Source organism: Lepidochelys olivacea, assembly GCF_965140295.1.
Source record: "Lepidochelys olivacea isolate rLepOli2 genome assembly, chromosome: 4".
Taxonomy (NCBI): Eukaryota; Metazoa; Chordata; order Testudines; family Cheloniidae; genus Lepidochelys; species Lepidochelys olivacea.
In genome coordinates, this window is record NC_140414.1 from 33,364,527 (window position 1) to 33,436,615 (window position 72,089).

The window sequence follows — 72,089 nt, forward strand, 5'->3', positions numbered from 1 at the left end:
GTCAGCTGAGCATCACCTGACAATGCCGGGAGGAGGACGCCCCTGTGGACTCTCAAGAAGGGGTGAGCAGAGACAGGGAGGAGGTGGGGGAGCCATATGGGCTTTGCTTGTTTTATCTGAATATCTGTGACTCTTGTGTGCGGTGAGGGTAAAAGTTACTGTGGTTAAACTCCTCTTACTTTGCCTTCTGTGCAGTCCCCAAAGGGTTAAATTATAAACCAGAGTGCCCACGGGGATCCCCATGTAAACAGCCCTCGCACCCTACCCCAGAGGTGGCTGCATCTCAGCACCGGGCAAGGGGGGGGATCCCTGTATAAACAGCTCCTGCACCCCACCCCAGAGGTATGAGGATTCATACCCACCCCAGAATATGTCTGTATTAACTGTTTTGTTATGCTGGAAGGTGATAATGGCTCTTTGATCTATAGACAATCGCAGACCTGAGTGTGTGAAGAGCTTTTCTTTCCAGCTAAGCGGAAGGGGCAATTAAATGCCCCTTTGTGTAGAGATAGCTGTGAGCAATGGGAAGCCACCACCGGAGACACTGGGCCACATAGCACAGCCGATCAGAAGCTGAGGGGTGTCTCTGGGACCACTTGTGGATGCAGGGGCTGAGGGATCGACTGTGTTCTGGGCAGAAAGTTAATAGACAGTAAAGGAAGCCAGGCCCCTGGAAGGAAGCAGAGAAACAGCTCTTTTGGACATGGGGCTGGCTGGAGAAGCGGGCTTGGGTTTCGGAGCAAGGAAAGGGCCTGGGTGGTTTGATTCCCTCGAGGAACAGGACTCTGTGTGTTCTCCATGAGTAACTCGGATTGTGCCAGATGGAAATATTTCAGCACAGTCCCGAGTAACAGCAAACCACAGAGGCCAAAGGAGTTACCATAATGTTGCTGATCATGATTATAATCCTCATAATTCCCTGCCGACCCCTGGCGCTCCCATAATGCTGCTGACAGTGTGCGCTATAAAAAGGGGAGACAGTTACTGTAATGCTGCTGACAATGTCTACTTCATACTGGGGCACCTCCCAGGTGGTATGATGATGTCGGGGCATGCAAAGGGGGGGGGACAAGCAGAGGCAGCCCCCTCCCTATAATTGTCGGGGACACTGAACTCTTCCTGGGGTTGCAGTGGTGGGGAGAGCGAGCTCCTGTTGGACCCAGGGTTGGGGGAAGAGCATGCTCCTGCCAGAGCGGTGGGCTGGGGGCCACACAGTGCCCCAACAAAAGGGGTCAAAGTTAAATTTCTGTGCATGTCCCTGGATAATGTGCACTTTGTTCTGGGACAGGTGCTCCCATACCAGGGGGTTCCCCCCAGGCACTATAAAAAACGGGGAGCCCCTGGGCGCTATTGTAGTGCTGCTGCTAATGTGCGCTTCATACCGGCCCGCCTCTCCGCCAAGGTGCTACTGTAATGTACTGCTGATAATGGGCACGTCATAGGGTCTCCTCCTTGGTTTTGGGCTTCTGTGTGCTACCATAATACTGCTAATCATGCCCATGCCATATGCGGGCCCTGATTTTGGTTGCCGCTACCGTAGCCCACACAACAATGATCCCAAGCGGCCCAGCTGCGCTGGCTCCTGGCTGTTGCTGCCCTCCCCCTCCTCAGCGCTTTCTCTCTCATTGCTGCTCTCAGACCAGCACTCTACGTTCCCAGGGAGTAGGAGTCACATCACCAGACGAGCACAGCCCGCCTGGATGGCATTACTGCTGGAGTCATTAGAGCAGAAAGGATTCAAGGGTGCAGAGAGACGTCGCTCCCTCAGAAAGCCCAGCAGCTGTTTACCTCTGGGCTGGATTCTGCTTTTGATTCCTTCTGTGTAACCCCACTGACGCCACTTCAGACTGGATATCCCCCACCCCGTCTCTCCCCATTGGGTCATTCTAGTTTCACGGGGCTCTAATCAGAGCACCACCCACTGCCGTATAGCCGGGTCTCTCCACGAGCCATTCAGGGACCCGGGCGCTTTGCTGAATTGTCACGACGTGTTCAGAACCCTGTTGGCATTTCCATAGTTTTGGGGGCATTTTTTAATTCACAGAAATAATTCTGCATGAAGAGAGACACCGAGACCAAGGCATATCTCTTTCCAGGCAAAGCGGTGTCGCACGCCAGAGGAGAGGGTGGCCCTTATTTAAGGGCAAGGGGGTGAGGAGGAGCAAAGACCGGGTTTACTTCAGCAGCGAATTTACCAACCATTTAAGGCCGATGTCCCAGGGTGGCCGGCCCCACAAAATCTAATAGCCCCGGGCCCACAGGAGAGTTAATTCGGCCCTGATCAAGCGGTCATTCTTTGACAAGGAAGCAGGGCAGGAACACACAGATCTGATGTTAGCAAACAACAGAATGAAACCTTTCTCCCACCAAACTCTGTGTCTCCTTGCTCTCAGCTGGAAAGAGATTTTAACCAGGGGTCACGCTCAGGAACATGATTTCCAAAGTGTGACTGAGCTGTAAAATGGGCAAAAACATCCCAAGTTATCTCTTCTTGTCCATCTCTCTCTTTCACCTAACCTGACAAAAAGAAAACAGCCATTGGATGTCGGGAGCAGATCCTGCTCTGTAATTTGGTCAGCAATGCTATGGAAAATCTGTGGTAAGAATTTCATCTTGAACCATGTCTAGTTTAAGTTGAGAACTAGGAAGCGTTTTATGTTTGTCTTGTAACCATTTCTGACTATAACTTGTACTTTTTAAAAAATCTCTTGTTGTAGTTAAATAAACTTCTTTTGTTCTTTAATCACAATTCATCCAGCGCTGTGAATTTTGTGGGGAACTCCATTTAAGGTGTTGTAGCTCGATGCCCGCACAGAGGCAATGGACTGAATATATTTGGACAGTACAGGATAGACATTTCTGTGAGGAAGACCAGGATTGCGTCGGGATCACCACACACATAGTAATGGAGGCTGCCGGAAGGCAGAGAGTGGCCGGTGTTTGCTAACAGGCCGCCGGGGTCAGAATTGCTGGACCAGGGCCGTGGCGATACAAAGACGTTCAGGGTGTGACCTGCAAGCTGTTTGGCTGTTTGTGAGTGGCCCTGCTTGGGAGCCACAGCAACAATTGTGAGGCACCCCACGTTGCAGGGGAGGTTGTGTATTTCTAGGATGATTTTACACGTTATAAAACTCTTCACGTCACTAAAATCCAGCCCATCCGTTGGTTCCAATTCTTCCACTTGTTACTCCTGGGGGAATTCTGCACCACTGCATGTGCACAGAATTTATGTCCCTCACAAATTTCTTTGCTTCCCCACAGAAAAATGACTCTTTGATAAGGAAGCCACAAGAGCGGTCATGCAACCTTCCCCAGCAGTATGTTCCCCGGCAGAGAGGTAAATCACTGTGGGGCAGGGGGCGGGACTGGGGAAGACCTGGCTGATAGCTCCTACCATGTGCCGGGCTCAGCTGCTAGTCCCATCTGGGCTGGGGAGCATGGGACTTCCTCTTCCCCTGCATGGTATCTGGGGTCATGTGAGACCCACCCCCAGATTTCTCCCCCAACTGCAGGAAGTGCCGCACGCACATTTCCCCACCACCCACACTCCCCCACACTTCCTGCACCCATTGCTCTTCAGCTGCAGGGGGAGGGATCACTGTAGAGGGAGCTGCTCCCCCATCTGCCCAACCCTGTGCATCCAGACCCTCTCATACCCACACCCTCCTGCCAAGCCTCACTCCCCCCGCACCCAGAACCCCCCTCACGAGCCCCACTTACCCAGCATCTGCACCCCTCCACTGATCCCCCCCACACTCAGATCCCCCCACCCCCCTTCCGAGCTCTATCAGACCCCCCTTCCGCTGAGCCCCAACCATGTTCACTTGGACACCCCCCCACGCCCCAGAGTCCCATTACCATTGCACCCAGAACCCTCCAACAAGTCCCTGTGCATCCAGGTCCGCAACCCCTCCCCCACACAGCAGCCGGATCCCCCACTGAGCCGCCTGTACCCAGATTACCCCACCTAGAACCCTCTCAACGCACACCTGGATTTCCCCCCCCCCCCACTAAGTCCCTCTAGACTTAGATCCTGCCTTGCTGAGCCTGCCTGCCCACAGCTGGTGCACCTAGCAAGGTGGGGTAGGGCCCTGGGCTGTTTCTGGGCCAGGCCCTGTCCTTGCATTGTGTCAGGATTGGGTGCAGCCTCACCACTGAGTCCCGGGGGGAGCTGCACAGTGATCTCCCACCTCTATGAAGCCAGTGGCCTGTGCTCCCCAATGCCATGCTGGAGTCTCCACATTTGACAAATAAAATTTGCAGAATTGAGCAGAATTTTAAAATATTGTGTACAGAATTTTTATTCTTTTGGTGCAGAATGCCTTCAGGAGTAACTTGTTCTGTACCTTTCATTCTCCTTGTTTTGGATACTAGCATTCTAGGTACTGACTCCAGAAGGTACCTCTGTAATTCGTACCAGGGCAAAATAGAAATGTATTTGGATTTTTGACAAGTGACCTATCTGCTTATGTCACAGGCCAAGCAGTTCTATCGCGACATGTAGCTTACCTCCTTTGCATTGCCTGGGCGTTCAGTTCGGCCTGCCTTCTGGTTACAACACAGAGCCATCCCAGGGCTACCGCATCCCACCTCCTGGGACCAGGGAGTTACTTGTTTGATGGGTTAAGAAAGGGCTCGGTGGCTAGCCACAAATCCCCACATTGACTCATTGCCACCGGTCTGGTGTCTGTGACACAAGAATATGTTCATGGCAACTGGCAAGGGGGGTGCAGAGGGGTTACAGAAACCTCCTGAGTTTGCTATGAACATTCTGGTTCTCCCAAAGCATCTCAGATAAGTTCTCACCTGAATGCTGGGGACACACTAGTCATTAATATTGTGGTGAAATGTTATATAGATACCATGTCAGGAGTTGTGTGTGTGTGTGTGTGTGTGTGTGTGTGTATATATATATATATATATACTGAAAAAATGTGTTTAAACTCTGAAAGGTGTACGTCTCTGTTGGGATGTAAATGTAGCATTGTAAAATAACAGAATGCATGCCTGTTTACATACAAAGTCTATGTAATAAAGAGACGTGAACTCTACAGAAAAGGAGCACACAGGTGAAAACAAGCCCTAGGGGATAATCCTGCCTTGGAGTAAAGCCAGTGAATGTCGGGGGTATATATAGAAGGCAAGGAAGGCACCCCTGCACCTGGCAAGCGAATAGACAGCGTGGGTTGCAGGCAGCCTCGCTTGAAAATGCTGCAGCAGACTTTGGGTGAGAGAAACGTCTTCAGCCAGGAGGTTAACCTGCTAGTTTGTGTCTAGAAAGTGTGTTATGATTTTGGTGGTTTCGGTAATGCCTTGTTTCCAAACTCTGTTCTTTGTTAATAAATGTATTCTCCTGTTCTGGCAGCTCGGCGCCTGTGGTTAAGCCAAGTGCTGGTCCCGAGTTGACTCTTACAAGCCAGTATGTACTGTTTATTTGGGAAAGTGTTCAGGGGCCCTGGAGTGGGTGGGTGTACCTAATCTTGCGTGTAACTAGAGGCTTGGGGGTGGGTGTCAGGGAGGGGCTCCGCAGCAAGACTTCCTCATGCTAAGAGCGGGGGGGGGGGGTGGTCAGGCGCCTCCTGACCCAGGGGAAGGGGAGGGGGCAGGTGCTGGTCCCCTGCTCTGGGGGTGTAATAAAGCACCCTCCCCCTTGTCTTCTGTGCCACGCGCACCCGGCACGTTACCCTTCTCCGCCTTGGTGACAGAGGCTGGCTTGTTGCTGGCCTCTGCCCCCTCTGCGGCTGCGCGCTGCTTTCTCGCTCAGGTCACCGTCCGCTTTCTTTGGCGGGCGGGGGCGGGGGCGCAGGCGCCGTTCTCTTTTTGGTTCTGGGTCCGCGCAGCGCTCGGCTCCGTGACCCGCGGTCTCGGCACGCAGCTGGTGCGGCCGGCGCATGCGCATTTGCATTGGGGTACAGCGTCCCATTGGGCGCCTTCCCAGCCAATGGGGAGGAGACGCGGGCGGGGCAGGAAGCGGACCCCGCGCGGGAGAGCGGCGGCGGCGGCTGCTCCGAGCGTCCGGAGCAGGGAAGCGGCTGGAGCGGCGCGTGCCCGGCTGCCGGGCCTCGGAGAGCCCCCGGGTCTTTGATAACGGTCAGAGACGGTACCGTTCGCTCCCCCCCCCCTCCCCCGCGCGCCCCGGCATGCTAGCGCCGGGCGAGGCTGCACTGGCGGCGGAGTCTCCTCTGGGCGGAGTTACCCCAAGTAGAGCAGAACTAGCTTGTGGGGTATTTATAGATAGATAGAGGATGGAGTGAAGGGGGTGCTGCCGTTTCTGACCTATCTGACCTGTATGCATGTGTCTTACTGCACTAGTCAAGCAATTGCATTCTGGTGGCTACACTGTATTTAAGACTGCTGCTCCTGCCTTTCACTGATCAATAATCGGATTCTTGTTCCAGTTTCTTCCAGGTATCCTTGCCGGGGTGGAGAGGCTCTTTCTTTGTGCTGCACTGTTTTACTTCAGAGACACATGTACAGACATTCTTTACCCACAACAATGCATGTGCCTTTAGGAACCTGCATAATGGGTTTCAGAGTAGCAGCTGTGTTGGTCTGTATTTGTGAGCTACAGCTCACTTCATGAAAGCTTATTAGTAACCTAAAAAATCTGGCCCCCTGGCTCCATGTTGCTTTTATAGAGGGAGAGTTCAAAATTTTTTTGGTTTTGTTCTTGTCTGAAATGGCTTCTTGGTTATTTTACCTGTCACCTCAAGCTGGTTTGGAAACGTGGTAAGTGGTTGAGCCTATTAGAAAGTAAAAGTCACACTCTCTAGTGTGTTGTTTTTTGTTTTTTGTTTAAATTTTGAATGCTCAGTTAGGAAAAGTTATGTTTTTAACTCCGTTTAGCTAGATTTATGTAATTCTAGAGCATTAAAACCTAACAGTTGCTTCTGCCAATCCCATTTGTAGGTGATACAGATCAAGGACTTCATCAGTTAAGGCTATGTTTTCCCTTGTAATAATGCTAAAAGATGAGATGCAAATTTTAGTTTAACTGCTTTAATTAATTTCCAAAGCTCTGGGCTCATGTGGTTGTTGGCATTCATATTTGAATAAACTTGGAAAGATTGTAGGACTCCGTCTGTTACTCAGCTATTAGTAGGACGGTGCGGATACTGAAATAGAAAAAGTCAGGTTAATGACTGATGTTTGGAACCTTATTCTGAATATGTTGCTTCCTTTAAGGGGAACTGTTCTGTCATTATTGTAGACCTCCCGAATGGAATCCTGAGATGCAGTCCTCTTGCTTTCGTGTCCGAAATGTATATTATCCTACCATGTAAACATTCAGCTAGACTACTGAAATCCAGTTTCCGCTGGTTCTACACTACATGCTCTCCCAAACTGTGGGGCACATCCCCCTGGGACAGACCTCTCAATTGTTCTTCAGTCTCTAGCTGTTTCACTGCTCACCAATTAAGATATGTCAGCATTTAACAACAACAGGGTTGTCCTATAAAAAACAATTTAATAACTGCTCAGCTGAACCTTACCTCTTTCTGAAAATGCCTGTCAAAATTCACACTTTGACTAACTTTGTCTTGTCTTTTGACTTTACAGTTCAGTGCTGCTACCTTTCATGGAAATGGTGTTTACAAGATGAATAAATAAATAAGTCACCTCTTCCCTGCCCGCAGTAGTTCAAATCCTTCATTGATTTTATCGAAAGGCAAAGTGTGGGTTATTAAGGCATCCAGGTTGAATTTTTTCCCCATATAGTCTGCAACTAGTTTAGGGACAGAATCTTTGCTCTTCCAGCCTGAAAGACAGAAGATTGTACATTATCTATCAACGTACTGCCACTGAAATAATCAGAGGAGTGCATTAATCGAGACTTTGTTGGGACTTGTCAATGTACATTTACTCATGGAATGCCATGTGCAAACAAAAAGTTAATATCTTAAAATGGAAGTGATTCCTTACAGAGCAGGTTGCCAAAGAGCTATAGTAATACATCAGCAGCCCCACATTCTCACATATTCATTTTAACCTGGGTCACTCCAAATAGGTTCTTGGGGGGGAGGCCTAAATTAGGCTGAATGAAGCAAGCTTTACCATGACAGTAACTGGTACCCCCATCATCTCCTGGGGCTCTGGGATCCTTCATATTTTTCATCCTGTGACCATTACATAACTGCTTAGTGTTGTAACAATGTCCCTGATCAGCAGAACAGTGCTCAGAATCTGTGAATTTCACAAGCACACAAAAGAGTTTAGCCAGTTGTTCTCATGTCAATACCTCCAAAAACAGACCCCTTCCAGGTGCGGCCAGTGAAGAGCAGCATAGGATTGTAGGAGATCTGTGATGCTGTCGGAGGCACTCCTACAATCACACTCATTCCGTAGTTCTGGTGGCAGGATGCCAGGGCAGCTGTCTGATTTAAGACAATGAAATCATCTTAAGTGGACATTCCCAATGAGAAGTAAAATAAATATTCGCAAAAAGAAAAGGAGTACTTGTGGCACCTTAGAGACTAACCAATTTATTTGAGCATGAAGTGAGCTGTAGCTCACGAAAGCTTATGCTCAAATAAATTGGTTAGTCTCTAAGGTGCCACAAGTACTCCTTTTCTTTTTGCGAATACAGACTAACACGGCTGTTACTCTGAAAATAAATATTGTGGCCCGTATCTGTCCATCTGCCATCTTGAGTTGAGGAGGGACAAAAGTTGCTGGATTGGGGGTGAACCCCAATGCTGCTGCCTTGGGAAAGAATGCAATCCTCCACTCAGTTATACCAGTTTTATATTAGTGTAACTCTATTAATTTCAGTAGAGATCAATGGAGTTACATACCATAAACTGCCTCCTAGCTGAATATGGCCAGCGTAGGACACTAGATAAACCGCTCAAAGCTGCTTAATTTTGCACTACATCATCATCTTACATCTTTTGGTCACATACCATGGTATCAGTGCGTCCAATGACTTCAAAGGAATAGTCCACACCATTACCACCAGTCAGCTCCATCAGCACATCTTCAATGGGCTTTGTGAAGTCTTGAGGGTTGATGCATTCGGTGGCTCCTAACTCTTTAGCCTTGGCAAATTTGCCCTTGTTGATGTCAACCCCAATGATCCGGGAAGCACCAGCGGCTTTACAGCCCATGACAACGGAGAGGCCAACTCCTCCCAGACCAAAGATGGCACAGGTAGAACCAGGTTCCACCTGCGTAATCATAAAACCATCAGAGTCTCTTAAAATCCAGGTGATATATAGTGATTCCACTGCATGAGTTATCTTGTAAATCTTTTCATTTTAGGCTCTGCTTGTATTGGATACAACACTTGTCAATTAGATGAAAGCATTTTTGCTATTCAAAGTAAAGGTTCCCATTACTGGATTACAACTGGATAAAACCTACCAAAGCATGTGTTGGAGAATAGGTTTCTTTGGGCTCAGCCTATTCGAGAGATGAGGCTAGCTGTAAAATCAGATACTCATGTGGATTTGGATTCATAACCCTCCATGTAAACTTTGGAGCTCTTCACATCCATGGCTTTGGTTGGAGCCTCTCTCTAGTTTTCATTAAATATAGCCAAAAAAGAAACCTTAACTGGGCCAATTTTGCAGCATGAAAGCTGTTGCCACAGAAAACTGTCGAGCCCCGAAGAACTCCGTGCTTACAGGGAAGCAATGATTTCATAGAAGGCCTTTATTTATTTAATATAAATTAAAGGAAACCTTTTTGTAATTCAGAAAATGCAAGATTATTTACTCCTAAAAATGAGCCATAAGATAGATAGATAAATAAAAACTAACAAACTAACAGAGAAAACCCTACATGTGATAATAATACTTGGCTTTTGTATATAGCTTTTCCTCTGTAGAACTCAAAGTGCTAAACAGCATGTCAGCCGCAAAGCCAGTTCTCCTGACTCTCAGGCTGATGCCCTCTTTACTGGACTACACAAATAATCAGCACTATCCCAACAACAGAGTTTGTCCTTTAAACGCACATGCTAATCCTCACCTTGGCACTATTGAGGGCAGCCCCATAACCAGTGGAAAATCCACAGCCGATCAGACACACTTTTTCCGGAGGAGCAACTGCATCAATTTTGGCAACTGATGTCTCGTGCACCACTGTATATTCAGTGAAGGTGCTTGTACTAGCAAATTGGTGAATCTGTTTTCCTTTGCAGGTAAACCTAGTGGTGCCATCGTTCATTAATCCACAAGCTGCACCAAGGCTATTCAAAAGACAACCAAAAATAAAGATAAATTCGATATTTTAAACATGGGCCAGTTTTACATGCATGATATCAAATTACTTAGGATAATAATTAAGGCTGCAAACCTTTCATGGAAGCATGGAGCAGCTGGGCACCGGCCGCTGCTCGGGCGGCCCCAGGCAGCTGGTCCCAGGCTGCCCCGGAGCTGCGGTCCAGGAGCAGCAGTGGCGTGCCAGGCCACCGCCCCCCAACAGTGTTGGTGGGGCCCCAGGCCACCCCCCCGCCTGGAGCAGCAGCGGCAGTGGGGCCCCAGGCCGCTCCTTACCCCCAAAAGCAGCAGCATGGTCCCGGAGCTTCCCCCCCATCTCCTACCCCCCAGCAGCAGCAGAGTCCCAAAGCACCTCCCCCCCACCCGTGCCCCAGGAGCAGCAACACCTGCGGGAGTGCCCCAGCCAGCACCTAAGATTTAGTCACGGGTATTTTTAGTACAAGTCACGGACAGGTCAGGGGCGTGACTTTTTGTTTATTGCCCGTGACCTATCCATGACTTGTACTAAAAAATACCCGTGACTAAATCATAGCCTTAATAATAATAATAATCAACGAAACTCACTCATTTTTAGTGCACAGATTGCCCTTGGAGCTTACGCAAGAGCTACACTCTCCACACTGTGGAACAAAGAGCGGGATGACTTTGTCGCCTAGAAATAGAGCAGAGCAGTTATGAAAATTTCAGTCAAGCAGATAGAGAACACCGAAGAGCACAGAAGTAAAAGATTGTAGCGGGTACAGTTATTACACAAATACACGTGCAGGAAGAGTACAGTGCAGACTTGAGTTCTCACCACAACCATTTCAAACAAACGGAGTAGCTAGTAAGTACCTAAATGTTTTTGCTCTCCAAGACTCAAAATTCACTGCAAAATAGATTAGTACCAAGTTCTGACTGGGAATTCCAACACAAAAAACATTAGGAAATTCAAACAGATGGTATCTATCAGCTGCTGTGGATGTGCTGGATACATGTATGTGACAAAGCTTTGTTGTCTGTTCATAATCTACCACATTTCCCCTTTCTCACGGGGCGGAGGGAGGGGGAAAATGAAGTACTGTTAGCGTGGAGCGTGAATTTAATTTACCAATAGGTAGTAGGGGGATCATGAAACTTTTTTTCAAAAACCTTTTTATTAAGGCAAAGTTACAATAGAACATTAACATACATCACACATTGAATATTGATGCTAAACAAGTAAAGAATCCGGCTAAAGATTCTGGCTGGCGAGCCCTCCTCCTCTGAGTACACTAGGAAGGGTGACCACATTTCTAAATATCTATCCTCTTTGTGTCTCTTCTCTTGTGGACATACATGGTGTGAAAGCTTTTCCATTACAAAGACAGTCCATATTTTACTATACCAAAATTCCAGAGGAGGAGTCACATATCCAATAATGGGCAATATAAAGTCTAGCTGCTAACAATAAAAAAAATTAATTTGTTGTTTTGTTAAAAATGAAAACTCTTTACTGGACCTCTAAATACACAAGGGATATCCAGGAAGCCGCATTTTGTCATCAGATGAAGCTCGTTATTAATTCCCTCCCAAAACTGTTTAACTCCAAAACGCAACCACTACATTCTGTTGTAACATGAGTCATGGTATGGAAAAGGTTGAGAACTACTGGTATGGGGGCTTAGAGGTGCTAAATTAAATAGGCCTTATAGGTTCTTTTTTAACTCCATACAAAAGACCTGCATTAACAGGAAATGAAGAATTCATTGACTGTTACCCTTGTGTCTTGAGTCTCTGTCCCATATCTAGTCCTGCTGCTGCAACATGGGGATGCAGACAGCTAAACAACTCCCCAGAAGAGCACAGGAGGAGAATTTGCACGTGGGTGAGTTTACCAGCTCTTTGATTCTCCCTGCCTTCTCCCATGCAGTCCACTACATTTGAAACCCATTCTCCCTAACCCAAAATGATTTCTTCCCTCCAGTCCCTGCTTCAAGCACTTCCTACATAAGCTTCTAGTCTCTCCTCATTAAGGAGTTAGCAAGCCAGATGCTGTAAACTCTTCTTTTTAAAAAACAGTAAGGCTCACAAGACATGTGCAGAAGTTCAGTGCTCAAAACACATTGATTTCTGTCCCATCCTCATCTCCTTCTTGCATTATTTCTTTGTGTATAATCTGTAAATTCTTTGTGGCAGGAACCTGGTCTTCATACCTATAGAATGTACAGAACCTAGTACGACGTTGGTATTTTATAAATATTATAATAATATCAACTGTACCACCATTTTTGCAGCCCAAGAATAGATGGGGGCAACAGGCCTTTTGGACATTCTCTGAAGCTCTGGGACAGATGGTAATCAGAGTTGGATAATATACCATGCATACATACAGGGCTGTCCCTGGCGGGGGTGCGGGGCCTGGGACATAGGCACTGAGTTTCTAATCTGCCAGGTTTCAGAGTAGCAGCCGTGTTAGTCTGTATTCGCAAAAAGAAAAGGAGTACTTGTGGCACCTTAGAGACTAACAAATTTATTTGAGCGTAAGCTTTCGTGAGCTACAGCTCACTTCATTGGATGCTCCCAGGGGTGCTCCCCCCAGCGCCGCACAGGCCCTGCCCCCACTCCACCCCTTCCCCCAAGGCCCCACCCCACCCTGCTTCTTCCCCCCCATTTCATACCAGCCCCACCTCTTCCCACCCTGCCTCTTTCCTGCCAAATTCCACCCCCGCCCCCCCGAGTGTGCTGCACCCTCGCTTTTCTCCCTTCCCCGCCCCCATCGCCTCCTGACGCTGCGAAACATCTGATCCACGGCAAGCAGGAGGCGCTGAGAGGGAGCTGCTGGTAGGGCTCTGCCGGTGGCTGCCACTCGCCTCCTCACCTCACCCGCCTGCTCGCCTCTTCACCTCTCTCCCACCTGCCTGCTGCTCGCCTTTTCCATAACCAGTGGAAAATCCACAGCCGATCAGACACACTTTTTCCGGAGGAGCAACTGCATCAATTTTGGCAACTGATGTCTCGTGCACCACTGTATATTCAGTGAAGGTGCTTGTACTAGCAAATTGGTGAATCTGTTTTCCTTTGCAGGTAAACCTAGTGGTGCCATCGTTCATTAATCCACAAGCTGCACCAAGGCTTTTCAAAAGACAACCAAAAATAAAGATAAATTCGATATTTTAAACATGGGCCAGTTTTACATGCATGATATCAAATTACTTAGGATAATAATTAAGGCTGCAAATCTTTCATGGAAGCATGGAGCAGCTGGGCACCGGCCGCTGCTCGGGCGGCCCCGGGGCCAGCTGCTGCTCGGGCAGTCCCAGGCAGTTGGTCCCAGGCTGCCCTGGAGCTGCGGTCCAGGAGTAGCAGTGGCGCGCCAGGCCGCCGCCCCCTCACCTCCCCGTCCCCCTCATGTTTTTATCAAAGCGTGGGGCCCAGGGCGGTCGCCCCGATTCGCCATACCCAAGGGACGGCTCTGGATACATATAAACATACCAATTAGTTGCACACATACAAAACAGGAAATGACTGCCTGGGAAGGAGTACTGCAGAAAGGGATCTGGGGGTCATAGTGGCTCACAAGCTAAGTGAGAGTCAACAGTGTAACCCTGTTGCAAAAAAAGCAAACATCATTCTGGGATGTATTAGCAGGAGTGTTGTAAGCAAAAGGCGAGAAGTAATTCTTCCGCTCTACTCTGCGCTGATTAGGCCTCAACTGTGGAGTATTGTGTCCTGTTTTGGGTGCTACATTTTGGGAAAGATATGGACAAATTGGAAAAAGTCCAGTAAGAGAAACAAAAATGATGAAAGGTTTAGAAAATAATGACCTATGAAGGAGGATTGAAAAAATTGGGTTTGTTTAGTCTGGAGAAGAGAAGACTGAGAGGGGACATGTTACCAGTTTCCAAGCACATAAAAGGTTGTTACAAGAAGGAGGAAGAAAAAAATGTTTTCATTAACCTCTGAGAATAGGACAAGAAGCAATGGGCTTAAATTGCATCAAGGGTGGTTTAGGTTGGACAATAGGAAAAACTTCCTGCCAGGATGGTTAAGCACTGGAATAAATTGCCTAGGGAGGTTGTGGAATCTCCATCATTGGAGATTTTAAAGAGCAGGTTGGACAAACACCTGTCAGGAATGGTCTAGATAATACTTAGTCCTGCCTTGAGTGCAGGACAGGACTGGACTACAAAACCTCATGAGGTCCCTTACAGTTCTATGATTCTATGAAATTTCAAATTTTGGAAGTACAGCTATTTCCCCTTTACTAGGCCCTCCACATCCAACTATTATACGTATCAGATTAATGGACTATTTGCCCATCACTACCACCCAATATCCAGGGAGTTGATGGAACCAAGATGAACATACGAACACAGATCGGTCCCTAGACTAATACTCCCTTTTGATAGCCTTTCTATAACATTCCCTACCCATTTACTGTTCCGTCTTTAGTTTGTCTCATTATTTTGTCCAGACACATGGCAGTATACTCCAAAATTTCAAAAGGTAATCAACCTCTTCCTTTACCAAACTCTCTTAAGGCAAACTTCTTTAGATCATTTAATCACTCATCCTTTCTGTACCAGCTTTTGGGTATTTAAGCCAATTCATTTATTTACAGTTTATCTCCACTAAATATATATATTCACCAGACAATCTCAATTAGCAACCAAACAATTCACTCTCATATTTTGTTTAAGTCAAAAGTTCTTGGGCAAACATCAGCAAAGAATATCTTAAAGCTTACTGTGGCATTATTGAAGAAAAACCATTCTGGACACTATTGGCTGCCTTTTCAGTAAGTCAGGAGGAAAGGCACTATCTTTAGAGGAGCTAATTGATTAGCAGCTGCTAGAGACAGCAAATATTGCATCATCATGCCACTTTTGTCAGAAGGAAGCCTTTAAAATGCATCAGATATATATGGGTCCATATGAGACGTTAGCCTGCACAAGAACATGAAATGCACAGCGGATGTGTGGCAAGTTTTATTGCCATACTTCCTGATCTAATCATTAACATGAATTGTACTTTTACATCTTAAAATGTTCACTAATCTTTGTGAGCAGCTGTCATTCAATTGCCAAAGAAGAATTAATGTTTAGCACCTATGGAGGTATGAAATTCAAATATTTTTCATGTTTCTAGTCTATACCATGGAACCTGCTACAAGAGTTTAATTTGAAGATTCAAAACACAGGAGCATCTGCTATTTTGCGGAGATGTCTGCAGACCCGCTCTAGAGTACACGAACAGGGAAAAATCTACATGTGTGTCTCTGGAATTTTTAACATATAAAAACCTAATGCCTTAAAATTGTAGTGAAGGGATTTTTAAATGGGCTACTTTTAATATAAGCAAATGTTACCATCTTTTCCAGCAGCTCTGCTTTTGCCAACCTTAATTCTGATGTATTGTTTTTGAGCTATCTCTGTATAAAGATATTAATCATTTATAGTACCTTTGAGAATTGATGAGGGATATTTCTACAGCCCATTATGTACGCAGTTTTTAAATTCCACAGAAAGGAATCAGACTATTTGATTACAGTCTGATTTGACAAAACAAACTTTATAGGCCTGTTAAATTTTCTTGTAGTTATGTAATATGCTTACAAAGGAAAAAAACAAAAAACTTAACTGTCTGGTAGGTTAGGAGCTCATGGTCTTAGTCACCAATAAGGGTAGTTAATTACATGAGGATCTGAATTCTTGGTTTTCTCTTTCCCATCTCAGTAAACGTTCCCTTGAACAACAGAGATAGTTGATGAAAGGGTCTCTGTGTCATGTCATTACAATTCAACAGCTTCAGACTGGTGCACAAATTTGCCTTTAACAATGAAGAAAACCCTGTGCTATGAATTTACTTTAAAATGGTATTCTAGGAATCCTGGTTATGGAAGCAATGATATGGGCAAGTTTGGACCTTAGTTATAATCATACCTTCATACTAAAGAAATGTGAGACACTCTGCAGAATAAAACCTTAAATTCTTAATGCAATTGCAACTACCACAGTACTATAATCCTGGCAAAGTCAGGTCAGAACCTGTACCTGAATTGCTGACAAGGAGTGGCATGGTAATTCTTAAAAAATCTGCTAATTTTCTTTACTAAACTAACACAAATCTAGCTCATTGGTGGAGAAATACACAATAGAACTCTAGCAAATAACATTAGGATTAGGCACTATTTTACTGCAGCGTCTGACAAAAGAATAAAAACTTGCCCCCCCCCCACAGAACGATGGATTTTGGAAGACCACGGCTACCTTTCCTAGCCCAGTCTCAATGGGCAAACATCAAAAGATTTCAGAGGATCATTTGGCTAAACACATGCCGCATAATACCTAACTTTAAATGAGGGTGTCAGGGCTTTCTAGTGCCAGATTACCTAGGGCAGGGGTTCTCAAGACAAATTTTTGATGGCCTCAGAGTACGGCCACCAACTCTTGCTGGTGGCCGCTCTGACAACTTTTCCTAAAATACTTAATTAACTTGAAGAGAAACAAATAAATATGCACATCCAAATCTTTGTAATTTATTTATTGCTAGCTCCTAAGTCTGCTGCTGTGAAAAGTTATTTTTGTACGTTTGTTAATATCACGTTTCACAGCCTCCCAGCTAGCTAACAAGTCTCTCTGCTGTGAAAAGGGATATTAACACTTTTCACAGCAGACTTACTCAACCCCAGCAAGCCTGGTGACAAATTAAGCCCTGGATGGGGAGGTGGATGTATAGGCAGCAAGGGCCAGGTGCGATGAGGGGGAGCCAGAGCCTGAAGCCTGAGGGATGGGGCACCAGGAAGGAGCCTGAAGCCCTGTGGCTGGAGTCTGCTACCCAATCATCCCAAGGCTGAAACCCGAGCCCCACAACCCCTGGGAAGGTGGGGAACTCGCAGCCTGCCTGCTCCTCCAGGGCTGTGCCCCAGGTGTCTCCAGAGGGGGGCAGGGGCCAACCCCTCCTGGCAGTCCCAGCAACCAACACGGGGGCAGCTGCTTTCCCCCCCAGTCACTGCCCAGGAGGCTGTGGCCACAAGAAAAGCCCCCGGTGGCCGCATTTGAGAAACGCTGATCTAGGGAAAGAAATCCTAGGGAATTAGAAGCTGGAGACGGCAGAAAGCAACCAGTTTTAGATAACTGTGACCTGGACTTAGTAATAAGACTGCTGAAAGAAACTGGCCAGTTTTTGTTGTTACAACCTGATGGAATAGGAGATCGATAGATCTCATTGCCAACTTCCCTCTGAACTTCAGTTAGCACAGACACTTTCCTGTCTTCCTTTGTCTCACAGTCTACCCCACAGGTCTGTGTGCCCAAAGCATCAACAGAATTCCAAAGTAAAAAGTTGTTCTGATGATTTGCCCAAAGGTACAGCCTAGGACTCCACTGAAATCACATGGTAGTTAGAATTCAAAGTATTATGTTTATATGAATTCTCTGGACCAAACGATTGTCACACACTCTGTGCCAAGCTCAAAAGAAAAGGAGAAAAGAAAACGTGTTTCTTTGCAGCCAAAACTTGTCCAACAGTTTGCATGCTTATCTGAAGCTTATCCAAAGCAATTTTGATCTGGAAATCTGATGGGAATAAGCTCTCTCAGAAGATTTCCTGTCCTTTCTAATTCCAATAAGAATAGAATAGATGCTTTTGCATTACTGAAGCACTTCCATTGCCAGGATAGCCCGGAGGTACAGAGACATGGGGGGGGGGGGGGGGAGGTAAGTAAATATTTTAATCTTTAAAAAATGGTTTGGATTCAGTTCAAGATTCAGATACTGATCTGGTTCATTTAATATTTTATCTTAAACACTCCGCGCAGCCCTCCTCACAGTTCAGAGTCACTGGGAAAAGAGTACAAGCATTGGTGTCCCATCTTGCAGTGTGTAGAGGAAGATGAGAACCTCCTCCTGGGGTTTTATATTTACCAGCTCTATGGCACAGAGAATATGGTGAAAGAAATAATAAACAATGATACGGTGTTCTGTGAGAGAAGAGGCACAGGAACTAAATCTTTTGTCTGGAAGATGAATTAAGTACATGAATTAAGACACTTTCTGTGCTAGTGTCAATACTAAGTGTGAAATAAAGTGTGAATTTCAGTACCATCAAAGTCTGATGACCTGGGCCCTGATTGAGCAAGGTATTTGAGCACATGCCTAACAAAACAGTCACACTGAAGTAAATGGCATTATTTGTATGCACAAAGGTAGGCACATGTTAAAATTCCTTGCTGAACGGAAACCCTAATGAGGATCTGAACTCAAAATGGTAGCTCACATTTGGTTCCCTTTGAGTGAAATACAAATAAGCACCTCTTTTGAATGCTGGGGAATGGGGAGCACTTCACAGTCACATAAAACTAGACGTGAACAGGCAAACATTTTTGAAATAGGAAAGATCATTTGGAAGTATAGCAAGAAAGACTTAAACAACATATTTCTCCTCCAAAATATCCTTGATGAGGCCCCGTGAAAGTTGAATGTTGGACTTCTTGTTTCCTCTGCAATAAAGGAGTTCATACATGTGAGTGTCTTTGATATTGGAGCAGGGCGTGTGAATGCTCAGTGAGAACTACTTATCATTGGTTAGTGCTTGATGCTTTCTTATACCTGGTTTCACATAAGTCACCCCTTCTCCAACGCTCTCTACAACACCAGCTGCTTCATGGCCAAGAATTATCGGAAAAGGCACAGCAAATGCACCACTCATAACATGGTCATCTGAGCGACAGATCCCTGTTGCCAAAATCTGCAGGGAAAGCAAAGAATATTTCAATATGTGAGGAACCAATTTTTCAGATTTTACCTGTGTGATATGATATAGAAGTGAAGATGTATTTTGTATTCAGAGAAGTGAGTAGAACCATAATAAACGTAAGACATGATCCCCAAGACTGCTTATTTATCAGAGCCATGACTCATGACAGAAATCATAACTTTTAGTGTTTTTGCACAGCAAGTTGTGGCCTTTGTCATCTGCCACACAAGACTCTTCCGTAAATGTTTACTCTTTTTCTGGTCCATGTAGCTTGAAAGCTTGTCTCTTTCACCAACAGAAGTTGGTCCAACAGAAGATATTACCTCACCCAGCTTGTCTCGCTAATATTTTGGAACCAACACAGCAGTTTTAAATAGCCTGTATAATTCAATATGAGTTCATCCGAGTAGTAAGCACTCTGGTGGTAATATTTGTAAGCTCGAGCCCTACAGTTCTTTAGCACGAACATAACCAGCACCGCTACAGTATGTAATTTACAAAGTTCATCTTTTTCCTACCTTAATGCGAACTTCTTGTGCCTTTGGCGGGGCAACTTCCACCTCCTCAATGGAAAATGGTTTCTTAGGCTCCCAGGCAACAGCTGCTTTGCATTTAATGACCTATGAAAACAGCAAGGAAAACAAAATGGCATTTGTGTATGTAGCATCTTCCCCAAGGTGTGGCTCAAGCCTCCTCCCTGGCACTTTGTACTTAGAGTGGCTTCTCCCCTCAACTCACTAGGGTTGGGTCTTGGGTTCTTTTTCTGACACCTGATACCTCCACCCAAGGTGACTCTTCACCTTGTCCCTTGGGAAAATGAATAATGCTACCACTGCTGGTAAGCAGTATAAAACCTATGTAACCCCTTGGGGTTTAGAGAGTATGGCCACTTTAAAACCTTGTCCTGAGGCAGCGGAAGTGCTATTGTTCTGAGAAGAAGAAGTGCTGGTTGACCAACGGGGAGAGGGTTGAAAGAGAGGACAGGGACGTGTGGGTGTCTGTACAGCAAGCAGACCCTCATCTAGAGAAGCAGCTGAAAACCAGCCTGAAGCCTGTGAGAGACAAAGCAGCTGATTTGGGACATCCCAGGATGGAAGCCAAGAGGAGCACCGTGCCAGTAAGGAATCACCTCAGAAGGACAAAGCAGAGCTGCACCTAGTATCACTGTCACTCAGACAGACTGTATAGGGCCATAAGTACTGAGGCTTACGACTACACTGAGAATATGGAGAAAGGTTGTCGCCAGTTAAGTGGGAGGGTTGTCGCTCTGTGGAGACAGATAGAAGAGGGCACTGGAGGGGTTGTTGGGGAAAGTTTACTGGTGCTGAAGATGCCAGGAACACCCAAGATTCACTGATGGACTGGAACTCTGCCAAGTATTCCTGAACTCTGAGTCTGGACACAGTGCTCAGCATCTGTCCTTTTACATTGTGATAACACTGGGCTCCTGGATCTTTGTATTGGATGTAATTGTTTTACTTCTCCCCCTATATTTTCCTCCATTCATCCTACTGTAAATAAATATTTCCCTTTCCTATATTCATTGTACTATTCCACTGTGTGCATCTGTGTGTGTTTAGTGTGCATGAGGGAAGGGGTTAGAACGAGTGCCTCTAGGGTGGAAGGGAGTTTCCCTGATGCATTCCTGAAGGCTCCTGTACTTGGCCAGAGCCTGCCTCAGGAAGTCTTGGCCATGAGGGCACTACAGTTACACCCAGTACACAATACATTAATACAAACCCCAGCTAAGGAATGACACACCCAAAAATAACAATACAACAAAAGGGGACTTTATTTGGAGCTGGAAAATAGGATCTGGGGAAGAAAAAGCTTAGGGTTAACGAAGTATTAAAACATGAGTAAATCAACCAATTATCTACCTTCCAACACTCAAATGTTCACAACCCCTAAGTCCCTTCCTGGCACCTTCCCCAGCAGATGGTATGCTAGAGATGAATCTGGGGACATGTGCAGCAGCACTGTGAACATTGGCTGGCTTAAACAAAAAGTGTCCTCTTGTGCCTTTGCACTGGGTGGGGCAGGCTCCTCTCCTGGCTTCCTGGTCAGAGTCCTACACTATCACACAGTCTTTTAAATTCAGTATAGTTACGTGTCTCTGAACCATACTGGTTTTCTAAATTATATGACCCAAAGGTGTAACTACTTGGTCATCTGTCTGTCCATTAGTTGCAATGAGTGGCTGTGGTTGGTTTGGAATTTTTGAGTCATCTTCTTCTGCATTCATCATCTGTAGAGTTTTCTCTGTTGATTGTTCTTTCTGAGGAAGAAACGGCAGACATTGAGGGGTTCTGCTGAACTCTCCGCTGTCAATCTCGAGCACGTATGACCTAGGTACTGAATTCCTTTTCTTTAGGACAGCTGCAGTTGTCCATCCTTTTTCTCCACCCAATTGGGTATAAACATAGTCACCAAGTTCTAGACCCAGCAGTTTTCTAACGGAGTGACATCTGTTCTAAAAAAGTGTTCTTTTGGCCTTTTCATCCAATATGGCTACTCTCTTCATGTCTGGACACTTTGGAGCTAAATTCTTTTCCAAAGCTGAAATAGTAGCTCTGAGTTGTCTTCCCTTCTGGCGTTGTGCTGGACTATTTTCAGTAGCCATTATTGGTGTTAATGTATAACTCAGAAGAGTGAGGAATGGCTCTTCCTGCTGTAGGATTTTCTTGGCAGTCTATTCAGATCTCTCAGCCTTTCTGTTTGCTTATGGATAATGTAGGCTGCTAGTAATAGGATCAAAATTATATTTTGTTTGGAACAACTTAAATTCTGCTGCAGTGAATTGTGGTCTGCTGCAGTGAATTGTGGTGTCCATCACTAGTTGCTCACCAAAGTGAGCAAAAGCTCACTTCACTTTCTCGATAACACTGTGATGTGGTATGTCTTTCAAGTACGTTATTTCTATATACGTGAAAAATAGTCCACAATGACGAGGTAATGATGTCCTCTGAATTAGTATAAATCTGCAGCTAGTCTCTTCCAACATCGGTCTGGTAAATGTCATGTTACTAAAGGTTCTTTGTATCACGTTGGTCTGGAAGTTCTGCAGTGTTCACATACAGATGCTTTATTCTTTAAGTCCTTGCTGATGCCCAGCCACCACACTGACTGGTTGGCCCGTTCACAACATTTAGTTATTCCTTGATGTCCTTCATGGATGAGGTTTAGGATTTCTCCTTTCATTTCATTTGGAATTGCAATCCGAATCCCTTTAATTATGAGTCCACTTGACTCACTTACTTGTACACGCACTGCAAAGTAATCTCTTGTCACTTCCTTAATGTCCTTTAGATACTTGAGTCAGCTGCCCCTAATGTAACTTAGAACTTCCTGAAGTTGTATGTCTGTCGAGATTGCTTTTTGTATCTGGAGTAGTCTCTCTTGTGACACTGGCCTATATGTGTCCACAGCAGCCACGTATGCTTCTACACCATCTTTGAGCTCATGGGCAGTTGAGTGTGATGCTGGGCTCCATGACTGAGTGTCTGCTACTACCAATTTTTTCCCAGAAACACACTTAGCAATTGGATTAAATCTCATTAACCTTAGCAACAGATGGCATTTCAGCAGTGCTTGATCCAGATCTTTTCCGTTAATGAGCGTTACAAGTGGTTTATTGTCTGTTGTCAGTGTAAACAAATCAAGTTTGCACAGAGATCTGTAAAAGTTCTCATGTGCTTGCCAGGTACTCCTTTTCAGTCTGCGCATATCATTTTTCTGTTTCTGTGAGTGTGTAAGAGCAAAATGCAAAATTCATTCAGAGCCATGTTGTTGCAACAATGCACCATCTAGGCCATAGCTGATTGTATACACGCTGACCATTGTGGGTTTGTTAACATTGTTGTACTTGAAAATGGGAGCTGTTGAGATTCTTTTTTTTCTTTTTTCTTTTTGAAGGTAATTTCTTAATTTGGCCCCGTGATGGAGAATACCTGCCCCACACTGGGCTGGAGGGAGTTCCACTGCTCTGACTGGAACCTCAGTATAAGAGGGAACAGCTCAACTCAGTCTGGGCTGACTGCTGACGAGGGTAGACATGCCCCACAGGCTCCTTCTGGGAGAGTGCCAGAGCCACCAGATGCCAATGCCAGCCAGGTCGGTGCCTCTACTGAACCCCAGTCAATTGCTGAGGCCGATGGAGGGGAGGCAGTTATTGCCGAGGGATCCCCCTGCATTGGGAAAAGGGGTAAGAAGCAACCCAGGGAATGGGATGGTCGCAACAGGTGACCATCACTGAGCAGGAAGGTTCCCTAAGGCCCTAGGTTGGATGGAACCCGATGGAGAAGGGAGGGTCCCGGTCTCCCTGCCCTGTCCAACCCACCATGGACACCGCCACCATATGGGGAGGTGAATTGGGCCACCAAAGGCCATTACTTAAGACTTTGGCCACAAGGCCTTACTGTCCTGAACCCTGGGACAGCCCTACTGACTCTGGCCATTAGGCCATGCTGCCCTGGGAAGGAGAGCAGCTACTTAGACTTTAGCCACTAAGCCTATGGTCCTGAAGCCCAGGCCTGCCTTAAGGAACTTGGGCCACCTGGCCATACTGCCCTAAGGGGCTGATGGGGTATATCTGCCCCTTAACAGGCCACCATAACCGATTTCAGTGGTTTTGTCACTGTAGAAAGGTTTTGTAGGTATCTACCAATGTAATTGATCATCCCCAGTACACGTCTCAGTTCTGGTACATTAGTTGGTGTAGTCAATTAAGAACATAAGAACAACCATACTGGGTCAGACCAAAGGTCCATCAAGCCCAGCAGCCTGTCCTCTGACAGTGGCCAATGGCCGGTGCCCCAAAGGGAATGAACAGACAGGTTACCATCAAGTGATCCATGTTTGCCTTCTGGCAAACAGAGGCTAGGGACACCATTCCTGCCCATCCTGGCTAATAGCCATTGATGGACCTATCTTCCATGAATCTATCTAGCAATTCTCTAATTGCTTGTACTTTCTCAGGGCTCGGATTGATTTCATCTTGCTTTGTCGATCCCAAAAACTCGATTTGGTGCAGGTGAAAAATGCATTTTTCATTGTTGAGTTTTAATCCAGATGGACTGATCAGGCTTAGGACTTTGAGGGTTTTGTGTTCTTCCATCCAAGATCCATGCGTCGACCATGAAAACTAGAACCCCATTTGTGTTAGGGTATGGCTACACTACGGAATAAGGTCGAATTTATAGAAGTCGTTTTTTTAGAAATCCGTTTTATATATTCGAGTGTGTGTGTCCCCACAGAAAATGCTCTAAGTGCCTTAAGTGCATTAGCTCGGTGGAGTGCTTCCACAGTACCGAGGCTAGAGTCGACTTCCGGAGCGTTGCACTGTGGATAGCTATCCCACAGTTCCCGCAGTCTCCGCTGCCCATTGGAATTCTGGGTTGAGATCCCAATGCCTGATGGGGCTAAACATTGTCGCGGGTGGTTCTGGGTACATATTGTCAGGCCCCCCCGTTCCCTCCCTCCCTCCATGAAGGCAAGGGCAGACAATCGTTTTGCGCCTTTTTTCCTGAGTTACCTGTGCAGACGCCATACCACTGCAAGCATGGAGCCCGCTCAGGTAACCGTCACCGTATGTTTTCTGGGTGCTGGCAGACGCAGTACGGCATTGCTACACAGTAGCAGCAACCCCTTGCCTTGTGGCAGCAGACAGTACAGTACGACTGGTAGCCGTCCTCGTCATGTCCAAGGTGCTCCTGGCCACGTCGGCTGGGAGTGCCTGGGCAGACATAGGCGCAGGGACTAAATTTGGAGTGACTTGACCAGGTCATTCTTTTTAGTCCTGCAGTCAGTCCTATTAAACTGTCTTATGGTGGGCAGGCAGGCGATACGGATTGCTAGCAGTCCTATTGCATCATCTTCTGCCCGGCAGGCAAGAGATGAGGATGGCTAGCAGTCCTACTGCACCATCTTCTGCTGAGCAGCCATGAGATGTGGATGGCATGCAGTCCTTCTGCACCGTCTGCTGCCAGCCAAAGATGTAAAAGATAGATGGAGTGGATCAAAACAAGAAATAGACCAGATTTGTTTTGTACTCATTTGCCTCCTTCCCCCCCGTCTAGGGGACTCATTCCTCTAGGTCACACTGCAGTCACTCACAGAGAAGGTGCAGCGAGGTAAATCTAGCCATGTATCAATCAGAGGCCAGACTAACCTCCTTGTTCCAATAAGAACAATAACTTAGGTGCACCATTTCTTATTGGAACCCTCCATGAAGTCCTGCCTGAAATACTCCTTGATGTAAAGCCACCCCCTTTGTTGATTTTAGCTCCCTGAAGCCAACCCTGTAAGCCGTGTCGTCAGTCGCCCCTGCCTCCGTCAGAGCAATGGCAGACAATCGTTCCGCGCCTTTTTTCTGTGCGGACGCCATACCAAGGCAAGCATGGAGGCCGCTCAGCTCACTTTGGCAATTAGGAGCACATTAAACACCACACGCATTATCCAGCAGTATATGCAGCACCAGAACCTGGCAAAGCGATCCCGGGCAAGGAGGCGACGTCAGCGCGGTCACGTGAGTGATCAGGACATGGACACAGATTTCTCTGAAATCATGGGCCCTGCCAATGCTTGCATCATGGTGCTAATGGGGCAGGTTCATGCTGTGGAACGCCGATTCTGGGCTCGGGAAACAAGCATAGACTGGTGGGACCGCATAGTGTTGCAGGTCTGGGACGATTCCCAGTGGCTGTGAAACTTTCACATGCGTAAGGGCACTTAATCAAAGATCTGCTGATATCAAGGGTAGTGACCCTGGGAAATGTGCAGGTCATAGTGGATGGCTTTGCTGCAATGGGATTCCCTAACTGTGGTGGGGCCATAGACGGAACCCATATCCCTATCTTGGCACTGGAGCACCAAGCCGGCGAGTACATAAACCGTAAGGGGTACTTTTCCATAGTGCTGCAAGCTCTGGTGGATCACAAGGGACGTTTCACCAACATCAACGTGGGATGGCCGGGAAAGGTACATGACGCTTGCATCTTCAGGAACTCTGGTCTGTTTCAAAAGCTGCAGGAAGGGACTTTATTCCCAGACCAGAAAATAACTGTTGGGGATGTTGAAATGCCTATATGTATCCTTGGGGACCCAGCCTACCCCTTAATGCCATGGCTCATGAAGCCGTACACAGGCAGCCTGGACAGTGGTCAGGAGCTGTTCAACTACAGGCTGAGCAAGTGCAGAATGGTGGTAGAATGTGCATTTGGATGTTTAAAGGCGCGCTGGCGCAGTTTACTGACTCGGTTAGACCTCAGCGAAACCAATATTCCCACTGTTATTACTGCTTGCTGTGCGCTCCACAATATCTGTGAGAGTAAGGGGGAGACGTTTATGGCGGGGTGGGAGATTGAGGCAAATCGCCTGGCTGCTGGTTACGCGCAGCCAGACATCAGGGCGGTTAGAAGAGCACAGGAGGGCGCGGTACGCATCAGAGAAGCTTTGAAAACCAGTTTCATGACTGGCCAGGCTACGGTGTGAAAGTTCTGTTTGTTTTTCCTTGATGAAACCCTGCGCCCTTTGGTTCACTCTACTTCCCTGTAAGCTAATCACCCTCCCCTCCTCACTTCGATCACCGCTTGCAGAGGCAGTAAAGTCATTATTGCTTCACATTCATGCATTCTTTATTCATTCATCACACAAATAGGGGGATGACTACCAAGGTAGCCCAGGAGGGGTGGTGGAGGAGGGAAGGAAAATGCCACACAGCACTTTAAAAGTTTACAACTTTAAAATTTATTGAATGCCAGCCTTCTTTTTTTTGGGCAATCCTCTGTGGCGGAGTGGCTGGTTGGCCGGTGGCCCCCCCACCGCGTTCTTGGGCATCTGGGCGTGGAGGCTATGAAACTTGGGGAGGAGGGCGGTTGGTTACACGGGGCTGTAGTGGCAGTCTGTGCTCCAGCTGCCTTTGCTGCAGCTCAACCATACACTGGAGCACACTGGTTTGGTCCTCCAGCAGTCTGAGCATTGAATCCTGCCTCCTCTCATCACGCTGCCGCCACATTTGAGCTTCAGCCCTGTCTTCAGCCCGCCACTTACTCTCTTCAGCCCGCCACCCCTCCTCCCGGTCATTTTGTGCTTTCCTGCACTCTGACATTATTTGCCTCCACGCATTCGTCTGTGCTCTGTCAGTGTGGGAGGACAGCATGAGCTCGGAGAACATTTCATCTCGAGTGCGTTTTTTTTTCTTTCTAATCTTCACTAGCCTCTGGGAAGGAGAAGATCCTGTGATCATTGAAACACATGCAGCTGGTGGAGAAAAAAAAAAGGGACAGTGGTATTTAAAAAGACACATTTTATAAAACAGTGGCTACACTCTTTCAGGGTAAACCTTGCTGTTAACATTACATGCATAGCACATGTGCTTTCGTTACAAAGTCGCATTTTGCCTCCCCCCACCGCGTGGCTACCCCCTCAACCCTCCCCCCTCCCCGTGGCTAACAGCAGGGAACATTTCTGTTCAGCCACAGGCAAACAGCCCAGCAGGAATGGGCTCCTCTGAGTGTCCCCTGAAGAAAAGCACTCTATTTCAACCAGGTGACCATGAATTATATCTCACTCTCCTAAGGATAACACAGAGAGATAAAGAACGGCTGTTGTTTGAACGCCAGCAAACATACACTGCAATGCTTTGTTGTGCAATGATTCCCGAGTACGTGTTACTGGCCTGGAGTCGGAAAGTGTCCTACCATGAAGGACGCAATAAGGCTGCCCTCCCCAGAAACCTTTTGCAAAGGATTTGGGAGTACATCCAGGAGAGCCGCGAATGCTAGGGCAAAGTAATCCTTTCACATGCTTGCTTTTAAACCATGTATAGTATTTTAAAAGGTACACTCACCAGAGGTCCCTTCTCCGCCTGCTGGGTCCAGGAGGCAGCCTTGGGTGGGTTCGGGGGGTACTGGTTCCAGGTCCAGGGTGAGAAACAGTTCCTGGCTGTCGGGAAAACCGGTTTCTCCGCTTGCTTGCTGTGAGCTATCTACAACCTCCTCCTCATCATCATCTTCTTTGTCCCCAAAACCTGCTTCCATATTGCCTCCATCTCCATTGAAGGAGTCAAACAACACGGCTGGGGTAGTGGTGGCTGAATCCCCTAAAATGGCATGCAGCTCATCATAGAAGCGGCATGTTTGGGGCTCTGACCCGAAGCGGCCGTTCGCCTCTCTGGTTTTCTGGTAGGCTTGCCTCAGCTCCTTCAGTTTCAATGCGGCACTGCTTTGGGTCCCTGTTATGGCCTCTGTCCTTCATGCCCTGGGAGATTTTGACAAAGGTTTTGGCATTTCGAAAACTGGAACGGATAGCACGGATTCCTCTCCCCATACAGCGATCAGATCCCGTACCTCCCGTTCGGTCCATGCTGGAGCTCTTTTGCGATTCTGGGACTCCATCATGGTCACCTCTGCTGATGAGCTCTGCATGGTCACCTGCAGCTTGCCACGCTGGCCAAACAGTTACCAATTCTGCTATCTTTCTTTGGAAATTTTCAAGTGCACTGGTGGTCCCAAAAGGTAATCTTTAAAAGTAAAATCTCTCAAAGGATGTGATAAATGGAGCATTTTCTTAGCTAAAGGAATTTGCCAGAATCTGCTCAAGGTATCCAGCTCGGAGAACACTGTAGCTCCTTTCACTTTGGGGAGGAAGTCATCCAGTGGTGGGAGAATACATTTTTCTCTTGTAGCTGCTTCATTAAGTCATTTAAGATCCACACTGATTCATATTTTTCCTTGTATTTTAATAACTGGTACCACTGAAACACAATATACTGTTGGCTCAGAGATTTTCTCAATCATATCAATCCATTCCAGTCTCTTTAATTCAGTTTCCACTTTATGAAGTAATAGAATCGGAATCCTGTGAGGTGTGTGCACGCTGTATGGGTCAGCATCGTCTCTTGAGGTTATTTGTACTGTAGATCCTTTCTAAAGTGAAATATTTCCATCGAGTTCCTCCACCCATCTCACTAGGCCCATCATGGCTGCTGGCGTGTGATCACGGCTGAGAAGGCTGCCGGCGGATGATCCGTTCATCACATACATTCTGAATGCATAACTTTTGTCTTAGGACTCGTCTCAGCTGTGTCAGGTGACTTCAGCTCTGGGAGGGGTTGAAGGCGATTGTTTCAAGAGAAACAGAAGGAAACAACAAAAACAACTTGGAATAATGGTGACCGAGCTACCAAATAGCACCTAGAAGGGGGGAATAATTAATTAATACCCTGCCCCTCCCTCTACTCCTTTCAGGGATGTGGGATGGCACATCCCGAGATTACAGCATCCTGGCTCGATCATGCAGAAAGGGTTGATGTTTTGTTTGCACCGTGCTGAGTGGCAGCTGGCACTGCGTGCTCGGCAGCAGCAGCCGAGCTCAAAGGCTAGAGGCAGCAGCACAATGAACAGTTTCGCTGTAATCACTTCTAATGATTCCCATGCATTTTCAGCAAGCACTTACTGCACAGGTTTCAATGAAGTGATTTAAAAGGAATAAAATTTCTCCTCCCCCACCCTTCCACCCCAGCTAGTGCATGACTTTCTGCATAAATGGAAAGTGCAACGGGGTGGCAAGTAGCAGAGCAGGGAGGAAAGGTAACGCTGAAGAAGAGCTTCTTCTGTTCTGGGCATCTATAGTTGTAACTTGTGGATTCCTTTTGTGCAATGCAAGAAAGGTCCAAGTTACTAGGGCATTGCAGTGCTTTGCAAGGAGATGTCTCAGGGCTGCTCTCAAACTTCATACACGAAGTATGGCTTTAGGACACAGAATCACTGTTGATTTTCATTATAGAAAGTTCCAGGCTATTTTCAATGAAAACGTAATGTCCCTTATAGTGTTCCTCATTTCAAGGTGTGTTGACCCTCATTTTGAAGGTCACTGTCCCACATTTTAGAGTCTGCAGCTTCAGAGGTTTGGCCTTCCAGGAGCTGGCAAACTCTAGTTGGGGTTTACATGTGTGTACAGTTACTGACTCTCGGTCAGATCCTGCATTCCTTTTTTTGCAATCAAAACTCCCAGTGAAGTCTCGAGTGTATATTGGTTTTGGGAATACTACCAGGAATGCAGGATTGAATCATTCTGCATAAGTGAGAGGATACACTGAAAGAGGATATTATATAACAATTTTTCTAGTTCGTAGCACTCCTTTTTTCGCAGCTTCCTGTCTCAGATGGCCCTCAACAAGATTTCTGAATATCTCCCAGTATTTTAGCATATACAAGATAGCGATTTTTCTCTCACTTTTCCGTAGTAAGTAGTCTATGTTATATGGTTTCTTGTTTTGGCAGGAGGTATTTTTCCCCCAACTGTGATGTCATGGTGTGCAGGCTAGATCAAAATGCAGTAGCTTTTGCATTTTGTGAAAAAGATGCTGAGGTCATCATGATATCACTGAAGAATGAATTCCAGATTCATAGTCATTTGCTGAGAAAGCTTTGTCTTCTGCACAGACATATTTCACGCTTGAGGCTTTGATCTGTTCCTCCAGTATCCATATTCATGCAGCCTATAAACCCCACGCTTCTCTTTAAAAAATTGCATCCAAAAATACACACACACCCAGAGCTAACAAAACCCATGGTAAATATAACCAACTACTTAGCAACTAAATTGTATGTTGTCCTCCTTTCCTCCATATTTTGTTTATGTTTTAATTCTTTGGTAGGAACCTTGCAAAACATATTTGCAAAATACTAACCAAGTAAGTTAAAAACAACTCAGAACAAATTTTGCTGGCAAAATTATTCTTCAGTATGAGCAGTTCAGATACAGCTTCAGGATTCTTACTGTGGAACCCAGCCAAAATAATCCATTTTTAGATCCTATCCCTCTACTCCTTTTCATCATTTAAGAAATCAGGAATTTTATCTCATGTTTGTGAGGAGGCTCTCCCTCCAGTCCCACTTATTTATAATAGGGGGATATTAAAGGTTCTGATTTTCAATCCCTGATCTTGGCTCATTGGTGTACCATATGCATGTAATAGAGGTAGCCCTTTGCAAATGCAAACACTTGCACCCACATTAGAACAATTACAACACCTGGATCAGCAAACCAGGAACCAAATTCAGTCCCCAAATGTATACTGTTTGATGCAAAACCATTGTTGCAACTCCCTCATGCCTTGTTCTGTTGGTCTTTTCTTGCTCACTGAGGGGGGCTCTTCCTCACTTGTAGTTTTTTGTTTGCTCACTTCCCGTTCTTTTCTTCCCACTTCTTTACTGTGTGTGTTGTTCTGTTCTACCCTCTTAAAAGACCATTCCTCTGCCGCTGCTCTGCACATAGACCAGGGACTAGACACTAGAACAAAAGCTAGCCTTTTGTAAATCAGGTTAACTCTGCTCCTGGCTGCTCTTGCAGGGAAAGTACACCTTGCAAGGGCAGCATCTGGCTCCTCCTCTTGTGCTTGGGCGGCTCTGTCCTTGGGGGAATTTCTAAAATGAAAAGTGGTATGAGAAAATATGGAATTCCTCCATCAACTTTAGACCTTTATTAAATGAGGGGAAGACAGAAAAATAAAGATTGTTGACACTATTTGTATCAGGGTCAGTGAAACTGAAGTCAGAGGGACAAGATTCCCCGCAGGGACTGTTATTGACAGGACACCAGTAGAACAAGGAATGTGGGGAATTAGGTTGGAAGCAACTCAGTCACATGGACAGAGTAAGCCCTCAGCTTACATGAAAGTTCCACTTGTTCAATTTAATATGTGCTCAGCTTCATTGTTTGCTAACGAAGTATGGCGTCAAAGCTGAGAGTTCTCTGCAGCGTAGCAGCTGGTAGGATGTGCCACAGAACTTGGTCTGAAGCCCCCCAGAGCCCTTGATTTTACAGTGCTGGAAGGAGGGGTTTGAGCTGTACACAGACCTGGCTGTGCAGGAGGATGACAACAGCATGAAAGCAAAAAAAGTGTTACGTTACCTTATTGGGAAACAAGGCAGAGAAGATTTGTACCACTCTGAAGCTCATCACTTCCCCAGGCCTCATAGCGATTCTAAGAGCCCTGGGGAACTACTGCTTCCAAAAGCACAACAAAACTGAGGCGTGACAGAGGTTCTTCAACAGAGACTAATGAGGGGCAGGGGATAGACCCACTATGTAATTGCCCTATGCACAATGGCTGCTACAAGCAATTTTGGGGAACTTGACAGACTCCCTGATTTGGGATGGGTCAGTCTGCAGCACTTGGGATCAGCACCTATGACAGGAGGTGCTCCGGCAAGGCAATCTCACAGACAGACACGATAGTAATGTAGATCCACATTAGATTTGTGTGAATTATGGTTTTAAATTGAGTGGGGATATTAGCATGAGCAACAGGCCCAAAGCATGTGACTAAAAAGGAAGAGATCATGAGAAAGAAGATTGTATTAAACTTGTAGTGACCCTTGGAAATACCAGTGTTGTTTTAGCCCAAATCTTAAATAAGGTAATAGAAAAAAAAAAACCATGGTTAATTGGGTACCAGGTACAATAATCAGGTACATAAATGCCTACATTTGGCCTTAGGTAAGGTCCAGTAATTGGCAATAACATGACTTGTTTTTAAGAGGAGTTACTTTTTTTTAATATACCCTTTAACAGAGTTCATTGCTAATAGCTGCCTGACCAAGTTGGAGCTAATTACTATGGGTCTAAGCACCCAGGACTTTAGCCTGTTTGTAAGTATCTTGATCAAATGCTTATAAATGTTTTGTTACTGTTTAGATGTAATAAATTGTTGCTTATTTAGAGCAATTTTATAAATACTATTTATTTATAAATCCTTTGGATTTAATCCTTTGGATTTAATAAAGGAATTTATGCTTACATTAGTATTGTGTATTAGTACCCCGAATAAATAATATTTCCAACAGATGTTTACAGGGGGAATACAACGGAAACCTAAAGAGAAAGGATAAAAACCCTATCAGGCACAATAGCCACAGATATATGGTGCAGTGAGACAGTCACTCCTGTGTGGTCCCCTGATGAGAAGACCAAAATTATCTCAATCTATGTAACCAGCTGAGTCTGTGGTAAAAACGAGACTCCAGTTCAGCTATACATTAGCAGCTTCAGGCTGAAAGGAAGTGGGATGGGAGTCTGAACATCAATTCTTTGTTTTTAAAGTTTATACCAATGTTTGTAAAATAGGGAAGATGTATCATCATCAGTGGAACTGGCTTCACACAGCCAGTGTTTCCAGAGGGACATTACTGATAAGACACCAATGGAATAGGGAATGCAGGCCGCGAGGCTGGAAGCAACTCAGCCACATGGACAGAACAGTCCACAGGGTTTAATAAAGTTACACCTGTTCATTTTAACCTGTATTCCACATCACACTTTATGAATGAAACAATATTAATGTGAAAAAGGAATGATCAAAAAAGTAACTCTGGATTTGACTTAGTCTAATCTAGGTTAGGTTATCCTTAGCACCACGTCTGAGAGTTGAGCATTTACCAGTCTGCAGGCTTCACATTTTTTAAATAGCAATTTCTTTATTTTTGTTTCTCCATTAAAAAAAAAAAATCCTGAAGGAAAGCAAGCCTAAAAAAAGCAAACAAACGTTTCAGGTAGAGCTGGTGGAAATTTTTCTAACAAAAAGCTATTTGAAAAAAATATATATTTAAAATTTTTTGTGCAAAAAATTGTGAATAGTTCAAATATTTCATAAAAAGTGTAAAAATTATTGAAAAAATTGAATGCAAATATTAAAATTACAATTTATTGTTTATCTATTTTCATAAAATGTTGATAAATTAATATTGCAAAAAAATGGTTCCATTTTGAAAGGAAAACAAGTTCAAGGGTTTGAATTTTTCCCCCACACTACTTTTAGATTTTTCTCTCGGGTTTAGTTTCAAGTTTGGATCTAGCTAATAAGACTAGACTGGCGGGGCTCAGGAAGTGCCATCGCATAGCTGTGGTGCAGTTGAGTGCCATATACCTACTGAATGGCTGCTCCTCTCATGCTGGTCTATCAGCAGGACTTTCCAGGCTCCATTTTGCTGACCCTGACGCTACTGAATGGCTAACACATGTGTGATGTCTACCTCAGCCCTTTAACATTTTTCTTCTTTGTTTTTGTTTTTAATTTGTTTTTCATCTTTATTGTACCACTTGTGCATTCACTAATAATGAAGCTTCTAGTATCTGAGTAGATGTGAGTCATTTAGTGGAAATACATTAATGTTAAAGTATTTTAATGTATGTGCAGTATGTTGAACCATTATAAAGAATGATTGAAGTGGAATATTCCCCCAAGATAACATATTTTCCTAAAATAAGACCTTCAAGTTAAATCCAGGATTCTTGCTACTTGAAATATATTTAAATATTTTAAATTAATTGCATTTAAAGGGGTCACTGAATTGCTTTTCTGCTGACATTTCCAGAACCATATTGCTGTAAATGATGAAAATTTATTCGAAAGAAAAATTGACACCCCCCCCCAAAAAAAACAAAAAAAACCTTTCCTTTTTAAATTTAATCACTGTCTCTTGTTGGACTTTTAAAAGTGGAGTAGTCATACTTTAAAAGTTCATTCCATTGTAAAAGATTCTACCTGTAGGTGTGACTTTTAAAATGGGAAATGCCACTGGAACCAGGAATCGCTCTCAAAATTATAGCTGGTTAAAAAAAAGGGGGGAAAAAACCCTCATTTAATTAACATTTTCAAAATGTCAAACTTGTTTTAATTTGAAAGGTTTTGAAATGGATTTTTTCTTTTTATTAAAATCTGTCACAATTTTTTTTAATTTCTGAAGTGTTTACCCAAAGCATTATTCAAATTATCATTAAAAAGTTCATGGAAATGTATTGTTTACTGAAAAGGGGGTTTTCAGCAAATGAAAAATTTTGACTATTTTGACACTTCCTATTAAAAAGTCTAAATATCAGAAAGACATGACATTTTTGAGTGAAAAAAGAACATCTATGTCAAAAGATTACATGGATTTTTTTTTAAAAGAACTTTTCAGTGAAAAACTTGGTTTGGAAATAGTTACTAGCACCACTAAAAGTAAAATGGACTTTTTAAGCATGCCCACTGTAAAAGCTAGCTCATGTAATTATAGAAAACACATATAGAAAATATAGAAAACATATTAAAAAATAAGCAACTTCAGCCCCGATCGCACAAAGATTTAAGCACGTGCTTAACTTTACACACTGTGACTGGTCTCATAGAGTGCACTGGGACAATTCACATGGCACAATATTGCCACTGACATCAGTGGCAGCAGGATCAAGCCCACAGTCCACCAAGTTAAGCGCACACATGTTTTTGCAGGACTAGGCCTTTATATGTAATGCTGACAAGCTCATGCCAAGACCTCCCCAAATCCTGACAAATGCACAGCTGAAAACCAGACTGGCTCAGCTGTATGTTAGTGTTATTAAAAGAGATGTTAAGTTTATAAGAATGTCTTTAGACCTGATGAAATGTTTGCAGGATATATTGATCTCACTTATAACCTCCATATACCATGGTATAAAGTTATATTGAGTGTTTGCTTTGTAAATCTCCTGCGTAACTCAAACTGAAAAGAAGCATCAATTAATGTAAAGTGCTGGTCTTTCACACAAGAAGGCCTATTGAAACCAAATAAGCCACTGTGAAACATCAAAAGGCCAAAGACTTTGTTGATTGTGCCCCCTCTCACACACCCACCCATGAAGAAGAGATGGGCACAAACACTTGTCCCATGAGTTTGAACTCAAAGATATAAAAATCCCTGACCAGAAGGAACTGCATCACTGTGGTGCTTCGCATTCAGAGAGGGCAATGTTTCTAAACAGAAGCTTGGGATCCTCAAGCTGCTTAGCTTGGAGTAGCTCTCAAGAGTATAGAATGCTTGCATATCACAGCAGCTTCTATTACCTTTTGGAACCAAAGAGGTTAACTGATTTGTTCACCTGCTTTAACCTCGTAAATAACATTTCTTTTTTTAGTTAATAAACCTTTCGTTGGTTTATTATAGGATTGGCTAGAAGTATTGTCTTTTGGTGTGAGGTCTAAGGTGCAATTGACCTGGGGTAAGTGACTGGCCCTTTGGAACTGGGAGTGACCTGAATATTGCTTGTGATTTTTTTTAGTGTAAGGGACCATCTATCACAAAGGCAAGTTTGCCCGAGTGGCAATACAGACTGGGTTACGCCAGGAGACTATCTGTGACTCCATGGTTAGATTGCTGTAGCGCTTAGAGTTCATACTTCTTGGTTGGTGAAATCGAAGTGTAGAACTCCCAACCAATTTGGGATTTGAGTCCTTCTTCTTGACAGTCCGCCCTGAGGTTGTCACTCATGCTAGTCAGCTACTCCAGCCGGCTTGACAAATGCAAAAGGATTTTATCATCAGAGCAGTGAGAAAATACCAATTTTTGCTTAACAAAAATACAAAATAAGAACATTTCCAATTAGTAATAAATCCTATTATCTGAACAAAAAAAATTAAGTTAGACAAAATAATAGCCGAGTGCAACAAAATAGTCCAGCCCCAGCACATTGACTCAAGATGGGAATGACTGTAATCCTTTATAGGGACAGACTTAATAAAAATGCTCCATGAGGTCTGCAAATTCACATGTCAGACATAAGGATGTCCAACATCAATTTACAGTGGAGATCAAAGATCACATTTTAAAGAGATACAGGACACAAGTGGGGAAAAAGAAAAAGCTTGTACATTTTGGTCTTACATAGTATTCCATTTACCATGTGGCGATACGGATTTCACAATCTGTAAAGGGCAAAGTCCTGCATAGTTTATGGATAGAAATGTAGCCGAAACCTCCAAACTATGAATTACAAATTCCTAACACAAACAAATATATCTCAACCCAATTCTTTCTGTATAAGTACATAAGGCTCCCTCTGAAGAAGTTCCACTGAGTTCAGTGGGAGCCCTAGGCATGCACTCACCCATTGGATTATTGTAGGAACCATTAGAACTCCCAGCACAAGCTGGGGGTCACACAGTCAGATGCTTCAGAACAGCTCCAACTTTCTACAAGTCTTGGGGCAAAATTTCTGTTGCAATGTAGTAACCCTTCTTTATACACAATCTGGCCGGACATAGAACAAAAAAATATAGCCTCAACAGAACTTTCTTAATGAGTGCGTCAGTGATGTATATTCTTCCTTTAGGTGTTTCATCTGGCAGGGCTCATGTTCATCTATCAAAATCCAGTATTCGTATATCAAGGTTTTTTAGTCCCTTTTATTAAATGTAGGAAACCAAATCTATCAATGACATATACAACAGCATGGAAACTACAAGAGCCTAGTAGAGGTGTAAATACTCATTTTTATTTATCTTTGGTGAAATTATAAATTTTACAAATTAAATATTGAACAGGAAAATATTCAATAAATGATTTTGATCAGTAGATAATATTTACACATTAAGTTTCCCAAAGCAACCATAATTTAGCCCTATTTTGCATATGGTATATATTGCAGTATTTCAGAGTAGCAGCCGTGTTAGTCTGTATTCACAAAAAGAAAAGGAGTACTTGTGGCACCTTAGAGACTAACAAATTTATTTGAGCATAAGTGAGCTGTAGCTCATGAAAGCTTATGCTGAAATTTGTTAGTCTCTAAGGTGCCCCAAGTACTCCTTTTCTTATTGCAGTATTTGTTGTTCATTGTCGTTTATTTAAGATATGTATTCACCGTGGTTAAGTTACAAGTGCTGTGCACATTTTGGTTCTGAATGGACATTTCTACAGTTACATTAGCAAACTTAAGACTCCATAAACTTGGTCTTGATTTTTTGTATTTAATTTTTTTAAAAAGGAAGATAAAATAGAAAAACACTATCAATATGCCCACAGCTTAAAGCACTTTGGAATCTTTCAGGACGAAAGTTATAAATGTATCATTTAATAAGCACTTAACAAAAAATGAACCTGAAATGTATTCAGCTAAACAACCTGACACAAAATAAATGCACAAACGATAGGGTTTCATTTTGATTTTGCTGCTATGCCTTGATAGGGCGTGTTCGAAAAGCAAAGTTCTGCATTTAAACTTTGTTGCTCATTTTCAGCACAGTGCTTATATTCTTGAGCAGCACAACAAACACTCCATACCATGTTTATGCCAAACATTATTTAAGAGTTTTATGAATTATTAAAATATTGAGTCACAAATTTAAAAACAACAATTCTGTACCAGTTTCTTTATCATCTGCAATGAAGAGAACTTTCTAAAATGAATTGCTTGCTTACTTTGCCTGAAGTGCTCATGCTGACTGTCTCTTTCACAGCTTGCTAACGCTAGTTTCTTGCTCCAGAAGTTTAGTCAGCTGTCGAGGATTCCTCTTGCTGATAGTCTGTCCTGCTGGATAAATAGATTCAAAGTTGTTCCTGCAATTTGCAGCAATGAATACGTTACTTGGGGCCTTTTAACCAAGCCTGTTTGTGCCCTAACCCCACCCCTCAAACATCCAAAGCACTGAACAGAAAAACTAAACCACTCCTCTAATGAACGCCTACCTCCGCTGAACTTTTGTAACATTAAACAATTAGAAGTGAGCTGACCTGGTAGTCTACTGTATTATTACAGTGCATTTATACAGTGCCACAAACATACATGGCGATTTACAATAAATAGGGCATGCCAGATAAAGAACAGTGTGCTTGTCCTTATGAGTGGGAGGCAGATGTAAGCCCAGTGAAGTACAAGGCATACAGCTGCACAGGGGAAATCAGAATTCAGATCTCTAGCACCTCTCTCACTCCTGGTCTAGCAAAGGCTTTGATAAGCACCAACAAGGCAACACCACACTCCTCTCATTACAGAGATGCAGTGAGCTGGGAAAAGGAAAGTAGGGATTGCTCTCAGGCAACCCAGTCTGACTCCCAGGGTGGGTATTGACGAGGACCAAAGGGATCATCGCCAGGCCTGGTCAGCCAGGAGGGGGTCACATCAGTATTTCAGGTGGCTAATAAAGAGGATCAGTTTGGGGAGTGCAATTATGTTGAGTCTGTTTTCCTTTACTGCTTGCCTTGGACTAGTTTGTCTTGCCCTGCAGAAATCAAGCCCTGTGGAGAAAAGGGATGTCTACAAAACTCTCGATAATGGCTAAAGCAGCAGTCATGGCACTCCTGTTGCCATTACAAAATACCATCTGATTGTTTCACTGTTATTTTGTTCTCCCTCTTGCAGTCTCATGTCATATGCAAATCCCATAAGATCTTTGGGGCAGGAACTGTCTTTATCACGTGTGTACATTTCTTAACACAATGGGGCCCTGATCCCTGATTGGGGCCTGTAAGTACCATTGTGACACCAACAATAATAATCCTTTACGATACAAGTGGTGGGCCCCCTACCGGAGCAGACCTTGTAAATCATATCAACTCTTGCAGTACAGCCACCTACTCCCTTGCTTTGTAAAGTGTAGTTGCTGTCGCTGTCCAGCGGCAAAGATTGGACTACTTAAAGTTCAAACTGTAAGTTATCAAATTACCCAGGGTTTAAAGTGTTCCTACCCCTAAGGCTCCTGACCAACCTACTAAGATGTCAGTTTGTTGTAATATTGGTCATAGATTACTGTCTACCTTCTATGAAAAGAATGCTGTGTATAAAGGATACGGGGGCAGAGTTAAGGTTGTTTCGAGTTCCTTAATAAAGCTGTGTGAATAATGGAGTTTTTGGTTCACTGACAATTCTGGGGGGGGGGAGGGGGAATCATTTCGAGTCAACCCAGAAATATTCTTCTGATTTTTCCGCAAACTTGTTTCAACTTTTTTGATTTGTTTTTTCAGGTTGAACAAATTTGGTTTGAACCAAAACAGAATGTTTTGTTTCAGTTTTGACCATTTTTAACTGGTTTTGATTTTTAAAATAAAAAGGAAACTTCAAAACCAAAAAAGTTGTTTCAAGCCAAAAGATTGAAATGTTTTATTTCAACATTTTTGGAGTTTTGGGTTTTGTTTTACTTGAACAACTTGGCATTAATTTGTGGAATGTTTCAGTGTCACCAAATCTCCATTTTTCCCTGGGGGGGGGGCAGAATTTCAATCCAAAAATGTCACCCAGCACTACTCTTTATCATACATACCAGTAGCTACATAATCAGTACTCCTCACCTATTTTTGTGAGTGTCCCCCTTGGCATGGGTATACCCCTGTGTTCCCAGCTGCCATCGCCTTTTCTTTCTTGTCTTGCTATTTACTTCCTCTGTATTTCTGTCTATTTCTCTTTTCATTTCCCCCTCACCATATTTTTCTTCCTCTTCCTTCTCCTCCTGCATTCATGGCTGATCTGAACTTCACAGAAAACAAAGAAAAAACTTTGACAATCTACAATCTGAGGTCTACAACTATGTCCTTGTAAACTTGCTTGTGGGGCCTACTACATTATGGGGCCCACTACATTACAAAGCCCAACAGAAGCCAGGAGGAAAGGGTTTCAAGAGACTAGCTTAATGCATACCTAATGTCAGCATTGTCAGCCTATTAAAATCAAACCATGCCCTCTGCTGTCTCCCTGACATTCATTAACTTATGGTATGGCCACTGAGTAAATAGCAGCAAAGTTCACTATCATGACGATAAACATAAATCAATGATTTAGCCAAAGGTGCCTTGAACTGTTAGGACTTCTAACTATTGAGAACGCTCAATAACTCTGTTCAGTAATCCCATAGTTTCTATCTTCACATTTCAGGAACAACTGTATGATACAAGTGAACAAGTAGAAAAGTTGGTTCCCTAATTTAAAAAAAAGAAATAAATAGAATCTAATCACACCCCAACGAGTTTGTGACAGAAGCAGAGGTGCTTTGTAATATCTAAGAAGAATGAGATGCAATAATTTTAATCAACAATGCAACCTGATCAATGAAGGAAAGTAACTGTCTAATTATGGTTTATTAGCATTTTCTATATGACGACATCAGCCCAACTTAATAGCGGGCTGTGGAAAGAACAAACAAGAAAGCAACACAATAGACTGAGATAAAAAGCCTCAGGTACAGACTTGAAAGACAATGAGGCAAGAAGTTAGCTTCAAAGATCCCCCGCTCCAAAATGTTGTGGGCCCTGCTTAGCCAATGTTGGGAATGAAGAGATCAAAAGAACAGTTAAAACACTCTCCTCAAGAGAAGAAGGGGAAGGTCACTGATCAGAAGCTGCCTAGGGAAACAGGCTGACCCAGAGAGACTCTGTGGAAGAAGCGTCAAGAAGTTTGGCCTTCCCAGATCCAGGCAATGGATTAGAGAAAATCTACATATGCGTGTAGTCTGTTTTATTGTTTTAAGATAGAACAAAAAAATTTGAGAGAACACCTTAATAAATAATACTTTGCTGTAAGGAGGTGGCTTGGTCACTATATTGACCATTGGGGAGAACAGAACTGCAGGCAGCAAAGATAAATCAGGCCTGAGGAGCTAATCATGGATTTAATAATTTTATTAAGATGATGTTAAAAGAAAAAGAAAACGGGACAGAGTTTAAGCATAGAACTTTCTGGTTATCAGGGAATAAGGTACAGATTATCAAGGGGTGCGAATTTCGGTTTAGGATCGGGTGGCGTAAGGAATACATAATCTGCAATGTCTCTGATTGGGGGTAAAAGGTTAACGGGTCAAAGTACAGACATTGAGATATGGGGGAATGTTGTTCATATAATGGCTATGCTCAGGTGTGGAGTATAATGAGCAGATACGATGATGAGGATGGAATTACCCTCATTTGGTGAGATTTAAATGTTCAGTGAGTTTATGGTTCCAGTTCATATGGTCCAATGGAAAAAGTCTCTCAGTCCCTTTCTCCTAGTTGATGCACGATGTTGTACCGGCTCACACCTCCTGGTACTGTTGGTGGTTGGTGATGTGTTCGATGTAGACGTCCCTAGACTGTCGGATGGTGTCCGAGACCACGAGGCGCCGCATGAGCTGTGCGTAGAGTCGACCGATCCCACAGGTCCACAGCACACGCTCGTTGCACGGGTCCCAAGCGCCCAGGGCTCTGACGATTAGGGCATCCATCTGCACGTCGTAGCCCTTCGCTCTCAGGGTGTCGGCTGGGGGGGGGCGTATTTTTTCAGCTTACGAGCTCAGGCTTTGTGGAAGGCCGGGGTCCTGTTCTCAAAGGAGACCATGACGTCAACCAGGATGATCTTTTTCTGGGCCTCGTCGGTGACTACCATGTCAGGTCGCAACTGGCTGTCAGTACCGGGGATGGCACAGTTCACGGCGACCTCCCCCAGGCGCAGTGCGATGGCTTTCTCTAGGCAGTTCTGGATGGTGTGACGTAGCTATCAGGCTCTGGAGTGGGGCTTGCAGCTGCACAGGACCTGGGGCAGGGTCTCGTTGGAGTAGCCACACTTTCTGCAACGCTTGTCTTGGTTCCCATGGCGGACGGCTCCGTTGAGCCGGACACAGTTGAGCCGGGCACGGTGGATGAACCACTAGTTGGTGCTGGCATCCCACTTGCTGGTCAGTTCAAAGCTTTACCCTGGTCTGGTTTACGCTTCAGGGTTTCCATGTACAGTGAGTGGGTGGCTGCCTTCAGGGTCCTCTCCAGCATGCCCCTCGCGCTCGGGGTGACTATGGTGTTGTCGGACCTGATCTGCGGCACCAGGACTCCCAGCTCCTGGTGCTCCTCGCACCACTCCCAGCGGCAGCCGATGCGCTTCCCCAGGCGACATGTGGCATTGCAAGTGTGGGACCACAGTGAAGCAATGTCGTGCCCGTCCTGTCCAAATTCACCATCTAGGGAATTGCGCAGGAAGATGGCGGTGTCTTGGTTGGAGGGGGCTCTGCCAATCCGCTTCTTTGTGGTGTCATGGAGGGCATTTGCTGCGATGTTCCTTATCATGGCATCGGGACACGTCAGCAGGCGGAAGGCGTGGGTGATGACTGCGATATCACACAGGTCGCTCATGTGGGGGACGTTGGCACCGCCTGCAACCCAGGTCTGGTCTGAGTGAGAGAAACATTCGATTCCATCCCAAGAGATGTGACAGCCCAAAACCTGGGCCTGAAGGGAGGAGATTTTAAGAGACAAGGAGGCGTGCAAGGGGCAGCAGTTAACCCAGCAGTGCTGTTAGTACATGGTCAATCATGGTGATTGATTTATCATGGTGCAGTTTGGATTCATGTTGACTCAGCAAATCTACCCATGCTGAGTGCAAAACAAGAACAGAGGTGTTATTGTGTTTAATTTTTAATTCTGTGTTTTTTTTAAAAAACAGTATGGTCCTTTGGGGCACTGATGAGGTGGAGGGGACTCGCACAAGCCCCTTGGTAACAGCTGGCATTTGGACTTGTGAAAAAGAAGCTGACGGGGGGGGGGGGGTTCTTTAAAAGAATGTACTTAACACTATTCCTTGCACAGCACCTTGAAAATGTGAACTGATACAAATCAGTTCCTAAAACTGTAAGGAGGACTATACAGCTGCGCTCCATGTCCACAGCAGGAGGGTGGGGCTACTGAACATATTTATGTAAAATAAGTCAGCTTAGTTTGTGGTACACCCCAACGCATTATGTCAATAACCCTGCCTAAAGTCCTTAGGCCAGGCTCAGGCAGAGACATGTGAGCATCAGAGGCAGAAGTTGGTTACATTTGGGTGCAAGCGATAAAAAGAGGGTCTGTAACCTGCCCCCAAATTCTAAGCTGGTTTTGCTTGTTAAAATATTCAGCTCTCTCGGCAGACATCTGCTGCAAGAGGTGTCCCCAACAGCACAGCTAGGTGCCCATGGCAGACGCTCCACATTGTCCCTAGGGTTTGCACCAGCTGCTCCAGCATCACACCAGGGAAAGACAGGAGGAAACTGCTACTCTCTCCAGTGGAGCCCTACAGCCATTATAACCAACTCTCCTCCAGCTGCCTTTCCTCCCAGACCCAGCTTGGAGTGTGAAGACAAGTCCTGGGAGGAAGGCTTACAGCCCATTCCTCCCCCCCCCGCCCCCCCGGGCAGGGGAGACCCAGTCCCATATCCTGTACACACCAGGTGAGGGAGAGCTCCAGCACGCAATCAGGTGTAAACATGGTTTTTAAAATGTTCCCATTTAATACTACATTGTTAAAGCTAAGACTGCCATAAACCAAACAGTTTTCAAGTTCAAGCCTCTAGATCAGTTACAGACAGTTTATTTTAGTAGATGTCCCTGGATGACGACACTTTGAATGACAGAATCAAACATTATTCAGAAGAAAAATAACGAGTTAAGCAAACAGACTGACAATTACTATTTACACAGATACTACTTTAGTATTCACATTCAAAGATGGAATGGTATAATCAGCAGATAATTAGTCCACTGACAACAGAATAACCCTCTAACCAGGCTAATAGTACCCTTCTGGTGTTAATTGGAACGCTCTGCAATTTAGCAAGGCTACTCCTTTTAACAACTATTATAATACTAACAACATTAAACCTATCCATTACCATATTCACATTTCTGCCACCTCTTCACTGGGTCTTTACATTACACACTACTGCATTTGACTGGACATCTGCACCAATGGCCTTCTCATGAGATCAATATAAATAGCTTTTTAATAAAACATTCACAATTCTCAAAAACTCTTTAAAAACCATGCGAAAACCAAAACATAGCTGTGACATCTTTACGAACATCAGTTTTTCCATCGGACTGTCTCCACCATCTCCAAGTTTTACTCATGCTAACAAATAATTCCCTACACTCCTCTACACTTAGCCTAACCACCTAATTCCTACTTAGGCCTGGTTTAACCTGTGAGAGTAAGTCGACCTAGGTTATGCAACTGCAACTACGTTATTCATGCAGCTGGAGTCAACATAGCTTCGGTCAAAGGGAGAAACTCTCCCGTCGACTTACCTTATGCTTCTCATTCTGCTGGAGTACTGGAGTCAATGGGAGAGCGATCTGCAGTCGATTTAGTGGGTCTTCTCTAGACCAACTAAAATCGACCCCCCAGTCCATCAATTGCCACATTGTCAATCCCCGATAAGGGTGGACATACCCTTAGTTCTTAATGTAACATATTTTTTGCTACACAGGTGAGAGTTTCCCACCTCAAGAACCAAAGGGGAACACCATTCCCCAACAGATGACCCAACTCATCACCAGATGGGAATCTGGTCCCCATGTGACCAACCTTCCCATGGCCAGCAATGGCAGGACATCCTGCCTGCCAGTGGAATGAGGGATGCAGAGATAAAGGGCTGGAATGTAGAAGAACTAGGGGTCACCAAATGAAATTAATAGGCTGCAGGTTTAAAACAAACAAAAGGAAGGATTTCTTCATACAATGCACGGTCAACCTGTGGAACTCCTTGCTAGAGAACATTGTGATGGCCAAGACTATAACAGGGTTAAAAAAAGAACTAGATAAATTCCTGGAGGATATGTCCATCAATGGCTATTGGCCAGGATGGTCAGCGATGGTGTCCCAAGCCTCCGTTTGCCAGAAGCTGGGAATGGGTGACCAGGGATGGATCACTTGATGATTTCCGGTTCTGTTCATTCCCTCTGGGGCACCTGGCATTGGCCACTGTCAGAGGACAGGATACTGGCATAGATGGACCTTTGGTCTGACCCAATATGGCTGTTCTTATATTCTTAAGGATTGACAGATTTGGAAGGGAGCAGGGAAGGGAACTGGTGTGTTTTGAGGAAGTGAAGGCATGGTAAAATGAGATTGAACACTTAGAGGGTGCTCCTTGTTAAAATATTGGCAGCACATCACAGGAGGCTATAGCAAACATCATTTAAATAAAACAAAAGTCTTAATGACTAAGAACTCACACAAATAATTCCCCCTTCAGCCGAACAGCCTCCCCTCCCCCAAAATTACCTATCATCTCCAATCAACACAATGACACAATTTACTTCCCTCTGAAAACCTGGGGAAAAAATCTTCACTGAAAACTGTGAGAATTTGGATGAGAATTTGCTTTGAGTCCTTGTAAAGATTTAGAAAACCCGACCAGGCACCATATCTAGGGGCTGGTGGTTTCTGGCAAACCCTGCAATGAGATGGACAGCTTCTTGCTCTACAGCAGCCTCCTTAAGGATACTGTCTCATTTCCTTTTCCCTGGCTTTTACATCTCTTCCTCTGTCTGTTTTTCCAGTCAACTCTTCTCTGAGTCCCTTCATCTTTCTTAGTGCAAAGACACTTACTTTTAATCCCTGCAAAATCATACTATGGATGTGTTTCCTTGCAGTAACTTGTCCCTGGGTTCTAATTTAGTTAGGACTGGTGCCTCCAACAGATTGCCTCTTGTTTAAGAACCAGTTTATTTAGGAAGAAGGTGGGAAGGATAAAGAATTAGTCTAAACCCTACACAACCAATGAAGCAAATCAGTGACTAATGCAAACAAATTACAACAGCTACTCAGGGAGCCTTCTACCCAGCTCATCTATATAATGCCATGTGGAGGCAGCAGGGCTAGGCATGGGTCAGGGAGGGCCAGTCATGCATAACCCAGCTCAGGTCCCCCTAAGAGCAGTGTGTCTCCATGTCATCCAGTCTGAAGGTAGACGCCAGCAGGTAGCTTCTGTGATGGATTGAACCCCCCTTCTGGGATGCCACCTGATGTACTGGGATTTCACTGAGCCCAACTGCTCCACTAATCTGGGCTCCCTCTCCCTGTTTTGCTGAATTAGGCTCTCCAGCCTATGGCAACGCGTGCGTGCACACACACACGCACGCACCAGCTGTAGAATCACACAGAGTCTGCAAACAGCTCTCTATGAGAAGGTTCAGCTAGGAAATCGCCAAGCACTCAAGTGCAGCTCCGCTCTGGAAACTACACCCAAAATAATATTGTCTTGCACTGTAGAGAAATCTGTACAGTGTATGCTCATAAATTTGCCTCCTCCCTCAATGTGGAGGAAGATATGCAAAACTTCTTACCCCTCTCCCCCTATTAAAAATTGCACAAACTGGGTTTAATAATAAACAAAAACAAGTTTATTAACTATAAAAGGCAGATTCTAGGTGATTATAAGGGATAGCAAACAGAACAAGACAGATTATTAAGCAATAAAACAAAACATGCATACTGAGCTTAAGATCTTAAAGAGACTGGTTTCAAGAAATAATTTCTCACCCTAAATGTTGTTTTAGGCAACTAGCAAAGTTTCTGTAGCTTAGAGTTTCAGGTATTTCTCTTGACAGAGACTCCTCTGTCTCAGTCTGGACTCAACATTTGCCTTTCCCACCACTCAGTTCCTTTGTCTCTTCAGATACTTTCAGCAGTCTTTCTTCTTGGGCAGGAAGGCAAGGGAGAAGAGTCCTGTTTGCCTTACTCCCAGCCTTAAATAAAATTTACATAAGGCAGGAATCTTCTGTTTCCCAGCTTTGACCTCCCACTCCTTCTGGTGGAAAATTACTGGTGGAGTTCAAGATGGTGTTTAGTACCAGGTGACAGGACCACCTGACCTAGTAGTGTCATAGCTGTGTCCCAGGATGCCTCTCAGGAAGCAGGGAGATTAGTATCATCAAAGTCTTGTTTTTTTCCTAATGGCCCATCAGAGTTGATGGCCTGTTGTCTGGTGGGTGTCTCCCAAATACACAGTTGTAATTGTTACATAGTTAATATTCCTAACTTTAGATACAAAAATGATACAAGCATACAAATTGGATAATCTCATTCAGTAAATTTTAACCTTTCTGAGGATACATTACAAGACCCATCTTGCATAAAATAGATCTTCGACCACATTCACATCATAATATTTCTAGAAAGACTACGGAGCTTCACACTACAGCTCATCCCTTTTCTTGACGTTAGCTTTTCCTAACAGGGGGACACTGGCAAAAAGAGGTGGGATCCCCATATGGAGCTTCCTTTGTGTAGGTCTGCATTGCAATTAAAAACCCATGGTTGGTCCATGCCAGCTGACTTGGGCTTGGACTGAGGGGCAGTTTAACTTCAGCATAGATGTTGGGGCCTGGGCTGCAACCCAAGCTCTGGGACCCTCCCACCTTGCAGGGTCCTAGAGCCCAGGCCACAGCCTGAGTCTGAACATCTACATCTCAGTTAAACAGCCCCTAGCTCTAGCCCAAATCAGCTCACAGATATTTAATTGCGGTGTATACCATACTCCACAGCAGTCAGCACCATCTAAGAGCAGAAGAAACCTGCATTATGTTTCTCTTATGGCCTCTTCTCTCAACCGTGCTCCTCTCATTTGTGTGACTCTCACTAGTCTGATTATACTACACTCTCCTGAAACACTCCTTTTAGGTGTTTGGTTGCTTGCGATTAAAAACCAGAGACAAAATATAGACACACCTTCCACATTACCACCCTATCAGCCTCCTGCCATTTTTGTCCAAGGGAACACACAGTACCAGATTTACACCTTCTAATTTTCTTTGACAGCATGTTAATTTCAGCATATCCAAGGTAAATTTAGCAATATCTGTAAAAAGGAAGAGTGCGCATGCTAAAGATACTTACAATGGCATCTGACCATGTGTGCAGGTAATCAAAGGTGAACATTCTCTGCCCTCACCCATCTGACAGACAGCAGCACATCTTCCCCTCCCCAGTCGCATCTCATCAGTGTATGCTGTAGATCCCTGTGATCCCTTGGTTAGTGTTGAGTTCCTTCTCTTGGGAGTACAGCTGGTGAGTGAGGGTCCCTGACACAGCCTTTTTCAACATATTAAATGTATAATTTGGGGGTGAAAGTTTGCCACTGAAGTCCCTTATCTGCATTCATTTCCTGCAACATTTGTTTTGCACCTAGCCTGCCGGAGCTATCTTTATTGTAATATTGTAACCAGAGCTAAAAAGACTTAATGCTTTGGTAGTGAGAAGTTATGTTCAGAAGCTCAATTATGCACCAAAATTTTATTTTAATGACAATTACAGATTATTCAGCTATGCAAATAATAAAATATACACAGGACAGCCTCCAATTGGAGTAGGTTTTATTGTATCTTAGAATGTTGACTGGTTTTTCAGTGGTTTACCCACTTCCTGGGTTTATGCAGTTTGTGTTTAATAAACTTACATATTTCTTCCAAGACAGAAATTCTTGTGGCTCAAAAAAGGGTTGTTCTTCAGTAATGGTTTTAGGGATTTTTTTTTTTTAATTTAATCTGAAGAACAAGGACCCTACTCTACAAGGCAAGGACAGGAATCCTCAGACACAAGTGATTAGCCATATATTGAAAGTGTGGCCTCTGTTCTTAAAGTCAGGTACTAACTTTCAGTTATCTTCTCCTACAACCTACTTAGGCCCAAAAAGTTCAGGTTTGCGTTCCCAAAGACAGTGATGGATAGATAAGCCTCCAAGAACTCTGAAGTTCACCCACGCTTAGTTTGAGGTGGTGCATAAACTGGCTCCTTGCTACCTTTCGCCTCTAATTGCACCAAAGTGCACGTGGCAACATGTTTGCTTATTAGAATGAAGCTCAGGGAGGAAATGAAGCAGAAGGTAGGCTTCAGGATTTAAATTGAAGCCATGCCAAATTTAAGATGTTGTTTAAAATAGGACAGACTGAGTATGACAAATTATGCAAGTTTTGACAAGACAGTGGAGCTGAATTAAATAAGCACGGAATGGTGAGCATTCATTTTGCGAACATGTAAACAAACAAAACAGTAAACAATGTCTAAAAAAAGCCCAACTGTTTCTCTATGTCCTATATACTTGATTACTAGGTGGGAGGTTTATGAGGGAAGCATTTTACTGCTTGTGAACTCAAAAGAATCCATTTTGTATTTTCAAAGTGAATCATTTTATTTTAAGAGGTCAGCTAATCAGAGGCAGGATAAAAGCTGATTGTACAGAAATATCCACTTTATATATAAAGAATTTGAAATTATCTGGACTGCATTGGACAAACCACAGAAGAAAAACAAAGACTCTAAAGAGGAAAGCAGTTCTGAATGAAGCAGGAAAGCCTTTAACTGTAAAATAGTTTAAAAAACAATAGTGTTGCTATGCTGGCAGGCCACATGCCAGCTCATGGAAGGTCCTGTGTCTCAAACTGGACACTAACAGATATGTAGCTGGACTCTGTTTGGGTCACGTGGTGGTTAATATTAATAAATGGGTATTAGAATTCTAAGAAAGTGTTTAGATTTTAGAGTCTAGTGAATGCTTGTGAGTTGCTACATGCATTAATTTTACTTGTAATATCTGTATTCCATATTGAAATGGAATATTTGAATGGCTGTGGTATGAGCCTCTGTGACGCTATGAATTGCCATTCAGGTGAGGGACATTAGCGTGAAGAGTTGCTTTTCTACAGAAATTGTTATGCCCCTCCTTTCCGAAAGAGGAGACCCATCGATCCCACACAGCTATGGTTGGATTTTACAACTGAAAACTCCTTACATCTGCATTGAGAAGTGAAGCGGTCAACAAAAGAACTAATGACTCATCATTCCGCTCTCCTCCTTGTGAAGATGAGTCATGCAGGTGGACTCCTCCCATCAGCTGAGTTTACAGCTCACAGCACATGGCAGGAGGGGGATAAAAATTCCAAACCAAAGGAACTAAGGATCATTTTGCTGTTTGGATTCGGGAAAGAAAGGCAGCAAGATGTTTCAAGACATAAGCAAGAGATCCCCAGCTTCTTAGCCTGGGTTAGCCCTATAGTACAATAGAGCTTGCTGATTGTAGAAGCTTATTTTACCTGTTGAAACCTAAGATTGTAACTTATTCACGTGTCTATGTTTGCTTGCTTAAATCTTGTAAACAACATTCTAATTTCCTTTTCCTATTTATTAAATTTTTATACAGCTTAGTATAGTGTGAAACCTAAAGCACAATTGACCTGACCAGTGACTGATCCTTTGGGTTAGGAATAACCTGAATATTGCTGTGATTCTTGATGCCAGGGGCCATCTATTACAGAGATATGCTCACCTGGGTGACCAGACAGATTGGAGACTCGGTGAGCAGTGAGACTCGGTGTTAAGGCTGTTGAAATACCTGAGAAGTTTGCGCTTGGTTGATAAAATCTAAGTTTCAACTTCACAACCCTTTTGGGATTTGTGCCCTTGTTTTTCAATGATTGTTGGGACTTCCTCCACGACCTCTTTCCACTCGGCTTCCCAAGAAGTCAGTTTGACTCTAGCCTTACCTTACTTCGTTATTTTTATTTGGCATGCTACGCCAAATTAACTAAACTTAAACGCAGCGGGAATGAATGCAGGGGACATCACAGCTCTCAAGTTACACAGAATTCCTCTCCCTTTATACACATCTCATTGCATTTACTGTGCATTACATCATTCATTTTTGGCTTGGAGACTTTGCAGGAACCAATCCCTGTGCAGCATGCACTGCCCATAGTTTGACTTCCTCATCTCTACATTCCTAACTTATTTTGTCCTTTGGTATCTAGTTCAGTGCTTTTCAACTTGTGGTCTGCAGACCATATCTAAGATTTCCGTACTTCCATTTGAAATTTTTTAGGGATCTGCAAATGAAAAATGGTTGAAAAGCACTGGTCTAGTTCATAGTAAATAGTTCCTTGGGTCTTCTCCCTCTTATGTTAGTTTGTTGACATTCTGTCCCTTTAGCCTACTGACCTTAGAATTAGGGTAGTAAACAGAAAGTTTGTGCTGTCTTCAAAGAAATAAGGCCTTCCTGCACATGTTCATTTTTCATGTCAGGCCACGCCACAGCTATAAGTGTGCCCTGAGGTTGGTACTCGTGTTCCTGCATCACCATTGGAAGCTTCAATTATATTTATTTTACTTTTAGGGCTCCTAGAAACTTTCAGTGTCAGCCACAACATCCACAAGGAAGAAAATAAAAAGTCTAACTTACATTCTTTGAGATGAGAAGACGATGGAAAGGGATAGAAGTTTGAGCTGGTATTTTCATTATTTGTTTCCAGTAGTGCCCACAATGTGCTAGGTGCTGTACTTTCAGAAGTTTCATTTGCTACTATCCAGCCTCTTAGCAGAGATATGACGTTTATGGCTTGACCCTAGCAGGATTGTCTGGAGGGAGGGAGGGACGATTTGCTTAAAGTTGATCTCTACATTCCAATCCCTGTATCGTCCTTCTCAAAAACACATGTACCTATTCACTCTAATTTGTCTAAAGATTCCCCTATGGACATAAGCTGAGAGTTTCTAGTAGTACAAGCCAACATCAACAAACTGAACAATAGAATCACATGATTTTAGTAAGATTACCTAATGAGTTGCAGATTGGAGCTACAGAAAATCCCCAAGCAAAAAGCTTTAGTCACCAGGAGTTCAACAAGAACAAACTTATCACCTCAGCCGAAAAATAAATTAAGAGGATGTTATAATTTTCTGAACACCCCCACCAATATTAAAATGTTTGGAAATTCCAAGATAAGGTTGCATGTAACAAAAATCCCCAAATATGTAAAAGCACCTTTAAAGGTCACTCAAATCATCTTAACTCAGTTGTCTATGTCGCACAAACCTGAGAACCAGAACCTCTGAGACAACCTTATATACCGTCATACAGGTTTCTCTCTCTCGATTAGAAAAATGAGACTATTAAAATTTTAATCATGATGAATGTATGTGATAGCTACCAGAAACCTACCTCTTTGTGGTCATCTGCATCCGATCATGCACTCAGCCAAGGATGGGTATGATACACATATTGTAAAATTATTAAGTATATAATCATCCATCTAATGATAGTTGTCTGACAACACCTTTAAGTAACTGCTACCTGATCTTCCTCAAGACCAGGGAAAGACATTTCTATTTGTTAAGCACCACAGGAGGGGTGACAGTCAGAGGCTAAAGCGGTTTCAAAGAGGTGACAGTGCCAATAAGCATTAGGAAAGTCTTTGAAAAAAGTGAACAGAGACGTTTCTAAATCCAATGTCTACGTTTTTGTGCAACTCTGCACATGTTTTCCAGGAAAAAACCCTACCCTGGAAAGAAATGCTATATGGCTAGGGGAATTTGAGGCTGGTTGGCTGATGTTTAGAGAAGTTAAGAAGCAAGAGGTTGAGAAATAGACTTATAACAGAGACCTAGATTCAGCCTCACATTGCATCCCTGTGTCAGTAACATCACCCAAGACACCTGTTGGTCTTGCTGTCAGCTGGAACGACAGATACCCAGCACCTCGCAGGAGCATGCTCAAGCTTGTTTTCTTGTTTCTCAGATTATAAACTGCAGGGGAAAGTTTATCGGTCATCTTTTTCCTATACGCTCTCAGCAAATACATGCGTGCACACATAAAGGGCCTGCCCTGTTATTCTATATAATTTTATGCAGTTTCTTGAATATATAAAAATAAAATCTAAAGAACCTTCTAGAAACTGTGCTGAGAATTGCAGTCAGCTCATGTTGTTGATTAACCTTTTAAACTTGTAACTCAGAAGAGATTCTCCTGTTTTGGCCAAACCATCCCCCGATACTTGCAAGAGAAAGCTGAACTTAAAGGGGCGGGGGGAATTTGAGGCTCTATTCTGCTATCAGTATGAACGTAAATTCATACTGGTAAATAGTCTCCAGATGCTCTCATTAATATCAGACAAACCCCAAATATGTAATACCTCACAGAAAAAACTGTACAGTAAAACAGGTCAGAAGAGTGAACAAACGTATAGCACTTTCCCTAAATAGCTTTTGGAACAGGTTACGGTATTGTACAAACTGATTTATGTAACCTTGCTGAAAGCTAAGTGGGCAAAATCTTCATCCCCACTCCAGCTCTTTAAATGGAGTAAAAAGGCTGGAGTGTTGTGCAGGAGCTCTAAAAGCACATTTCCAGCCCTCCGAGATGTCTAAATTATTCCAGGAACCTCTCCAGCTCCTGGAGCAGCCCAGGATCAGAAGGGCGCATAGGCAGCTTAAAGCCACCTTACCCTCCACCTTTTGAGCTATGGAGTTCTGCGCTACGCCTTTTGGCAATACAGCATAGAATCCCACCCAGTTACTCAGTTCAGTAACCTGTGTCGAATGAGTCGACTGTCTCAGTCCCGATCCTGAGAATTTAGGACAATTCAAAAACCACCACCACAGTTACAACTATTTGGCACTCTTGCAGACAGACCGATCAACCAGGTCAAGAACTGGGAATGGGTATCAATTTCCAGAGCTTTCAGTTAAGCAGCTTTCACTGTTTCTAAAATCACTTTATAAAACAAATGCAGTTGCAAAATTAGGTAAACAGAAATATCAACCAACATCTGAAAGCTTCGCCCCCTCCCTCCAGCCCACCCCCCCCATCGATCATTTCATATTGGCAAAGATCTAGTAGAATGAGCACAGGGCTGAGAGCTTGAAACTAGAGTTCCAGTCCCCTTTTGTCTTACTAATACACTGACATTTTATAGTATTTTTCAAACATTTAGATATGCTTTTCATACCCTACACCAAGTCCCAACACATTCAAACATGGAAGGGTTATAAACTTTTCCTCAAATTGGCTTTTATCCATTGTCTCGATTTGCTTTTTGTCATTGTGTGTACAGTGTACATATTTGTCAATTCAGTTTACATAACCATTTACGTACAGATAAAATGCTTTAAGTCAGCAAACCACGAATGTGATCCAGAAACAAAGTATTTCCTAGAATGTGTAAAAGTAGTATAATTTTTGCTCCTTGGACTAGAGCCAGATGTTCTCTCTTTAAATCTCCTCCTGCATCTTTGTTCACGAACAGCCTCTCTGCCTGAGGGATGGGGAGCAGGCTGTGCAGGGGCACTCTGTACTGTTGGCATGGCATGGAGCGCTGCTCACTATGCCTCTCTACAGCACTATCGACATAGGTCGGGGGTTATGGGGACCCTATGGACTCATCCATTTGTGGATCCAAAGGCCAATAGCCCCTGCACCGCATTCATGCTACGGTTCTATTTATTTGACAATTCCATTTTTGTCCCTTTTTACCATGCCAACTTGGAACTTTTGCCTCCACCAATCACATCAGGCAGGAAACCTTTGGTCCCAATAGAACAATGAATCTGACCACACCACATATTAAAAAACAAACAAAACAAAACAAACAAAAAAGACCTGTGCTGATTTTATAATGCTAAGTATAGTGTACTTAATTTTTGCAAGGTTCATTTTCTTTGACAAAAAACAACCACAAGATTTATTTTAATATATATGTTGCTTCTCCAGCCAACTGGGGTGATTTTAACAAACTGAACTCTTCAGAACAATTGCCTGGCTTCTTTCAGTTAAATTTTATTTAAAAAGTTTTAAAGGGTGCTAATTACTAGAGATGAGCTTTCATGCTGGCTATTGTTATAACCAAGATTGAACCAAACCTTTAATGCTCTGAAACGTTTGCCTACATTCTCCCCAGCCTCTGAGTACTGGTTGGTACATGAAGCAGAAGTGCTGGATACCTCACGACGAAACACTCTTGAAATTTTTAATTTATCCAGACACAAGGTGGATAAGTAATATATATTTATTGGACCAATTTCTTGTGGTGAAAGAGATACGCTTTCAAGCTTACACAGAGCTCCTCTTCAGGTCCAGGACAGGTACTCAGAGATTATGTCTACAATGCAATTAAACACCTCTGGCGATCCTGTGACAGCAGACTCAGGCTCAGTAAGAGGCTATTTAATTGTGGTGTAGATGCTTGGGCCCTGGAATGTCTACACTGCAATTAAACATCTCCTTATCCCTGTGAGCCTGAGTCAGCTGACGTGTGTGAGCCCTGGGTTTCTAAATGCAGTGTAAGATGTTGCCCAGCATGAGTTAAGTTATCAAAATGTGGCCCCATAGAAATTAAAACCTTGGAAGTCAGCACTTCTATCCTTGACCCACCTCTATCTATTCTTCCTTTCTCTGTTTACATACCCTGGCAACTATTCAAAATTCAACATTTGACACAATAATGCAAATTGTTTTATTGCAGAACTCAGAGCAGAAACAAAACCATGCAATAAACTCAAACATTGTGCATACTATATAAGCTTTTAGTGGTGGCCACTATAACCCTTTTGTAGATTCAACTTGGCTATTGCTTAGTTTGCTGTATCGCTGCTATCAGTAAATCATAGGTTATCAAGTGAAAAACCGGAACTTTATTTTTGTCTCAACCACATTAATGGCAAGCCCCCCCTCCAAAAAAAAAAAAAAAACCCAACCCCCCACCACCAAACAAGAACAGTTTGAAGCCTTTGAGCATTATTCTGATTCAGATAGCCAGGAGTTGGAGCAAGACTGCAGTCAGGTATTGTGTTATAATTGTTTCCTTGGAGATTATATAGTATGTTGAAGAAATTTGAACTAAATAGTAATAAGGAATCGTGCCACCTATTTGCCCAGCCCATTGAACTATACCTGAATTCTGAGAATTTTCAGCTGTATGTAACCTTTTACTTGTAAAGATGGTGTACATTCCTTGAGCCTGGTCATTCATGTTCTCTCTCATACACACACACAGTTTACTGAGGTGTAAACCTACATTCTCATGCCAACGCTGAAGCCTTTACCAAAAAAGATCAATAAAGTGTACATCCATAACATGCAGTACAGAAGATCTGCCTTTGACCCTCCTGGTGTAGTGACAATCTTAAGTACGTCTACACTACAGTGCTACATCGGCACAGCTGCATGGTGCTACAGGACTGAGAGCCTTCTCCCATTGGCATAATTACTCCACTTCCGCAAGAGGTGGAAGCTAATATGTCGGTGGGAGAGCATCTCCTGATGACATAGCACTGGTGTGGACAGCGCTTAAGTTGATGTAACATGCATCATCCGGGTGTGTGTGTCTTTTTCACACCCATGAGCAACATAGGTTGGCATCGACTTAAACGGTGGTGTGGACTAGTCCCACCTCTCCCCTGGTAAAACCAGACAATTCAGCATCAGCCCATACTTCACATTCTCCCTTCCCTCCTCACAGCAGTCTCTTGCCTCAGATGGCTTTTTCTGTGTAGAGAGGAACCCAGTGGAGATGCTTCCAATTCCCACTGATTTCTCTGTGATAACATCTGCTCTCACTCATGATTGTTCACTTTCACATAGCTCTTGTTCTGTGGCACTGGTCACATATTAGTTCAGCTCTCCTCCCTCACATTTCTGAGGGGAGTTACTCAGCATTGTTGGTTCCCATCAAACAGTCTGTTCCATTTAACCTGCATCTATATATGGTGGGTTCTTCCTGAAAGAAGTGCTGTGATAAATGAAGCGGGGGGAGGGGGCGGGAGGAGGGAGAGAAGAGGGTAACTCTTTTATGGACACCCAGCCAGCCAGCTAGCTATAAAATCCCTGTTAGTAGCTGTTCTCTACTTTCCTTACCTGTAAAGGGTTAACAAGTCCATAGGTAAAAGGAAGGGAGTGGGCACCTGACCAAAAGAGCCAATGTGGAAGGCTAGAACTTTTTAAAATTGGGAAAAAACTTCCCCTTTGTCTGTCTGTGTTGTTCTCCCGGAGAGCAGAGACAGGGCTGGAACTATGCTGTAAAAAACTTTGGGTCAGGTATGAAAAATCATCAGATCATACCTAGAAACTCCTTATTTAAAACCCCAGATATGTAAGGAGACCAGGAAATGTCTAGGAAGACACGATTAGGTTTATTTCTTTAAGGCTTGTGGATTCCTCTGTGCGAACTCCAAATGCTTTTGTTTTGCTTGTCACTTTTAAGCTGGACCTCAAGAAAACCATTCTTGATGCTTAATTATTGTATTTGCTCTTCTTAAATCTAACAATAGCCTAAGTTTCCAGATGTATTTTCTTTTTTTTTTTTTAATAAAACGTACCTTTTTTAATAACAGGATTGGATTTTTGCAAAACATGATTCCAATTTTCTTACCCCCATTCCCTGTTCCCATCTCACATGCCCACCCCCACCCAGTCACTTCCTCATTGACTACAGATTATATAGTAAAACTTGAGTTCTGCTTAACCAATCATTTCCCTGAAATTTAACTAACCAATCCTAACATATTGTAACATGATTATGTAACCAATTATATCCCACCACCTCAATTAGTTTACACCCAGCAAAATTAATTATACAGCAGACTGGAACAATCACAGAACCAGACAGAGATTGTACAGACAAACAACAGCAAAGTGGGAACTATAATGACAAAACAATACAGAAGTGAGGATTTCACATCCCAGCTATTGATAAGTGAGTTCTTGCCAGACAGGATGCTATCAAACTAAGTTTCCTTTTACATTTTCTAGGCACTTCCCTTTCTCTGGAGGTGATAGGAATACAATCCTGTCCTGATAGTGCCTAACAGCCCAATAGCACCTTATTTCAGTGTGACTAGTTTGGAATGTGAGGATGTGACCGTTCGCTTCCCAGCTTATGGCTGCCTCTGCTGCTTAGCCAAAGGCCTTAGCCTAAGAACAGGGCCACAAACTATAAGAAAATTGGAATCATGTTTTGCTAAAGGGGGAAATGGGAACAGGGAATGGGAGTAAGGAAGTTGGAATCATGTTTGGCTAAGGGTAGGAATGGGAACAGAGACACAGGTGTAAGGCTCTGTGGTGTCAGAGCTGGGAAGGAGGATACTAAGGAAGGAAACTGGAATCATGCTTGCTGGAAGTTCACCCCAATAAACATCGAATTGTTTGCACCTTTGGACTTCGGGTATTGTTGCTCTCTGTTCATGTGAGGAGGACCAGGGAAGTAAGTGGGTGAAGGAATAAGCCCCCTAACAGCTGCTACTCTGAAACCAGTAACAACAGGTACTTTCAAGTGGCAGCAGGATACCTTTGAGCTCTCTTGGACAGCAATAGCACCAGCTCTAGTAAGTTCTACCCAGCCCCTTTTCTTAGAGCTCATATTTCATTGACTGACAAAATCACACACACTCAAAAACCAGCATGTCTCTTGGTTTCTCCAGGAACAAGTCTTAAAGGTGTTTAAAAAAAAAACCAAAGAGTCTACTTTCCTTCTACTTGCCTCATTTCCTTCTCTGCTATGGCATCCTTTACTATGTGTGTAGTCTCGGAGCTATTTTCCAGGGTGGCGAGAGTACTTATTATTGTGGAAAAAGTCTTGCAGAACGATGGGTTCTTTCATTCTTGAATGCAGTGAAATTCATGTTGTTTAATCCCCCCGGAAGGGAGTTCTGCAGTTGTGAGCCAACTGCTGACAGATCTGCCCTCAGGAGCCTCACTCTGTTTGCAGATAATTCCACAAATCTATGTTCCTGATAGGCATAATTGTCAAAAGAAAAGACAGGGAGATACACAGAGAAAAAGGGGTCTTTGAGACAGCCTGGATCCTCCCTGCTGAAGGCCTTGAAAATCAGTATAAGACCACTGAATCCAATCTAGTATTGGCTAGGGAGCCAATGCACTGTGCTGGTGTGTTCCTATCAACCCGAGTTCCCTAGGATGTGCAACGAACGATGATGAACCAGCTGGAGCTCCTTTAAGGCTGCTTTGATCATTCCTAGGTACGATGCATCACAACAGTTGAGCCTGGAGATCCCAAACGTATGTCATTGTGGTCAGTTCTGTATCCTACAGAGGAGACATCTCTTGGCCCATCGTAGTCTAATAAAGGTATTTCTGGCAGCCAGTGCTATCTAAAAGTCTAGTAGCAACAGGGAGTCAAACTCAGAGGCTGAGAGGACTATGAAAACTTCTGGAACCAAAGGCCTCTGTGACATCACTTTCTCACTGAAGGTTAAGGAGATCTGGAGTCATACGTTAAGTATAGTAGTCAAGAAAACAGAAGCCTTATTTATTTTTTTGTCATAAGGTACCTCTGGAGACAGCCCAGGTAACAATCAGTCACCACCTCCCATTATATCAATCTGTTTTCTAGACACTTCTGTTTAGTAGTAATAACTACATTCCAGATGCCAATCCCACAACTATATTTAAATACCTAACTGGTCATCTACACCTGGCCTGAAAATATTTTATACCTGACCACCCCCATTAATTTCCCCTGGTGTTTCTGTGACACTTTTATGTCTAACAATTTAGATTCTACAAACATAACTTGTTGAAATTAACTGTGGAGCTATGTCACTTGTGCTGTCACAACTGTTACCGGGGCAGCTCTTTGACTTTATAGGTTTCCCATAAAATTCACTGTGCATGCACATCATGAAATCACAGGGCTTGGAAAATCTAGCCCAAAGATATTGCTGTGCATCATAACACCCTGCATTTCCAGTCTCCAAAGAAATCAGCTATTTCCCATTCAGTCATGGGGTATGTCATTTCCCCCCCGGCCGTGGAAAAGATAATATAGCCTAATGCTATACAATAGAAAAAGGACTTCTGTACCTTCCATTAGCAGAGATAAAAGCTACTGTGCCTCAGGATAACCACCTGGTGTATTCCTTAGTTAGGGGACATTACAGCTGTGTGCAACTAGAAGATGTCATAAAAGATATACAGAACACTAGAGAGAAAAGATTCTAGAACTCAGACTTTCAGCAGGTCACAGGACACCTGTCTGCCTGTTACTAAGATGTGCAGTGTACCATAACCACCAAAGAGCCAGGAAGGATAAAAGAGCAAAAGGAATAAGTGAAGTTTTAGAGAGTCAAAAATATCTAACACAACAGAGGAAAGCTTCACCTGCTGTAGAAGAAAGCGAGAGGCCCTACTGACCTGGCATTCTGCTGAAAAAACAACCCTCTTGAAAGATTTTGCTTGTCAGGTATTTTGAATTTCTTTATTTTAAACCATTTAAGAAGGTTTCAGATGTAGACGCATCGGATGAAGTGAGCTGTAGCTCACGAAAGCTTATGCTCAAATAAATGTGTTAATCTCTAAGGTGCCACAAGTCCTCCTTTTCTTTTTGTGGCTACAGACTAACATGGCTGCTACTCTGAAACCCATCAGATGTAGATGGATAAGTGTTTATTTAAAATCACCTTTTTTCCCCCTAAATGTTACTGGCAAGGTACAGATGAAAACCTGTTATTCTAAGAGACGCATCCAGATAGAAAATTACTGTTGGAGTAAATATTATACATATGTACCCACTCTCACACCCAGTTCTCTCTCTAGACAAAGCTAGCATTAAACATTGCAAAATATAATGATAAGTAAAAGTTTGCAAACATTTTTTATTTATGTAGCATAATTAATACTGAGATTTTAAAAAATAGAACACATGATCTTACACTTGTTTTGGGGGGGGTGTCTTTTTTTTGCCTCATCAAAAGAAAATATATATTAAATGGTATCAAAACCCCCCTACATTACCTTATTATATTGTTAGACAACATCATTTGATCTATTTCCCCGGTAAGAAATAGTCAAAAAACATTACCAAAAAAACATGCAAGAGAGACTATGAAAATAGACTTGGAGAAAGCAGGTATGTTTCATCCAATGATTTTATAGATAAGTTTTGTAAAAAGGATTAAGATAAAGACATGACAGATTGCATAATGACAAACATTATGCCCCTTGGAAAGCAATGACCTTATAAAGCTTTTGGATTTAAAAAAAAAAGTCTAACCAGAAGTTACTAATTAATAAAACAACAATTCATTGACTAAAACAAAAGCACTCAACACATTACAGAAATGAGACGTTTCATGATTTAAGCCAGGGGTTCTCATCCTTTTTTTCTTTCTAAGACCCCTCCCCCAACATGCTATAAAAACTCCACGGCCCCTCTGTGCCCCAGTAACTAGTTTTCTGCATAGAAAAGACAGGGCCAGAGTTAGGAGGTAGCAAGCAGAACAGTTGTCTGGGACCCCATGTTGCAGGGGCCCCCGCAAAGCTACATTGCTCAGGCTTCATCTCCGGGTGGCAGGGCCCCTTGTGATGGGGGCTTTGGCTTTCTACCCTGGGTCCCAGTCCCAGCGATTCTAACGCTGGCCCTGCTTGGCGTCCTCCCTGAAACCTGCTCTTGGCCCCCCACTGATTTAAGTTATTCTTCCCCTAGACTACTAAGGATTCATGATCCAGAATGATCAATCTACTCTACAAATCAAATCTTCAGGATTTTGATTAGATTACTTTATAATAAGAGAGAAAAGTCTTTTACACTCCAGGAGCGGAGGAGGAGGACTGTTGGAAAGCTTGTACCAGAGCCATTGGACAGTATTCTCTATCTATACCAGTAGGAAAAAATCCATAACTAGGCACTTTTGTAGTTCTAATGACTACTTTTCTATCTCGTTGTGGTATCTATTGGCCTCATTTTTAAATATGTAGAACAATTAACTGTGCTGCTGCCCTGTTGTGTGACTTGATTCCATTTAAAGTCAGAGGAGTTGAAAGCTAGGAGGACATGCTGTTATGATGTAGCCATGTGAAAGAGTTTATTGGTATTTACAGTAGCCTTGTTACCTTCTTGACAAAAGTTACTGGATAAAAATATGCGTGGACAGATTACAATCCAGTTGAAAACGTCTCCTGTGTGGATTAGTGTGCACGTAAGGTAGACAAATGCTCCACAGGGCCATGCATGTTTGTATTTTTTGTTCTTTTTGTGACTTACTTGAGCAAAGAATTCAGTCACTAAGCCCTCATCCTATGATGGGAGAGGGAACAACTGGACTTGCTAACCATTTCTAGCTCTGGAAAAAAGACATACCAGATTAAGAACATGTGTAATCTTGTATGGGCATTGTAGGATTCAGAGTAAAAAAAAAAAATCTTTCTTGGAATATATAAATTAGTAAACCACTCTGCGGCTTTGAATTGGTGCTAGATGTGCCATCGCACAATTGTACTGCAACTGGATTGCCTTTTTTTAAGTCTTCACATGGACATTAGCATCAAATCATACACTTAGACAAGTACAGTGGGCTATTCATCAGGGCTGAAGATAGAAAGCTGCAGCTTCATATTTTACATAGTAAATTTGAGGGAAAGCATTTTTTTAAACTAGTGTGCAAATTTATAATTTTTGCAAGAATAAAAATCATAGGGACTACTTACCTCATTTAGATCAGGGGTAAATTAATGAAATTACACCCATGTGAAACCGCTATAAAGGGAGAAGAAAATCAGGCCCACAAAAGCTACATTAAAAGATTTCAGTGTTAATCTCAACTGTTGGAGAAGATCACCACGAGTCAGATGCCTGTACAACCAAATCTAAAAGAGCACATTTTCAGTAGTGCAATAATTATGCTGATTTTAGCCCTGTGGAAATCATCTGGATATGAGATTGAATGTTAATTCACAAATAATGGAATAAAATCTAGTATTATCTATCACTTTCCTTTCTGCTTTTCTGTTAATTTTTCTTCTTCACTTATTAGTTGTGGTCTCCACTGAGGTGTTTTAGATAATCTCAGACATTTTACATGAAGAAAAATGCTACAGAACCATTCCACAAGATGGTTTCTGCCCTGCGTAATTTAAAAGATTGCCTCTTTCCTAGTGCACCAACCTGGTAGTTCAGATCAGCTGCAACAGTCAAGCTAACAGTCCCTAGATTTGTTTGTTTGGGGATAGGATGATCACCATAGAAGGCCTTCAACTCTGGAATTCACTTTCCCTTGTTATCAGACAGAACCCTGAGTTTGTTGACCCTCTGGGCATGTTGCAAAATCTATGTATTCACTTGTGCTTTCCCCAAGGGGATAGATAGGGTAGGAGAGCAACATTTCAGGTGGGGTCTTCCTCAAAAGTGTTCTGCTTTAGTTGATAATACGTGTGAAATCTCCCTGGAAAATATTCTCTCCTCCCACACACACACACACACACAAAATCAATCAAGTACATGTATTTTCCCCTCCCCACATCAAATTGTCCCATTAGTTCCATACTCTCCCTGTTTCCAAACAATCTGCCATCCAGGCAGTAGCTCTTGACCCATCATACTCATTCCAGAATAAGAGTGTGTCCACACAGGGACGTATACTGGTATAATGGCCTTATATAGGCAAGCAAAGGAGAACAAGAGTCTTCAGAGCAAATCGGAAGCTTCATAAAACTTAGTGCTGTGTAACTACTTAACAGTTGGTTTGTAACACTATTTTAATGTTCTATACAATACATTTTCAGTCATCTTATAGCTGTCCCTGCACAATATTTGATTAAGGTAGATCGCAAAAAAGATAGAAGCTTTTGTTTTGATGCAGTACAACACATCATGGGTTTGGAGGCTTTTTCTTGCAATCAAATCACAGTAATCAATTTAACGATGGTGCAGTTTAACAGGGAGACCTACTGAAATGAAATTGGCTAGCATGCAACTTAGGGCCCAGTCTAACTCCCCTTTAAGTCCATGAGAGTTGGCTCAGGCACCCATTAAGACAAACATTAAGCAATAAGTAACCTTCTGCCCTGAGCATGCCCTGCATAGCTGTTTAAAAAAACAAACAAACAAAACATTAAATTCCTTTGGATTTAATGTTGCTATTTGCCATGCAACTTTCTCCTTATGGAAGTTCCATTTTAATCAATGGACTGTCAAGACAGCAATGCATCCTAAACCGTTACGTAAGCGAGGCAAGCGTCTGTCTTGTTCAATCTTTTGACTCGATGAAAGAGGCAGAGTGTTTAGACAGTTACAGCATGTCAAGGTTCCTCCCCCACTCTGAACTCTAGGGTACAGATGTGGGGACCTGCATGAAAAACCTCCTAAGTTTATCTTTACCAGCTTAGGTCAAAACTTCCCCAAGGTACAAAATATTCCACCCGTCGTCCTTCGATTGGCCGCTACCACCACCAAACGAATACTGGTTACTGGGGAAGAGCTGTTTGGACGCGTCTTTCCCCCCAAAATACTTCCCAAAACCTTGCACCCCACTTCCTGGACAAAGTTTGGTAAAAAGCCTCACCAATTTGCCTAGGTGACTACAGACCCAGACCCTTGGATCTTAAGGGCAATGAACAATCCTCCCAACACTTGCACGCCCCCTTTCCTGGGAAATGTTGGATAAAAAGCTTCACCAATTTGCATAGGTGACCACAGACCCAAACCCTTGGATCTGAGAACAATGAAAAAGCATTCAGTTTTCTTACAAGACGACTTTTAATAAAAATAAATAGAAATAAAGAAATCCCCCCTGTAAAATCAGGATGGTAGATATCTTATGTAACCCTTCTGCCCGTCAGAGTTGGCAGCAACAAGGGCCGGGTTCAATATCTAGGGGTTCCATTCCAATAACACAATGCAAACCGGCTCGAGCCCCCACCCAGTGACCTGGGACAAATATATACCACCCCCGCTGGGCGCCTCCAAGAGGCAATACTTCCCCTCTCACAAGCACAGAGTCTGAGTGTAGCAAAAGTCTTTTAATAACAGAGAGAAACAATGTGGCATTATGTTGGGGAAACACCACCAACAGGATTCATAACACAACCCATGAGCAAAAAACAACCCCACCCCAGGCAAATTGGGGCATGCCCTTTTCCCTTTGGTTCTTGAGTCCAGCAACCCCAAATCACCCAAAGTCCCAAAAGTCCAATGCCCCAAAAGTCTCTGTCCCTGGTCAGGGCAGCCCCAGAGTTCGAAAGTTTATCTGCGGAGCTTTACCTCCCAACCTGGGTGGAAATGGGACGGGGGTAAGAGGCACCTTACGTGATCTGAAGCTGACCGCCCCATAGCGGCGCTCCACTCCGCCAGCCGCCCCACGAACTCCTTCGCTCAGCTCCACGGCCCACAACCAGCTCCTGCCATCCACACACTGCTCCGCGTCGAACTGCTTCACCAGCCGTCCCGCAAACTGCTCCACAATATATCTTCAGGCTCCCCCACTACTTAACACAACATTCAGTGATTTCAGCTCTTAGGTGAATTCAGCTTATAGTAGGGGAGCCCCAGTGCTGGTGCACTGTCAGCCCAAAGTGAGCTCAGCAGCCTATAACTAGGCTTCTAATGAAATCAAAATTAGCTCTGACATTCCACAGTGGAGAGAGGAGGAAGTGCAATCAGCATGTAAGGCCCTCACCAAGGGGCCCATGCCACCAAGTATTAATACTTGTCCCCAGCCTCTCTCCATTCACACAGTTTTGGAACCCATGACCCTTGCCTAGCAAGTGCTACTTAGTTGATGGTGAATCCCTCCATCATAACAAAAGGCCACGTACAGTTCCAAGCACAGTTCCCATAATCAGGGTAATAACAATTTATTCTTCCTGCCCCAATAACAGACACACTGGGGATCCCACAGCAGCCAAAGTGACCATTTGGGCAGCTATGGTCTCATTCTAGGCATGGTGGGTGTGCCTATGCAAATGAGATCGGCCCCTGAAGTTCTTTTCCACAACTTGCCACACCTCACCACCAGATGTCAGGGTGGAGCTCATCCTGACACTGCTTACATCCTCCCCCCAGCCGAGACTTTGTCGTCCCGACAAATCACACTCCCTTTATACCAACTCATTGGTTTCCTCCAAAGGGCCTCAGGAAGCCCACTTTAGCTTCCACAAGCCTGTGTGCTAAATGTATTGGCTCCTCACTAGTCACCCCAGGTGCATCATAAGTTAACCGTTTCACTGGTCTTATCACCCTGTCTCGTCTATTGAGAATCTCTGTTGCCGAAGTAGGGGGAACATCCTCCTGAGTGACGGATGGAGAGGCTTCCCTGGAGGGTCCCTCGGCTACTGGCGTAGGCCCCTGCACTCCTAGTTCTAACGCTGGAGGGTCCAAGGTGCCCAGGACATCCTCTACCTGTCTGTCCCCATTGTCCAATAACCTGTGTGTGTCATCACAGGGGGGTCTCATCAGCAGCACCGGGGTATCAGAAAGGGGCCTAAATAGTTCCGCCATTGGGTTTAGGGCAGAAGAGGGAAAACTCTCGTTTGGTTCAGCTGATCGAGACTGAAATCTTGTCTCCATCCCAGGATACACCAGGGTTGTGTCTTCCTCCTCAGACTCACTCTCAGATGTGCAGAATAGGGGTAAGTTAGCTGCAGGGGGCCCACTGTCTGTGTTGGATGGCGGCTTTGGTCTAGCACCTCTGTTCTGCCCGGCTGCCCTGTCGTAGCCCATCTCATAAGGGGTGCTTACCAATTCCCCCACAGGGAGCAAAAGGTTTCTATGCACCGTCTTTATTTGCCCTGGACCGTCTTCAGGTTTGATCTTGTAGACCGGCAGATCTCCCAGCTTTTCCATCACCAGGTAAGGTATTGCCTTCCATCTGTCAGCTATCTTGTGTTTGCCAGCAATACCCAAATTTCGCAGCAGGACTCTGTCCCCCGGCTGGAGCTCCTGCGAACGCACTCTAGCATCATATCAATGTTTGTTGCGGTCTGCGTTCTTCCGAGCCGCAGCGGTAGCTAAGCGATAAGCATCCCGCAGCTTTTCTCTTAGTCGGGATACATATTGCTGATGAGTTTCATAGCTATCTCCATCCTCTGATACACCAAAGCACAAGTCTATGGGTAATCTTGGTTCTCGCCCAAACATCAAGAGATATGGGGTGACTCCCGTAGCATCGTTCTTTGTGGCATTGTACGCATGCACCAGAAATGCGACATGCTGGCTCCAGGTTGCCTTCTGCTCTGGTCGCAAAGTTCCCAACATATCTAATAGGGTTCGATTGAACCTCTCTGGCTGAGGATCACCTTGGGGGTGATAAGGCGTTGTCCTAGACTTTTTAATTCCTGCTATCTTCAGCACCTCCTTCAGAAGGTGACTCTCAAAATCCCGCCCCTGATCAGAGTGTATCCGAGCCAGGAATCCATAGACTGAGAAATATTTGTCCCACAGTACTCGAGCGACGGTGGTGGCCCTCTGATCACGTGTGGGATATGCTTGTGCATGCCGTGTAAAATGGTCAGTCACTACTAGAATGTTTCCAACATTCCTCTTGTCTACCTCTACAGACAAGAAATCAATGCATACCAACTCCAAAGGTTTGTTGCTGGTGATGTTCTTGAGATATGCAGCCCTCGTGGGCAGAGTTTTCCTTTGAACACATCGAGCGCAAGTCTCACATTTCCTGCGAACATCTTCAGCCATTCGGGGCCAATAGAACCTACTACGAATAAGTTCCAGGGTCCTCTCCATCCCTAAATGCCCAAAGTCATCATGCAGGGCCCTCATGGCCAGGGCTCTGTACTTTTTTGGCAGTACTAGTTGTGCTCGTTGTTTTTGTAAAGGGTCAGTGGTCATTCGGTGTAGCACTCCCTGAATCAGTTTTAGTTTGGTCCATTCTCTCAATAGTAGTTTACCCTCCGGGTTAGGTGGGACAACCGCAGCTGGGCTTCGCCCCTCCCTTTTGGCAAGTAGTGTATCATGAATGTCAATATCTTGCCGCTGGGCTTCTTCCCAGTCAGCCGCATTGAGCATGGGCAAAGGAGATTGGTCTAATGCAATATAGTTCACCGAAGCAGAAGGCATGCATTCAGGGGGCAGGCCCAAAGCTTCTGCAACACATCCCTGAAAGCTTTCACGGGCCTCTGGCTCTCGGCGACTCACACTGCAAATAGCTCTCACTCCATCTGTGGGTATCACAGCAACTTCTGGAGCCTGCGGACGCCTGGACAATGCATCTGCATCTACATTGCTTCTCCCTGATCGGTACTGAATGCTGAACTCATAGCTAGCCAAGGCGGCCACCCATCTCTGCCCTGTAGCATCCAGCTTAGCACTTGTTAACACATAAGTCAGTGGATTGTTGTCTGTCCACACCTGGAACTGAGCACCATACAAGTAGTCTCGAAATTTCTCAGTGATGGCCCATTTCAAGGCCAAAAACTCCAGCTTGTGGGTGGGATAGCGAGTTTCACTATCAGACAATCCTCGGCTGGCAAAGGCTACAGGTTTACATTTGCCTTCCACTTCCTGGTACAGGACTGCTCCCAGACCCTCCAAACTGGCATCAGTATGCAGGATAAATGGTTTGCTTGGGTCAGCAAAAACTAGGACTGGAGCATGAGTTAGGCAAGTAATGATTTCTCGAAAAGCCCTTTCACATCTCTCATCCCACCGTGGCCCAAATGGTGCAAAGGGGCCATTGTGTCTCTGCACAGGAGGCTTTGGGGACCTCCCCTTATTCTTGGACTTAGATTTGTTCTTGCTGGACTGATGTCCCCTGGTAAGATCATTCAGAGGCTTTACAATCGTAGCATAGTTTTTCACAAATCTGCGGTAGTAGCCACTAAATCCAAGGAAGGTCTTGAGTTCTCTGTAGTTACTTGGACGTGGCCATGTAGTGAGTGCTTCTATTTTATCAGGATCAGTACTCACACCTTCTTGGGACACAATGTGACCCACATACTTCACTGAGGTTCTGCAGAACTGGCATTTGTCAATTGAAAGCTTCAGACCATAATCCTCCAACCTATCAAGCACTTTAAGAAGTCTTTCTTCATGCTCCTCTAAGGTTCTTCCAAACACAATCAGGTCATCCAAATAAACTAACACTTGCAGTAAATTCATGTCTCCCACAACTTTCTCCATGAGACGTTGAAAGGTGGCAGGTGCTCCAGAAATCCCTTGGGGCATGCGTTCGAACTGATAAAACCCTAATGGGCAGATGAAGGCTGTCTTCTCCTTATCTTCTTCTCCCAGAGGGATCTGGTAGTATCCACTTCGAAGATCCAACACAGAGAACCACTGGCTTCCCAGCAAACAGTCTAAGGCGTCTTGCACTCGAGGCATAGTGTACTGGTCGACCACAGTACGGCTGTTTAGGGTGCGGTAGTCAATACACATCCGGATTTTCCCATTCTTTTTGCGGACTACCACAATGGGTGAGGCGTATGGGCTGCGGGACTCTGTAATGATGCCATTCGCAGCCAGCTCCTGAAGATGATGTCGCACATCTTCCATCTCAGAGAGAGCAATCTTCCTAGATCTCTCCCTGAAAGGTCGAGAGTCATGTAGTCTGATATTGTGCTCTACTCCTTTTGCACATCCCACATCCCACTCATGCAGTGAGAACACCTTGGATCTTTCACAAAGTTTCTTCCTCAGGCGATCTTTCCACTCCTCGGACACTGGTGAATCTCCAAAGTCAAACTTTGCTGGGTCTATTGTCGGAACTTGAGTTTCACACTGGGGTTTTACAATCGACTCAGGCTCAAAGAGGTCTGCTATCTTTTGTCCTTGCTTCACAAAAATATCATGACTCGTTTCATTAGCAATCAGTATAGTCACCCTTTCCTGGGCTTCAGCAGGTAGGGTTATGACTCCACTGGGGACCAGCACTCCTTCAGGGAGCTCTCCTCCCATCGGCTGCTCTATCATTGCTAACGTCCCTTTACTGCCTTTCAGACAGGTACTCATGACAAGCACTTCTTGCTCCGTCCTTGCAGGCACTACTAAGGGGGTTGTGCCCGCGTACTTCAGTGCCCCAAGCGGTAGCTCAGATGTGTCCCTTTTAGCGCTCTCAATTTTCCTATAGGCTTCAGCACAAAGCGTATGGATCATCAGGGTATTCAGGTATTGGTCCCCAGCCCGCCTTCTGCAGTAATCCGCGAGTACCTTGAAGAGACTGGAGTTGGTCCCTATCAGCACAGACACATCAGAGGTCCCTTTAGGGTCAGGGCATATTAAGGCAGCTGTGTCTACCTCGTCTCTTACCCCAGCAACCTCCTCTGGGAATTCCAGGTGCACTATGACATACCCTTGATAGGGGTATTCATCCATGCTGAGGCCACACAGGCCAAGGCCAGTCAGTGGCTGTATAGGCAGGTGCCTAAGCATCTGTTGGTAGAATGACTGAAATATAATAGTCACTTGAGATCCAGTGTCAAGCACTGCTTTACACTCCACCCCTTCGATCCTCACCATGACCTCTGCTCGAGGCCCTATCAGTCCTGCAGGGATCCCAGCTGGACAGTCTTTTCTGGGGGAATCTTCAAATCCTGCAGACCTGGGGGGTCCCCGTCCCCAGACCCTCTGGCAGCTACCGGATCTCTCCCAACTGATCCTCAGCTTTCCATACACTAAGGAGGGGTTTTCTTCATTACGGCACTTGGCAGCACTGTGTCCATCCTGACCACATCGGTAGCAGAAGAATTGACCTTTCCCCCTTCGCCTGGGGGGGATGGTGGCTCTAAGTGCGGACTTCTCAATCGCCACAGTTTGAGGCTTCTTATTCCTGGAAGTCTTAACTCGGTCAACGGTACTTTGCAGCTCAGCTATCCGTTCCGTCAGGACCTGCATTTGTTGGGCAAGTTCCTCTCTGGTGCTCACCATCAGTACACTGGCCGTTTGCAGTGGTGTTGTGCTGGCTGGCTCCGATGTTTGGGCTTCCCAAAACTCACTGGCAGCCTGCCTTTCTTCCTCCTCTCGGACCTCTTTTATCAGCTGGGAGTAACTTGGGGGATGTTCCCGTCGTTCTCTTAGCCGGAGATGAAGTAGAATCGGGTTCTGATACTGAGTTCCTCTTACAATTTGAGCCAGTCTGGTCTGATCCATCTGCTCAGCAGTCACTGCTCCCCTCATGACAGCTCTCTGAAGCAGTCTCTCCAGTCTCTGTATGTAGGCTGAAGCCTTCTCGCCCTTTTGTTGTCGGGAATTAAGGAACTTACAGTAGCTGTCTTCAGGGCCCTCTACGCTCCCAAAGTTGTGTTCAAGGGCCTCTAGGCAGTCCTTCACACTGACCCCAGGGTCAATGAGCTTCAGGGTGCGAATCACATCTAATGCTGGGCCGCCAAGGCTCTCTATAAGGCATCTTCGCTTTTCTGCATCTGGTACGGCCCACTCTTGCAGCATTTCAGTGGTATGCTCTAACCAGGGTTCAAACTCCTCCTCCCCAGCAAATAATCTTAACTTACGACAAGAGTCTGACTCAGCATGGGGCAGCACAACCTTTTCCAATATTTGCCCCAGAGCTTTTGTCCAATCATCAGCCGAGGCTGCAGCCTCTGAGCTAGAAGCTGCTGAGCCAGGGCCCAACAAACCTGACATATTAGCCATTATGCAAACAGTAATTTCCTCAAAATATAAGCACAAACAAAAAAAAAATATAAATTGTTTCCCAATGTAGTGGATCACTCAACAGGTGCTTGCGAGGGGTACTGACCCAAGCATCCCGGACGAGCCCCCAAAAATGTAACCCTTCTGCCCGTCAGAGTTGGCAGCAACAAGGGCCGGGTTCAATATCTAGGGGTTCCATTCCAATAACACAATGCAAACCGGCTCGAGCCCCCACCCAGTGACCTGGGACAAATACATACCACCCCCGCTGGGCGCCTCCAAGAGGCAATACTTCCCCTCTCACAAGCACAGAGTCTGAGTGTAGCAAAAGTCTTTTAATAACAGAGAGAAACAATGTGGCATTATGTTGGGGAAACACCACCAACAGAATTCATAACACAACCCATGAGCAAAAAACAACCCCACCCCAGGCAAATTGGGGCATGCCCTTTTCCCTTTGGTTCTTGAGTCCAGCAACCCCAAATCA

At 44.2% G+C, this 72,089-nt stretch overlaps 1 protein-coding gene across 1 annotated transcript; it reads right to left on the reverse strand.

Annotated features, from left to right (window-relative positions):
* Positions 1-6,983: 6,983 nt before the first annotated feature.
* LOC311519768 (alcohol dehydrogenase 1-like) lies at positions 6,984-38,317 on the reverse strand. Its single transcript, XM_084626667.1, has 9 exons — positions 38,156-38,317; positions 19,460-19,561; positions 18,794-18,932; positions 10,788-10,875; positions 9,973-10,192; positions 8,904-9,167; positions 8,240-8,375; positions 7,621-7,759; positions 6,984-7,115 (listed from the first exon to the last, which is right to left on the reverse strand). The coding sequence occupies exons 1-9, from the start codon at positions 38,171-38,173 to the stop codon at positions 7,085-7,087; spliced, it is 1,137 nt and encodes a 378-aa protein (XP_084482793.1). The 5' UTR covers positions 38,174-38,317; the 3' UTR covers positions 6,984-7,084.
* Between the last annotated feature and the right edge of the window lie 33,772 nt (positions 38,318-72,089).

What these genes read in the sequence shown, in the direction of transcription:
- LOC311519768 (XM_084626667.1), bottom strand. An exon ending in GGTGACTTATGTGAAACCAG is followed by an intron (nt 10,876 to 18,793) that starts GTATAAGAAAGC and finishes CTCTATTTCTAG; the next exon opens with GCGACAAAGTCATCCCGCTC. An exon ending in GAAGGGGTCTGTTTTTGGAG is followed by an intron (nt 7,760 to 8,239) that starts GTATTGACATGA and finishes TCTGTCTTTCAG; the next exon opens with GCTGGAAGAGCAAAGATTCT.